The 70,721-nt window shown below is 41.3% G+C and overlaps 5 protein-coding genes across 11 annotated transcripts in view; all 5 read left to right on the top strand.

The window, feature by feature from the left end:
- Window positions 1-5,452, top strand: part of si:dkey-79d12.5 (maternal B9.15 protein) — a 6,755-nt gene extending 1,303 nt beyond the window's left edge. The window contains exons 2-6 of one of the 3 annotated variants that reach the window (XM_067238707.1): window positions 2,147-2,324; window positions 3,074-3,214; window positions 3,465-3,807; window positions 4,029-4,237; window positions 4,687-5,452. In XM_067238707.1, the coding sequence (XP_067094808.1) occupies window positions 2,152-2,324; window positions 3,074-3,214; window positions 3,465-3,807; window positions 4,029-4,229 (858 nt within the window). In that variant the 5' untranslated portion in view covers window positions 2,147-2,151 and the 3' untranslated portion in view covers window positions 4,230-4,237; window positions 4,687-5,452. Of the gene's footprint in view, window positions 1-2,146; window positions 2,325-3,073; window positions 3,215-3,464; window positions 3,808-4,028 lie in introns of all 3 variants that reach the window. The other 2 variants (XM_067238708.1, XM_067238704.1) reach the window with 2 other exon arrangements.
- Window positions 5,453-10,656: 5,204 nt separating this feature from the next.
- LOC136944693 (urokinase plasminogen activator surface receptor-like) lies at window positions 10,657-13,823 on the top strand. 2 transcript variants are annotated; one of them, XM_067238554.1, is made up of 5 exons: window positions 10,657-10,731; window positions 10,986-11,102; window positions 11,256-11,402; window positions 12,877-12,987; window positions 13,157-13,823. In XM_067238554.1, the coding sequence occupies exons 1-5, from the start codon at window positions 10,686-10,688 to the stop codon at window positions 13,354-13,356; spliced, it is 621 nt and encodes a 206-aa protein (XP_067094655.1). In that variant the 5' UTR covers window positions 10,657-10,685; the 3' UTR covers window positions 13,357-13,823. The 2 variants fall into 2 exon arrangements, with proteins under 2 accessions (XP_067094655.1, XP_067094656.1); XM_067238555.1 differs by lacking the exons at window positions 10,986-11,102; window positions 11,256-11,402 and having other exon boundaries at window positions 10,680-10,731.
- A 27,371-nt stretch (window positions 13,824-41,194) lies between these two features.
- On the top strand, window positions 41,195-44,203 carry LOC136944721 (urokinase plasminogen activator surface receptor-like). 2 transcript variants are annotated; one of them, XM_067238600.1, is made up of 5 exons: window positions 41,195-41,273; window positions 41,952-42,068; window positions 42,222-42,368; window positions 43,316-43,426; window positions 43,596-44,203. In XM_067238600.1, exons 1-5 carry the CDS (start codon window positions 41,228-41,230, stop codon window positions 43,793-43,795), a joined length of 621 nt encoding a protein of 206 aa, XP_067094701.1. In that variant the 5' UTR covers window positions 41,195-41,227; the 3' UTR covers window positions 43,796-44,203. The 2 variants fall into 2 exon arrangements, with proteins under 2 accessions (XP_067094701.1, XP_067094702.1); XM_067238601.1 differs by lacking the exons at window positions 41,952-42,068; window positions 42,222-42,368 and having other exon boundaries at window positions 43,596-44,200.
- A 3,032-nt stretch (window positions 44,204-47,235) lies between these two features.
- On the top strand, window positions 47,236-50,245 carry LOC136944709 (urokinase plasminogen activator surface receptor-like). Of its 2 annotated transcripts, XM_067238579.1 has the most exons (5): window positions 47,236-47,314; window positions 47,993-48,109; window positions 48,263-48,409; window positions 49,357-49,467; window positions 49,637-50,245. In XM_067238579.1, the coding sequence occupies exons 1-5, from the start codon at window positions 47,269-47,271 to the stop codon at window positions 49,834-49,836; spliced, it is 621 nt and encodes a 206-aa protein (XP_067094680.1). In that variant the 5' UTR covers window positions 47,236-47,268; the 3' UTR covers window positions 49,837-50,245. The 2 variants fall into 2 exon arrangements, with proteins under 2 accessions (XP_067094680.1, XP_067094681.1); XM_067238580.1 differs by lacking the exons at window positions 47,993-48,109; window positions 48,263-48,409 and having other exon boundaries at window positions 49,637-50,242.
- Window positions 50,246-53,554: 3,309 nt separating this feature from the next.
- Window positions 53,555-70,150, top strand: kcnn4 (potassium intermediate/small conductance calcium-activated channel, subfamily N, member 4). 2 transcript variants are annotated; one of them, XM_067238737.1, is made up of 9 exons: window positions 53,555-54,072; window positions 57,472-57,567; window positions 59,865-60,334; window positions 61,259-61,394; window positions 64,123-64,233; window positions 65,942-66,063; window positions 67,706-67,775; window positions 68,275-68,435; window positions 69,117-70,150. In XM_067238737.1, exons 1-9 carry the CDS (start codon window positions 53,671-53,673, stop codon window positions 69,118-69,120), a joined length of 1,572 nt encoding a protein of 523 aa, XP_067094838.1. In that variant the 5' UTR covers window positions 53,555-53,670; the 3' UTR covers window positions 69,121-70,150. The 2 variants fall into 2 exon arrangements, with proteins under 2 accessions (XP_067094838.1, XP_067094837.1); XM_067238736.1 differs by lacking the exon at window positions 69,117-70,150 and having other exon boundaries at window positions 68,275-68,870.
- The last annotated feature ends 571 nt before the right edge of the window (window positions 70,151-70,721 follow it).

The following is a 70,721-nucleotide window of genomic DNA, read 5'->3' as shown; positions in this document are numbered from 1 at the left end:
GCAACTCCTGGTTGAACACCTGGATAAGCGAATTGGATAATATTAAGTTAATTTATTAGTTGTCATTTATGTTCCCTGTTAAACACTGGATTTATACAGCCCCTTTAAATCGAGTTTCTAACAAGGCTGACTAATTCAGCCCTCATTTAATAACAAAGGGATCCATGTTGTAACACTGTAGTTGTAACACTGTAGTTGTAACACTGTAGTTGTAACACTGTAACTTCACTCACAGGCAGCTGACGCTTCTGTACGAAACATGAACCACAGGCAGCTTAATTCATTATAATATATATTGTTTTTATTTATTTCTATTGTTTTTATTCCTAGCTCACTCAAGAAACCTGTTCTTACCATTTGTTATTGACAATGTATTTTACCTACCCCTTGGACAAAAGCTTTTGCAATTCCATCACCTTACACTGGAAATGGTAACAACAGATGTGGTGAGACAACTTGGAAGTACAAACCTTTATGCCAGCTATCTGTAGTAGGAAATCCTACCCTGAACATAGGTAGATGCAGGGTGTATTAAGTTGTTGATGATGCATCTGTGTGTGTGTGTGAGAGAGAGAGAGAGAGAGAGAGAGAGAGAGAGAGAGAGAGAGAGAGAGAGAGAGAGAGACAACAGCACATCATAGGGGGGACACTGTGTTCTAAACTGTCTGGCGTTAGCGATAGCTCTAATAGAAATACTGTAAAAAGTTTGGTTACAGCATGGTACAAAAACAAAGTTTTTCACACAAATCCAAGTTCTTAGGTTGGCTTCTCTAATTAATTTGATTAAAATATCAAAATGCTCTCACATCACATTATAGAAGGTGTTTTTCCGTCAAAAGTCCAAATTAGTACCAACCAACACCGTGAATCCTTAAAATGAGGAAGTCAACACCAGGGTATATCATTTACAAACCACACACATACTGCTATTATTTAATCATAGCACATATATTTCTTCGGGGCAAAACAAGAAACTATAGCCATTACATCTGGTGCCATTATCTGATTTATACCTTTACTGTTTTATACAGCTACACAATCAGAGTCCCTGACGCTAATAGGACAGAATATACAGTACATTTGCCAGAATAACACACACTGTCATGTAAGCTGGGCTTTTAGTTTGCATCTCATTTGCCCATGGTTCTTTGTGCTCTTTATGTAAACAACAGAATGTCATACACAAGGCTACGATATGGACCAGTCTCTCTAAAAAAATAAAGAACTCCATGCCAAGGTAACATAAATAGAAAACTCAAGGTCTGACAACACCAGGAAGGGCTGTTATCAGCAGAGCTTGAGTTCCTGTTAACCAACGTCAGACGCAAAGGCACCAACTGGTAGGCAAAGACAGTTCTTATTATACTCTCCTCAAAGTTCAAACTTCATCATCAGTAATGACTGCCTGTGCATCTGTAACTGACATGGAAATTGATACCATACTGTTGAATTGATGAAGATTGATTATGATTATTGATTCATCAGATCGAGAATGAAGCTCTTGAAACACCCCTTTAAGTATTGTTCTAATGGAAAACATATATTAAACTGTTGACTGATTATTAATACCACTGAATTATAAAAGATATTGAGCTTATGTGTGTGATCTGTGTAGCAGTGTCTAAGGAGCGGGGTGGGGGTGGGGGGCTACCCAGGAACAGGTGTCTTCCTTCTCAAACAAAGGCATAAGCTAGAAGTCAAGATTTATAGTTTTTTGGCCCTACGCCCAGAATCTTATCTTAAGTCAACAAAGGGCCGAGACAAACTACGAAAAGCCACCTTTTGGAAAACCAAGAACTGGGCCTTAATTTGGATGATTCACGACCAAGCGCCATCTCTTTGTATGCTGCATGAAGGTGTCTTGATCAAGAGACCGTTCACTGTTTACCAGCATCACAACACGTGTATCAAAATGTGAGCATTGCGTATAATAACTTGCATATAACAAGACATAACATGCCCTGTTACAGTACGGGGATTCAGACTGAACAACCCTCTGGCTCTGTGATTAGGCAGTATCACTTATTTAGCCTGTATTCAGTCATTGACATGTTAGCATAGCAGATTACACAGTTAAAGCTTGTCTTTGAAACTAATGTAATTACCTCAACATCATTTTTTTTGTCTGGTTTTCTTGTTTCCACAGAAAGGATGAAACGAGAGGTCAAGGCAGGGGTGAACTTCCTGAAGCGCCTTGCCGTGGAGCGAGGGGGGCTGGGCGAACATAAAGCAGAGGCCTTTGCGGAGAAGCTACGGGAGCTTCTGAGTGACAAATACAACGAGCACTGGTACCCCGACAACCCCAGCAAAGGACAGGCTTTTAGGTAGGAAAGATAGAGGCTTGACACTGATTAAAAATAAATAAATAAATAATTATAATACTACGGCGCCTTCGGCATATTCACCCAACCATGCAAATACATCATGATGTATAATCAGTTTTAGTAAATTGTTACAACCGTGATATATAGAATACAGGATAATGCCTGCAATGTTACAACTTAAGGCTGACAAATCCTCTCTGTATGAATACAGTTTGCTACAGTATGACCACAATATGTGTAAGGAAGAGTTTCTGGGCACATGTACAGCGTGTGTCTCTGTAGGGTCAAGGTCATGCAGCGAGGCCCCCTCTGAGCAGAATATAGCATGCAGTCCAGACAGTGGGGAGACATTAAGGAAAATCATGTACAAATAGGGCTTATGTGATTAACGACCACTTCACCTGCTGAACGTTCTAGTGTGTCAATACATTGACCACTGAAGACCCGTTAAGGAAGAAGTTCTGTGCATTCTATATCTGTACTGTCCAACTCATGTATTTAAGCACGACTGAGAGACAGAGTTCTCACTCATGCCATCAGTTTGTCTTGAACTGATTGTTTGATCCGGGCCGCTCGACTAATAAACCAAAGTCAACTCCTCTCCTTTGTCGTGACTCCTTCCGGCCTGCCTTCTCCAGAATTTACATCTTATCAATATGGATGACCACAATGCAACACACACTAGTATTGTTTGTTACAGTTGATCACAGTTCATGTCCAGGTGGTGACCTCTGACCTCCCTCCCTCAGGTGTGTCAGGATGAGCGCGGACATTGTGGAGTGCGACAAGGAGGTCCTGAGGGCTTGTGTGGAGAGTGACCTCCAACTCAGCCAGCTGGGTCTACAGAGGGAAGTCACCTTGTGGATCGACCCTCTGGAGGTGAGCGCAAGGTGAGTCACACATGACAATGGGAGGACACGGCCATGATGGGGTGACAGACCTCAGACAGCGAGAGAGCCTCGGGGGAAAACGACACCGCTGTTTTTCAGCCAGGCCATGTAAAAGTGTTGCCATTCCCGTTCGCATGACTAACGAGTGTAGGAGGGAAACCCAAGGTGTAACTCTAGTTGAAAAACCTATAATCCATTGGTGACTGTGTGGTTTGACAGGAACTGACATAGTCCTTTCCTGTGTCCACAGGTCAGGAGACAACAGCAGGTACTTCACCGTCGCTCGTTTCAACGAGGGGGAGGAGGATCAAGTGGAGGATGTGAAGACAGAGCGGAGTGAGGACTCGGCAACATCGGACTCTGGGAATCTGGATACGTCCGACTACCACTCTGCCACCTCTTCTGACTGTGGCTCCTCCATGTCCAGCGACACAGAGGAGGACGGGAAGGACGGAGAGACCGAGGCAAGACCAGACAAGAAAGACAAGACAAAGGACAAGACGGAGAAGGCGGAAGGCACGCTTGGTACGATAACCATGGTACCTAGACCACGGGACCGCTTGCGGAATCAACATAAGTTCTCCCCAAAAATGGTAAATGACTTTTACTACTGTGGTGTGAGTCAAATTCTTATCCCAAAAGAAAGAGGTTCCAAAGATTGTGGTAAATTATTTTAACCTCTATCAAACTAAATATATCAGAGCTATCAAAACGAAATACATTTACATGTTACATAGATTCATTAAAGCTCAAGTATCTATAACCGTGTCCTTGTTTATCACTTAAACCCCCATTTTCCCTTCTCTATCTGTAGGCCCCGACAACTATGCAGTACTTTTATCACCCGGGACCTGTTTGGCCTCAGTACAAGAAGAAGGTCCCTGTTTTCCTCACCACAGTGTGTGCACCTCCACCCCCACCCCCAGTATTTGGCTACTATGTTATGCCTCAGCCCTCCCCACAGTTCATTTTGCCCCATGCCACCCTTCAGCCATGGGGTGCTGTTATGGGCTAAACCACAACGTAAGACGGGGGTGGGAGAAAGGGTTAAAGAACAGCATGTTTGAGACAATCTTGCTTGTAGTTAATAATGATGACTTGGCGGGTTTCTAGTTCAAGTTAGGCACAATGTTCTCTGTAAAGGTCATAAATGACTTACTGGGGTAAATACAATTCAGAAAAGGAAACTAGGCAATAGCTTTTTTACACTCTTGGCAAATAATATCTTATTTTGGATAAAGGGACTACTTATCTTACCTACAGTATAAAGGGTTTACCCGCTGGTTATGTCTTCAAGGTAACCTCATCTGTTCTGTATACAGTGTATAGATCCTTGTTCTCGTGTGTTCATATACTTGGCTGACAAAATAACAATGTTATATTACCCCGTGTAACTTTGATTATCAATCTGTGAATCTTATTTCAGTTAAAATTATTTTAAAATAATTGTTGTTGTTTGATCTGCATTACAGACAGCATCTCAGGGAATCAGCAACAGACTGAATCAGCAACAGGCTGAATCAGCAACAAACTGAATCAGCAACAGACTGAATCAGCAACAGGCTGAATCAGCAATCGGCTGAATGCCATCAATGTCTGTAATACATTTGATCCTTGGATGTGATTCTCTTTAATCTTGTACCTCAGCCTCTCAATGCTGAAATTATAAATCCTGTGTATAGACTGTATAGCAGTATGTAGTCTTTGACACAAAATCCTTGTGTGTGTATTAGATTAGTTTTGATATTTAAATCTAGTGTGGATCACTGTTGTCACCTGACTGATAATAACCTATATATTTTTATACTAAATAATGTTTAAGCTACAATGCTGCAGCCTTTTGCAATCAATTGCCACATTCATCTTGCATGTATAGTTCTAGTTTAGTTATTAATTGACTTATTTATTTTTCCTTCATTGAATGGAACTCATGTCTATACTGTTAATTCAATTTCATGCACAATCCTTTTGGGTAGGTCTTGCCCTAAATGGTTTTCATGGTAATTTGCTTGCATGGACACATATAGCTTTAAATCGCTTTCTACACTGGAAAGGAGAACCCTGGACTTTAATACTGTTGGTAGTTTTCATACTAGTGATTATGTCCTTGTTGATATGTGCATATTTATTATTTAATTTACCTGTTTATTCTCAAACTGTGCTTTTTAAATCACATTTTATACCTTGCACCTCTATTTTCATATAATAGTTGATTAAATCTGTCAAGAACTGACGTAACATTTTGCTTTGTTTTTTGTTCTTATACATGTTCCTTAACTACAAATATACTGTACGGTTTGAAGTGTGAGATAGAGAGATTACACTAGCTCAGAGCAGGAGCGTTGCTAGACGGGCACATGCCCCTCCTTACTCGTATCACCTTTTTTACATTTACATTTAGCGACGCTCTTTCAGCACAGACCTAACAGGGGTGAGAGGCTGTGTGTGTGTGTGAGGAAATGTTTCATCTTTTACATAGTCCACACTGTCCTGTTGTTGAAATAAAGGCTGAGGTTTGTGGGGAGTGATTATGTTGTAACTGTAATTGGGACGTGTTTTCCCAAGATTGTGTTGTGTACTTCAAAATACATTTCAGTCTTTTGTTTTGTTCACTAGAAACTTAATTTAGCCACTAGAGGTCTCCCTCTATCCATTTTTATGAGTAGACTCACTTACTGTTAACAGTTTTTTCCGATTGCTTTGACACAAAAATGTCAAATAACAGTCAGTGAAACCTGACACTCAAGGAGAAAAACAGCAGCCCAGGGGTCTCAGTTATAAACGTTGCGTACGAACAAAACGGGGCTGAAAATGTGCGTAAGCCACTTCCCACGCAAAGGTTGTGATTTATAAAAAACAAACCTGACGGGAGAATGTGCGGTCCTCCACACAAACTCTGACCCATGCGTAGGCCTACGCACATATGACCGTACTGTAGTCAGACTGCAGAAAGTAAATGTGGGAAGAACGATTACTCGTAATATTTAGATATTTTGTTTTCCTCACACCATTTCATCATTATCGTGACGATTAAATCCAGCAGTGTTATTTGCGCTTGTACTGAGTGATAATTGTTCCATAAACACCTCGTACAATCCAGTGGCGGCTGCTGGTCTTTCAAACAGGGGAAGCTCATTTTCGGCGTACATCATATACATTTTCAGTTCACTGGCTAGTTCACCCCTACGACACTAGCCTAGCCTACTGTATGAATGAATGAACGAACGATCTAACCAAAAAATATTTAAACCCAAAGGAAATATGGGAATTAGGTTCAACTGAAACAAGGAATGTGATGCATAATTGTATGAAATGTATGATGAAAATTGGCTAGCAAATTCGCCAAGCAAATACCAAGAAATAGGTTGCAGCCGTTTGTCTTTCAACTACAGTTGCAAAATCCGTGATGGGACCGAGCTTGAATAGCTTCGTCGACTTTTTATAGTACAAAATCGCTGTCAATCAAAAGGAGATGCAGTCTTTCGACAGACCCTCCAATCATCACGCGGAAGCCCAGCGTCCAGGCCAGCCCACTCCTCCATTCACCCCCAGAGACGCTGAGCGTCCAGGGCGGGACACAATCTCAGCATTTATCCAATGACCGTATAGTTTCGAAGCACTGAAAAAACTTCAACAGGGAAATGCACTGTGGCGCTACGGGAATCTATGAGATGGAAATTAGTGATGGGGATTCCGGCTCTTTTTCGTGAGCCGGCTCGTATGGCTCAGCTCACTAAAAAGAGCCGGCTCTTTTGGCTCCCGAACGGCTCTTTAAAAAATACATGTTTTAACTATGAATTTAACTATGATAGGTGTGAAAACAATTTGAATTAAATTATGAAATGAAATCATACTCGACCTTAACCACATATCTTTAAAAATGCATTGATTTTTCATGGCTCTCCTCCAAGTTTTGACTACTCTCTGACTGTGTGTGAGTTGGCTCGGCCCTCCCTCATGCAGGATTGACAGGAACAGAATGTGAGGATGATCGTGTGCGCTTTTAAGCCTACAAGTATTTTTTTGTTGTTATTTGAATTAGTCAATTATTTTAAATACAATTAAAATTCATTATTTCATAATCATTTAGTTTTTATAGGCTGTATTAATCTATTATAAATAGAGTCGGCTCTTCAGATATGCGAGCCAGCTCCCGACGTTCACCTTCAAGAGCCGGCTCTTAGAGCCGGATCGTTCGCGAACGACCCATCACTAATGGAAATCAGTCAGTCGACCTGCTAATATATGTAGTTGATTCTGAACGAACTCGTCTACGATATGAACGTGTTCTAACGCATTTAAAATGTTAACACAATAGTAAATATTTGACCATGATTTTTTAGAAATGTTAGGGGAAGCTGAGCTTCCCTTTTAGTCTTAAAGAAATCACCACTGGTACAATCCAACTCAAAAATAAATAAATAAATAAATTCAGCGCTGTCTCAGTCTCTCCATCAGATTGTCCACTACCGGAGTGCAGGAGGGGGAGATGCCCCGACTGCATGGAATACAGGATAACATCACATATCCAACCTTTAAATAACTGCAGAACACAGTGTAGGTATAACTACATATATGTATTTAATACTGTGCATATATCATCATATGTCAAAAACTGGAAAAGTCGTTAAGCTCCCGCGCAATCGCTACACTCTACGTCCTCGTAATTATCAGTCCAAACTTTAATAGACTACTGTTCATAACAAAACGCTTATGTTTTCAAATTGAATCAGTGGCACAGTTGACGCCACTTGCACCAGTTTTTTTTATTGGTGATCCAGTGGCCACCAAATAATGTGGTTTTCGGACCTCCACCAATAGGCTAACAGTGTCTGAGAAGTTGCGCTGTTTTTTCTTCTTTTTTTTCACCGGTCGCATGATTCACCGTAAAGAACAATTATTGTTTTTATAATTTGCAATTTTAATTATTACTTTTATCACTTGTATTATTGTTTTTATTGATTTTATGTAAAGCACCTTGAACTACAATTCTTGTATGAAATGTGCTATATAAATAAAGTCTTACTTACTACTTACTTACTAAATTTAAGATTTTATTACTGCAGAAGACAAACCGTCATTTATAATAACTAACTGCTAAAAGTGGGAGTCAGGTGGCTGAGCGGTGAGAGAATCGGGCTAGTAATCCGAAGGTTGCCAGTTCGATTCCCGGTCATGCCAACTGACGCTGTGTCCTTGGGCAAGACACTTCACCCTACTTGCCTCGGGGGAATGTCCCTGTACTTACTGTAAGTCGCTCTGGATAAGAGCGTCTGCTAAATGACTAAATGTAAAAGTCTGACAAGTGTAGTCGGTCTCCTATTGGCTGTTCAGCCTTTCTTACAGTGGCTGTATAGAAAACATTGTTATATTGTGTAGTGTATCACGTTAAGAATATTGAATGTGATCTAATAAAATGACTGTTAAACATTAGACCCAAGTCTTTGTCTTGTTCTTAACCTTGTTACTGTGAGTACCCTGTCTTTCCTTTATTATCAAGAATAACCCCTTGTTTGATGCTCTACCTGGCAAACTCTTGGGTCCTACCCCACCACAAACCGTAACAGAAGGACAAAACCATCATTGGACCCAGCGGAGCGTTACCCCAACCCTTTCAAAGGCACCCGCCTAGCCTTTGGGGGACCCCGGACTGCTCACCGGCGGAAGGCCCACCCCAAGAACCGGCTCCAGACCCAGCCCGAACCCTGACTCCAGCCACGGTCCTGCCCTGTGCCCCTGCCTCGTCCCGAGGTTGTGCTGCCCAGTGCCCAGCTGCAGTGCTGAACAGATTCCCCATTAAGACTTTTCACATTATCCTGTGCTCTTGTGCATTGGTCTTACGTAAACGACCAGGCTTTTGGGGGGACTTGAATGAATGAGTGTCTTTTGTAAAGCTGCAATATTGTAGAATCAGATTTGGAACGACCAGCTGATGTTGCAATGGCTGAAAGGGTCATCCCTCTGGCCTTCATCTGGAAAACCTGCTGTTGCACGGATTCAGTCACTTTAGAGCGGCATACACAGTGAGGGGAACATTCTGTGATCCACCGCTGATTTTGTACATTTGCCCACTGACAAAGAAATGATCTATAATTTTAATGGTATGTTTATTTGAACAGTGAGAGACAGAATAACAACAAAATCCAGAAAAACGCATTTCAAAATTTTTATAAATTGATTTGGCTTTTAATGAGTGAAAGAAGTATTTGACCCCTCTGCAAACCATGACTTACTTGGTGGCAAAACCCTTGTTGGCAATCACAGAGGTCAGACGTTTCTTGTAGTTGGCCACCAGGTTTACACACATCTTAGGAGGGATTTTGTCCCACTCTTTGCAGATCTTCTCTTGTTACAGAACTCAGGGAATCCTGGCAGAACACTGAATTAACAGACAAGACAAAACGGAGGGCACCAACCGGCCGAGGCTGCCATCAGCGGTGCCAGCTTGATCAGATCACTGCACTGTACTAATTTATGTAATAAAATTTACTGATCTTTACTTAAAGTATATCCACTTTAAATTGCCATTCTGTTTGCTAGCCAGCATTTCATCCATAAAGAAACCCCTTTGAAAGCAGAGATTCAATGTTATGTCAGCACTAAGGAGGCCATGTCGGTTGCAAAAGCGAATTCGCTTCAGGTGATCATAATCTAATCGAAACTTAAAATACCAGATATATGTTGATACATGACCTGAAGAAATGAAACCAAATCATGTAGCACATCAATTCAAAACCAGCTCAGTAGCCTGTACTGCACAATACCGACAATAGAATACTTACACTAGGCTATAGTTGGTTATAGACTACTGTATGTTTTTCATACTGTATTTTATTATACTGTATAGTCTAACAAACCTATATATAGGCCTGCTATAAAATGTCTAAAAACCAAATTGCGTGCAGGGACCACCAGAGTTTAAAGTATTAAAGACAGTCTATATGTACTGATGTCTAATTTCAGTTGATTGTGGCCTGTGTTATGCCCTACCTGTCTATAGGCTAGGCCTATAGGTGTTACTTGGGGTAGGACCCAAACGCAGGAGAGTAGCCAGGCACTACATCAAAAAAGGTTTATTCATCAGAATGGGAAAACAAACAAGGTACTCACAGTAACATAGGGTAAGGACAAGACAAAGACTGGACACACAACAAGAACCTAAATACACAGAACCAAACAAGACACAGGTGAATATAATGAGACTAACGAGAACTGAAACCACTGAACGAGACACAGGCGAAGACAATGACAGACACGGAAACACTAGGGCAGGGCAAAACCAAAAACGGGGGCACGGCTGTGGCCGTGACAATAGGTAGGCTATCCATTTCACAGAAATGAGTTGTTTATTTTCCCGTTTAATTTTGGTTTTACCCCGCAATAAACCACTCCCAGAAAACACCTTTAAATGCTTCAACTCAACCTGCCCAGCCTCAGTCGGACTTTCATAGAGTAACCAATTTGCATCACAATGCATTTCGTCGTACTTTTCGTTGGATGTGCGCTGTTTTCCACAGGTAAGTCTCAAATACACTATAGCCTATCCTAGTCTGGTTGCATAGTTTCAGCTAAAATATATTTGGCTACCTATGGCTGCAGATTTATATCCTAAGGTTTTGGTTATGTGATTTCCAAATAAAAGTAGCCTAATCCAACTACAATCATTGATGCAAGCCTTCTGTTTTGTATTCTCATAATATCAGGTCTATTGTCAATTTATGTGCAGTTTCTAATAACCGAAATAACCTGTTCTGATACACCCATATTTTAGCCTTCACACTCAACTGTTACGAGTGCGTACCCGGGGCATCAGGATCATGCGTGGATACCCAGAAGACATGTCCCAGTTCCACTCAATGTGCAGCAATGAGGGTCACATCTTACGCGGGTCAGATATTTGAATGCGACACGTATTTCATTTTATTATGTTGTAGCCTATATTGGCTTTATCAAGATATGAGTTATTGGCCAAATTGTTTTCATTACAAACATAATGAAATCCTGTTTTGAATGACTGTAATTGTTTTCCATAACTATCAAGGAGGGTCAAAAATCGTAGATATGACCGTGAAGAGCTGTGCTGCGCCTGCTGAGTGCCTGACAGGGTCGCTTAACTTAGGAATCTCAAGGACATTGCTAAATAGCAAGTGCTGCACCAAGGACCTCTGCAACTCTCGGACTGTCCCAGGTTAGTCTTTCCGTGTAAACCAATATTATAGTTTTTATGTAAAATCTATATGTATTTTTTATAATAATGATATTATTTATTATAAATATTCATAATCAGGCATGCAAACAGGTCAGGGGTAAAAAAGGTGAGAAGGATACGGCGAACCGCCGACCCTCTGGGGGCATGCTCCCCCGGAAGGAAATGTATAACATTTTAAAGTTATCCGCATCAATCAGGTGCACTTTGAGAGCACAATTAAGAGCCTTTGTCAATGTAGAATCTGTGCTCTTGTAAACGATGTCATGTTCTTTTAACCATGAAGACATTTTTTATATAGCATAGCCTATATCATAAACAACTATTAAACAAACAGCAAATGTTTACTCCTCGACAGGTCTGCAAACGCCTTTGTAAACCGAGATTTGTTAAAACGTTTGTTAACCGAGATCGTAGGTCGAGGTTTACAAACAAATCGTTTTAACAAATCGAGGCGACAAAGCGTTTGCTGACCTGTCGAGGAGTAGACGTTTGGTTTCTTATATACTACAACAATACGTGGGAATATCACAAATCAAACACGTCGAATCTGGAGCAGACGCCATGTTGTCAGAGCAATCAGCTGCACTTGCACTGGTGACGTCACTACACCTCCAAGGCAACATATCAACAACATCAATTCGTCTTCTATTTGCTTCAGATACTTCTTTAAAACGGGAAGCGATTGCGGGGCGTTTGCGGACCTGTGCAAAAACCATATTTGGTTGTTTTAGTTTTTTGGGGGGCAATTTAGGCTACTTTGTTGCCGAGCAGGTGTATATAAACGGTATTATTAACTTTTGACAACGTCTTCTGGACCAATAGGAACAGCGTATTGGTCCAATTATTACACTAGTATATAAGAAACAAGATTACTGTAATGTTCATGATTTATAACATGTGATGTTATAATTGTTGGAATATCTCCACATGTGATGTCTCAGTTTGTAAGGAGACATTGTTTTATTTCGTCCACAAAAGGGCGCTTTAGTTTGGTTCGTGGTGTTGAGACTGCAGAAGCAGCGTGACAACAGAAATAAATATGGCGGTGTTAGCATGAGACGCAAATGATTGTAACCGAGATATATACATTCACTAAAGGATATAAAAGCAATTTTACTGTGCCCGAGATTTATCAAAACATTACAATTACCTGTGAACTACTTTTACTTTATAAGTCAAAAGCATCCCTTACTGTAAAGCTAACACATCCAATAAATATAATTTTTTATATTGTATTAAAATTGTTCTACTAGATGATGCAAGATTGGTCTGTAAACCTCTCCCTACTCTACCTCTGATTGGCTGTGAGGTTTAGGCATTAGGAGTGACAATTAGTTACAGAGCCAGTTGTAAGAGGATTGTCGTGTAAACGTGCAATATGAGAACTCTCCCCTGGTTATACAATGTCTATAGCCTATGGTAACTTCAGTGCTTCTTTTTTTCTGCGACACAGAATCCAGCAGTGATACCCCAAATGGGAAACAGTGCTACACATGCAACGGCCAGGATTGCCTCAACCCTCTAAACTGCCTGGGGGACGAGAATAGCTGTATCTCCACTACAAGTAATGTTTCACATGATTGGTTCTCTATTATTCCCAAAGATTTCAAATTCCACTCATGACAGTGCTTGTTGTTCTATACATCAAATGTTCAGAATTATTTTTTTTGTCTGTGCACAGCACAGGTGTGTGTAAACCGAGGGAATAACAGTGCTTCTTCTTGTGCTTGTAGCTGAGGACTCAGGCCAGAAGGTTTCCATGAAGGGATGTGCCAGCAAGAGCTTGTGTACAGGGTCCATGTCAGCTCAACTGCCAGGCATGAGCTTCAAGCTGGACTGCTGTGAAGGCAACCTGTGCAACGACGCGCGGAGCCTCGCCGCGAGCCTGCTGCTACTGGTGGCCCCCCTGCTCTCTGTCGCCCTCTTCCACTGAGAAGCACAGTCCAATGATGATTCCCCTCATCCAACCATCTTTCTCTGCTGCTTTCCTCTGTGCTCACAATCTGCTCATCCTCTGCCCTGCAACACCCCTCCCCATCATGATCGCATCCCTTTGCCATCTTTGTTTTGTGCCTTTTACTTAATGTGGTGTCGAGGGGATATTTCTTTGTGTTTTATAGAAGTCGATCTGTTAATCATGTCTTGTGATCCATACCCATCTTTGGAATGCAAAACACCCCCCAACTTCCTCTCCCCCCCCCCTTCCTCAATAACCTGACTATCCCTAAAAATTGTTATATACTGAAGAAATTTGAACACACTATGCACTATCCAATTTGTGACTATTTGAGTCGTTTAATAATGACAATGAGATTTATTTTTTTATCATACACATCCATTGTCGCCGGGGTTACAGCCGCAAGCCTTTTGAGTGTAGCCCTGAATATAAATTTTATATCTCTACAAAACAAATTGTGCTTCGTGTGTGATTTCGATGATGTTTTTGAAACATGATGTAACAGTCTGTCAAAATATATGTTGTGTCTAGCATGTCAGTGAATGTCTCTAGCTCTGACTAACTGTCTGAGGGGGTGTGGGTCTGATGGTCCACGCTGAGTGACCTGTAAGGGGAGCCTGCACCCCTGGAGCACTGACGGTTAAACGGCGCTCAGTTTTACAGCCCTGTAGTTCCTGATGCCTCCTATAGGGGGAGGAAAAGGTTGAGGTGCACAAAGGAGGAATGCTAAATATGTATAATCTGCTTATTGTTTTCCGTTGGGTTATTTGGAGAACCGATTAGCTAATAAAGTAGGTACAGCAACTTAATGTATAGTATCTAAACAGTTACTAACATTTTATAATGATAATGGGGTGAAACCAAAATGCAAACAATTTTATATTTTAGGGTAGTCTAGTAATTTCTCATTCTGATAGGACAAGACTGGTTGCCTATTTACCTGATTTCCCCTTAAAATCGACACTCGAAACAAACACATTTTTAAACCATGGTCTGGGTGGACGTCTGGTTGGACAATTCGCGCATCCGCATTGTCCATTATTTTATGATATTGTACACCTCGTCTGGCATTATCCCTTACATAACCGTCCCTTCCATAAACGTAGACTCATTGAGTGTTTATGTAAATTAAAATATAAACATTGCATTAAAATATAGACAGTGTAATGAGCTGCACTATGGATTAAAACATCTGTAGATGTTCCCCGTTTGTCTTCATACATAGCCTAGAGAAGACAATTGTGTTTTTGTGAATTGAAACACATAGTTGGATCAATTCAGACAATGCAATGACATGATCTTCCACTGTAGCCTAGATATCACCGTAGATTTTCATTTACACCGGAGGCAGTGCAATTGAATTATATTAGCCCATCAGACATAGGCTACAGTTTAATCATCTGCACCATTACTGAAATATCTGCTATACTCACTATTGATTGTCATACAGCTACAGAACAGTATCCTACATAATATTTTGACAACAAACACAAACTCCCTTTTTGTAATATTCCAAGAGCCATTTATTTTACCATCTGATAAGAAAAAGAAAACATTTCCCTACTACGAAAAAAACAGCTAAAAACAGCCAAGGCTGGTTTAACTGGTTTGGGATTGTCTCCCAGCCTAGCCAAGCTGGTGATCAGCTGGTGGGTGGGTCAGATGGACTCCCCTTCTGGCCAAGCTGGTGTTCAGCTGGTGGGTGGGTCAGATGGACTCCCCTTCTGGCCAAGCTGGTGTTCAGCTGGTGGGTGGGTCAGATGGACTCCCCTTCTGGCCAAGCTGGTGTTCAGCTGGTGGGTGGGTCAGATGGACTCCCCTTCTGGCCAAGCTGGTGTTCAGCTGGTGGGTGGGTCAGATGGACTCCCCTTCTGGCCAAGCTGGTGTTCAGCTGGTGGGTGGGTCAGATGGACTCCCCTTCTGGCCAAGCTGGTGTTCAGCTGGTGGGTGGGTCAGATGGACTCCCCTTCTGGCCAAGCTGGTGTTCAGCTGGTGGGTGGGTCAGATGGACTCCCCTTCTGGCCAAGCTGGTGTTCAGCTGGTGGGTGGGTCAGATGGACTCCCCTTCTGGCCAAGCTGGTGTTCAGCTGGTGGGTGGGTCAGATGGACTCCCCTTCTGGCCAAGCTGGTGTTCAGCTGGTGGGTGGGTCAGATGGACTCCCCTTCTGGCCATGCTGGTGTTCAGCTGGTGGGTGGGTCAGATGGACTCCCCTTCTGGCCAAACTGGTGTTCAGCTGGTGGGTGGGTCAGGTGGACTCCCCTTCTGGCCAAGCTGGTGTTCATTTGACCTATTTACTAATTAATAAGATAGCTCCTACTGACAATGGTAATTACAAGGGTAGTCAGGCAAGCTGGTTAGCATAGTTTAACCCTTGTGTTATCTTCGGGTCATTCTGACCCATCAGTCATTGTGACCCACCGTCGTATTGCGACAAATTTACCTGATACAAAAACAAAGTGAAGCATTTTCTTTTAACTGTCGGGCTGTCTCAGACCCCCCACATTGGAATGGTTAAAAGAAAATTATTTTTATTTGTTTTTGTATTGGGTAAAATTGGGTAAACACAACGATGGTTCGTTATGAACCTTTGGGTCATGTGACCCGAAGGCAGCACGAGGGTTAACTGCTCCAAAGACTCAAAATACCCAAAAGAAGGAACAAATCGTTCACCTCCTGACCGGGTCTTCGGATCAATGTTTCGTTCTTCTGCCAACCGAGTCTTTGGATCAATTATTTATTCATCTGCCGTCCGTGTGTTTGGGTACGAGTCTTTGGATCATTTTTCACGTGACCTGCATAGGCTCAGAAGAGGAAACAGAAAGGATTTGTTTACCTCATTCACTTTCGCGTAACTGCTAGGTTTAGTATAATAAGACGTGAATGAGATATGTTCACAAGTGATATAGTTTTTTCCAAGTGCTTAAGCACAATTTTGAAAACAGGGCTCCCTTTGTCAAAACACAACACACGATTCACACAACTAGACACAAGTAGCAGAAAACCTCCAATCTCTTGCAAAATGAAACACTTCGTTCAAAACTATACAATCATTCATAAAAACCCAATTCTGTCACCGTATGCCACACACATGGTTCATAAAATTGGACTCTGTTTGAACCAGTTACACACTGTAGTGCTGAATTTAAAACACTTTTACAGTAACTATTATTTTCTAATCATATAACCTGTTTGATTTTGTCAGAGATATTGTTCCAGTAGAGTACGTACAAGTACATGAATATGTTGACCAAACACAACACACAAGACTAGTACTGCACACTGCTGAAAATATTTACTGTATTTCTTCACATTGTCTACGTAAAGGTTGTGTTTTGCGCAGAAAACCATAACATATTTTGCTCTGGATAAGAGCGTCTGCTAAATGACTAAATGTATAGTAGGCTACATACTGTAAACACAGCAAATACATTTGTGGAGACAAAATAAAGTATTCAGCAAATTAAATACAGTACATTGTTTCAATCATGGACTGCCGTGAATGTGTACAAAGTACTGATGTAGTGCATATAGTAGGCTACATTTTACTGTACTGTACTGTAGTAGTTTTCACCTGTGCTCTTGTCGAAATGTCCAAATTACTGTTGCAACAGTATATCTGCTGAGGTTGGGGTAAACTCTCTGTCCGGCCTCTCTCAATGTTGCCCCATGGTTCACAACATAGTCAACCAATGATCATTTTTCACGTGACCTGTACAGGCTCAGAAGAGGAAACAGAAAGGATTTGTTTACCTCGTTCACTTTCGCGTGACTAGGTTTAGTAAGATGTGAATTATATTTGTTCACAAGTAATAATTACAGGTTTTGTTATTTTGACTTTTTTGTACTTTACTTACAGTTAAGTGCAGTGTGATTGTTTGCCGCGATAATTAAATGATCCGAACTTCCCATCACTAATGGGCGTGCCAGATTCTTTGGGCGGGCAAAGCAGAGAGAGGGGAGGTAACCTTCCCTATTGTGACGTCACAATAGGGGATTTTCAAAACCGAGCGTTTGAGCTTTCATTTTCTCAAAGGCGGAGAAGAATACCCAGGGAAGTTCCTGATGCATCCTATAGGGACAGGCTGTACACTTAGCAAACCTATATGAAAGTTTATGAGGGACATAAAGAAGGAATGCTAAACATGTATAATCTGCTGAAGTACTTGTTCAACCTCCACATCTATTCTAGTCACTTATGCACATCCTAAAAGCAATTTCTCATTATTTTAAATTTCCAATGCCCTGGGGTCTCATTTATAAAGCTTGCGTACGCACAAAACGGGGCTGAAAAAGTGCGTACGCCACTTTCCACGCAAAGGTTGTGATTTATAAAAAACAAACTTGACGGGAGAATGTGCGGTCCTCCACGCAAACTCTGACCCTCCCGTAGGCCTACGCACATTTTGGAAACAGTTGGAATTGGCGACGCAGATGACCGTACTGTAGTCAGACTGCAGAAAGTAAATGTGGGAAGAACGATTACTCGTAATATTTATATATTTTGTTTTCCTCACACACTTTTTTCACTCGATTTCATCATTATCATGAAGATTTAATCCAGCAGTATTATTTTAGCTTGTACTGAGTGACAAATGTTCCATAAACACCTTGTACAATCAACTCCAAAAAAAAATAAAAAATCAGCGCTGTCTCACCATCATATTGACCACTACCAGAGTGCAGGAGGGGGAATGCCCGACTGCATGGAATGCAGATAACATCACATATCCTACCTTTAAACCTCGTGCTGCCTTCGGGTTACATGACCCAAAGGTTCATAACGAACCATCGTTGTGTTTACCCAATTTTACCCAATACAAAAACAAATAAAAATAATTTTCTTTTAACCATTCCAATGTGGGGGGTCTGAGACAGCCCGACAGTTAAAAGAAAATGCTTCACTTTGTTTTTGTATGAGGTAAATTTGTCGCAATACGACGGTGGGTCACAATGACTGATGGGTCAGAATGACCCGAAGATAACACAAGGGTTAAATAACTGCAGAATACAGTGTATAACTAAATATATTTATTTAATAATGTGCATATATCATCATATGTCAAAAACTGGAAATACAGTCGTTAATCTCCCGTGCAATCGCTACACTCCACGTCATCAGTCCAGACTTTAATAGATTACTGTTCATAACAACGCTTTTGTTTTCAAATTGTATCTCGACTCGCGGTATCACTGGCACAGTTGACGCCACTCGCACAGTTTTAGTAATTGGTGATCTACCGGCCACCACATTTTCGGAGTTTTCGGGCTCCACCAATAGGCTAACAGTGTCTGAGAAGTTGTCATGCGCTATGATTCACCGTAAAAAACAATCGCATGCCAGGGTCATGATGAGATACTAGATTAGCATTCATGAGGTGCTTTGCATTGACTATTTATGGTTAAAAATGGGAGTGTTCAGGGCGGTGTACAATGCTGATTCCCGTACGCACACTTGTGGGTAATCTGTGATTTATAAAGGGAACATTGCGTACAGGTGTGCGTACGCACGGTTTTATAAATCTGAATTTTTGTGTGCGTACGCAAAATTTTTTAAATTTTTTTTTCCTGTCGTCGCTTTATACGTGCCTTAATAAATCGACCAAGGAGTCTAAAGTTGTAGGAATAGTGCCCATGTTCGTGATGCACACTGGTAATTATAATTTTGTATTTGATTTGGTGGTCTACTACTAACCTACAAATCTCTGCATGGATTGGCACCACTGTACCTCTCCGGTCTCCTTGCACCCTATTGCCCCGCAAGGACACTTAGATCTCAAGATGCCGGCTATCTGGTGGTTCCCAAAATTAAGAAAAAAACAGCTGGAGGTAGGGCGATCTCATATAGAGCACCTCTTCTCTGGAACAAATTACCTGTCTCAATTAAGGAGGCTGATACTGTTTCGACATTTAAAATTAGGTTAAAAACGTTATTGTTTAGTCAATTCTATGATTGTTTAAGGTAAGTAATCTGGGATGTGTGTTTGCCTATGTGTGTATCACATGTAACTTTTAAATTGTAATTATAGCTTATATGTTCACATTGCCCCATCTGGATGTTACATCTAGATGTTACAAATAAAGTAAATCTGTTACTGTATATTATTACTGTTATAGTTTCCGTTGCTGTATATTGTTACTGTTATTGTTTCCGTTGCTGTATATTGTTACTGTTATTGTTTCTTTTACTAGTTGGAGGCAACAGGGGACAGGTTGTTTCCATCCTTATTCTACAAGTATAACTTATTTTAGAGTTCTTTCCCCTGGAACATATTTCATGTTCCAACCGAGGGGGGCTGTCGCTGTCTTGGTGTGTGGGGCTGCATCAAATACCCCTTTTTTGCTCTGTTAAATTGCTGCACCAGTCCACACTTGACCGGTGGGGATCTCTTATGACTGTAACTGTTAGCTGCTCCTGGAATTCTCTAATCCCTGCTCTCCTCTCTCTGTCCCCCCCCCCCCCACACACACACACACACACATCCCTTGTGGTGTGGGGGGTTTGAGCTGTAACAGTAACAGAGTTTTTCTGGGAGTTTTTCCTTGTCTTCCTTGAGGGTTTAGGTTGGTTGAGGGGCAGTTCTATGGGCGTATGTGAAGCCCTCTGTGACATGATTGCGTGTAAAAAAGGCCATACAAATACATTTGATTTGATTAGAGTTTTGTGTACATTTTCAATGGGCAGATAGTTTAGACATTATTAAACACATTAATTTTTGTAACAAAATTCACTAATATAGCCTATACTGAAAATGACCACTTTATACTGTCGTTCTGTTGGCCCCGCCAGTGTCTCGTTTTACAAACTTGGTGCGGAATTCCGGTGTGCAAACTGGCGGCAAAGTATTTTGGGAAATGTTGAAATGCTTATCCAAACAACGTTAAACGTGGAGCTGCACTCCATTGGATTATAAAAATGACACCTGCAAAATATGAACTTTGCAGTGCCCAGATTTCGAGATTGTGGGAAACTTGCTGCCCTAAAGGCTAATCGTGGGAAACTCGCTGCCCTAAAACAAATTCTAATACGAGGATACCTAAATAGGCTACAGTACAGTACATACATACATCGACAGATACATACACACAGATTCCTGGCATTATTAGAGAGATGAGTCGTAAGGTTTATATTGCATGAAGCTCAAAAACTGTATTTTGCGCTAAAAACTGTATTTTGCGCTAAAAAATATTTGATATTTGCGGGTTTGTGCTGGGAGAGGATGCTTTAGTTGAAGGATTTGTGTGGGATTAGTGTGTCACATGTCCCAATGTTTCTACAGTGCACCCAGAAAGAATTCACAGCGCTTCACTTTTTCCACATGTTGTTATGTTACAGCCGAAAGATGAATGCTGCAATGTACAGAGACATCCTTGATGAAAACCTGATCCAGAGTTCTCTGGACCTCAGACTGGGGCGAAGGTTCATCTTCCAACAGGACAACAACCCTAAGCAGACAGCCAAGATAACAAAGGAGTGGCTTTGGGACAACTCTGTGAATGTCCTTGAGTGGCCCAGCCAGAGCCCAGACTTGAACATCTCTGGAGAGTGCTAACAGACAGGGGCGAGAGGCTGTGTGTGGGTGTGTGGATATGTTTCATCTTTTGCATACACCACACTGTTCTGTTGAAATAAAGGCTAAAGTTTGTGGAGATCAATGTAATAAGTGTAATTGGGATGTATTTTCCCAAGATTGTGATATGTACTTCAAAATAAATGTCAGTCTTTTGTTTTGTTCACTAGAAACTTAATTTAGCCACTAGAGGTCTCCCTCAATCCATTTTTAGTAGTTGAGTAGGCTCACTTACTGTAAAAGACAGGAAGAGAGGCCCTAGAGACCTGCGTGTAATACCGACAGCAAATAGGAAGTCAGGACAGGACAAGGATTTGTGTAAAATATAAACAAAAAAAGCATGTGCAAATAAGATTATTATTGAACAGATCAAGGACCTGAGAGATCCAGTTTTAAGGGAGTCAGGGGGCTGAGCGGTTAGGGAGTCGGGCTATTAATCAGAAAGTTGTTGGTTCAATTCCCGGCTGTGCAAAATGACGTTGTGTCTTTGGGCAAGGCATTTCAGCCTTCTTGCCTCGGGGAGAATGTCCCTGTACTTACTGTAAATCGCTCTGGATAAGAGCGTCTGCTAAATGACTAAATGTAAGACGGTATGACATCTTTATAGTTGGTGTACAAGATAATAGTGATCAATATTCTACTGCTGAGCAATACGAGAGTAAAGTGGGACATAGAAATACAGGGGGACGGAACACTTTGATTAATACAAACACACACACTTTTAGAAGAAAAGCAACACGCTCAACTGATAAACTTAAAACTTGGCAAATCACCACATCATAAATCCAGCCCCAGAATATCATTTTTTCCCTTAGCAACAAGTATTACATAATTTGTTAACAGTTTTTTCTGATTGCTTAGACACAAAAATGTCAAATGACAAAGTTAGTGAAACCTGACACTCAAGGAGCAAAACAGCAGCCCAGATCTGCACAACTATAAGCACATTCTCAGCCTCACATTATTTGCAAAATACTACACACACAAATCACTAAACACACTTTTCTACATTAGACACAGAAATATAAGATGGTGTCCCTTAGTTGCCTTTTCAAGACACTGCCTTGTAAAAAGCCACATGTGAACGAATGGATCAAACACGGGCACCAGGTGTACAAGCACTAAAGTGCTTAATTGTAAACATACCAATCAGGTGTAAGCACTAGAAAAAGGCAACAGGTCAGTGTACCTGTCCTCATCAACAATGGAAGGCAATGTTGCAGGAAGAGGGAGAGGGAAAGGGAGAGTGAGGATGAGAGGGGGAGCCCGTGGAGGAAGAGTGGTAGGGAGAGGTAGACCTGGAGGCTGTGGAAGAATAGGGTCAAATGTATTGAATGAAATTCAAACAACATTGGTTGACCATGTTGTGAACCATGGGGCAACATTGAGAGAGGCTGGACAGAGAGTTCAGCCCAACCTCAGCATATATACTGTTGCAACAGTAATTTGGACATTTGACATGAGCATAGGTGAAAACTAATTTTCTCTACTAGCTATGTCACAAAAGCCAGTTGCCCAGCCGATGTTGTCTGCTATTTCTGTAATAAATTTTAGTTGGGTTTGATTATGATTTGAGATGTTTTTGTTTGCTGTGGTGATTTCATAATGCTGTGACTATTGCATGGTATCATTTGTGTGCTGTTGTATTATGATATGTGCAATGCAGTGTTTGGAGACAACAAGGATGGGGGGAGTAGATTCCCCAGCTGACAGTGATGCAGGCAGCCCACCATCACTCCTAATTACTTCTTCCACTGATTGGTTGGCCAATATCAGGGGCTCCTTTAAAAAGGAGCGGGGACTAAATGGAAGGAGAGCTTCATTCGAAAAGAACACGTTTATGATCGGACAAAGGGACCAGCTGGATGCCGCTGCCCGCAACTAGACTCCTGGGTCACAACTGCGGCTTGGCTGTCCGACAAACCTACTGCATCCAGGCGGAGGGAGCTTTTTTGGCTCTTAAAAGTGACATGCAATCCGCCCCCGCCCTTGGCAATTCCGATTACTCAAAACCATTTCATCTATATGTTGCAGAACGATCTGGATATGCTACTGCTGTGTTGTTGCAGGGCATGCCCATGGGGAAACAAACGTTATGTAGAGGCAGGACTGCCACCCTGCTATCAGTGTCAACTGCGGGTCCAGATTCCCGATTAGTAGCAACATTTCTGTGTAGAGAGGTCTTTCCAACATTTGGGATCCCGGATAGCATAAGCTCAGACAATGGACCACATTTTGTGCCCGAAACATTTCAATTGGCATTGAAAATGTTAGGAATCAGGCAAAGATTTGGCTGTTTATCATCCCCAGTCACAAGGGACAGTCGAGAGAGCCAACGGTATCTTGAAAGCCAAGTTAGCCAAGATCATGGCTGATGGTGAGTTAAACTGGGTACAGGCTCTACCACTGGCACTAATGGCAATGAGCTTGAGTACTAACCGTCAGACAGTTTTGTCACCGCATTAAATGGCTACTGGAAGGCTCCTTCCAGTACCTTATTTAAGAGGACCCATTGAGGGTCTTCCCCTCAAGAACAATTGAAAAGGGAGCTGCAAAGCTACCTACTGCACTTAACACGGATACGTAAGGTAGTGTTTCAACAGGTGAAAGGTGCCACCAAGGAAAGGGAAGCAGATATTCCAGAGAACCTGCAGACGGTTGCACCTGGAGATTGGGTCTACATGAACATGGCAGACAATCCTAACCGGAAAAAATGACCAATAACCCAGACCTCCGGCAGAAACCAACCCCATATGTGCCATGCCAGACAAGTCAAGACCCACCACGACCTGGTGTAGTGCCACAGATAACAGAATCCCTGTTTATGCCCCAACTAGAAGCCCAGAGTCCACCCCCATGGGTCCCTAGTGATATAGAGTGCCCCACAGAAATATGTCCCCCACTCCCCATACCCCAGCATAGAATAACCGCTGGGGAATACACAGGTCAGGTTCCCAGAGACCCCAGATTGAGGCAATGGCAGGTCAGGCCCATAGAAACAGGCAGCATGGTTGGAGGACCACCTCAGCCAAGCTGGCTGCAGCAGTTGCTTGAGCAGCCACTCCCCAGCCCATGTCCACCATCCCCACCGGGCCAAGCTCAGGTGTGGCCACCCCTTTTCAGTCCACCAGGACCGTCATGCCAGATCCAGCAGGTCGATCACCCAGGAAATAAAGAGGAGGGAGAAGTGGAGACACCCCAACTGACTCCCCTGTTGCCACTGTCCAACAACTAAACACCACTCCCAGGAGTCCAAACCAGGGAAGTTAAAGTAGAGTCCTACGGGAGGGGAATCCCCAGGAGACACAGATGAAGGCCCAAATGGAGACGAGGATGAAGACACGGATGACGACGAGCTGATCACCGGCCCCTGGACTGTGGAGACTGCTCAGCGGATTGGAGAAATGTCATTAGCTAGGTTTACGAGGCTCCAGGGGCGAGTGTCCAAGAAGATATCAAGACGTCTATATATTGCTAGAAGAAGAGGACGAGCACTTATACGACAGAGGCGTCGCAACAGGCAAGCAGAGCGTCTGAAAAACAAGGTGATGGCACTTTAGCACAAAAAAACAGGTGTTTTCTCCCGAGAATGAGGGGTTGAAGATAACGTTGGATGGCTTGTAGCGGCGTTGGGGAAGATTAACACATGTACCCACAGGGCCTGCCATTACCAGATTATTACACCTAAAACACAGGCTAAACATAGTCATACAGTGTCAATGGGTTTTGAAACACCAAAATCCATTGTTCAACTTTATAGATGTAGGACAGGACCGGGAGACTCGCGACCAGGTCCAGCGTTGGCCGACCGACGACCAGGCAGGTGCTGACAGCTCAAACCCCCCACACCACAAGGGATGTGTGTGTAGGGGGGGTGGGGGGGCAGAGAGAGGAGAGCAGGGATTAGAGAATGCCAGGAGCAGCTAACAGTTACAGTCATAATAGAATGAGATCCCCACCAGTCAAGTGTGGACTGGTGCAGCAATTTAACAGAGTAAAAAAGGGGTATTTGATGCAGCCCCACACACCAAGACAGCGACAGCCCCCCTCGGTTGGAACATGAAATCTGTTCCAGGGGAAAGAACTCTAAAATAAGTTATACTTATAGAATAAGGATGAAAACAACCCGTCCCCCGTTGCCTCCAACTAGTTACAGAAACAATAACAGTAACAATATACAGCAACGGAAACTATTACAGTAACAATATACAGTAACAGATTTACTTTATTTGTAACATCTAGATGTGACATCCAGATGGGGCAATGTGAAGCTATAATTACAATTTAAAAGTTACATGTTATACACACATAGGCAAACACACACCCCAGATTTACATAGAAGTAAATACACGCATACTTACCTTTAACTATCGTAGAATTGACTAAACAATAACGTTTTTAACCTAATTTTAAATGTCGAAACAGTATCAGCCTCCTTAATTGAGACAGGTAATTTGTTCTAGAGAAGAGGTGCTCTATATGAGAACGCCCTACCTCCAGCTGTTTTTTTCTTGATTTTGGGAACCACCAGATAGCCGGCATCTTGAGATCTAAGTGTCCTTGCGGGGCAATAGGGTGCAAGGAGACCGGAGAGGTACAGTGGTGCCAATCCATGCAGAGATTTGTAGGTTAGTAGTAGAACTGTGAAGTCAGATCTGGCTTGGATAGGGAGCCAGTGTAAAGAGACAATAGTAGATGTTATGTGATCAAACTTTCTTGTTCTAGTCAATAGTCTAGCAGCAGCATTTTGCACCCGCTGTAAATTTTTTAGGTAGGTAATTGGGAGGCCAGAGAACAACACATTGCAGTAGTCCAATACGTAACAAATGCATGTATTAGTTTTTCTGCATCATCCTTTGAGAGGAATTTTCGTATTTTGGCAATATTACGTAGATGGAAAAATGCAGTTCTGGTAATTTGCTTAATATGGTACTCAAACGAAAGGTCTGGGTCCATTGTGACTCCTAATTTTTTTACCAGCTGGCTTTGAGAGACTTTGACGCCGTCTAGGTCTAAGATTGGATAAATTATTTCTGTATTTTTTAGGACCGAAAGTTTGAACCTCGGTTTTCCGAATTAAGAAGAAGGAAATTTGCAGTCATCCAAGTTCTTAACCCAGAAACACATTTTTCCATAGCATGTGGAAATTCTCCAGACTTTATAGACATATATAGCTGAGTATCATCTGCATAACAGTGAAAATTTACCCCAGAGCTTCTAATTATGTTTCCTAAAGGCAACATATAGAGTGAAAATAACAGAGGGCCTAGAACTGAACCCTGCGGTACTCAATAGTGGACATATTGTGATCTATCAGATAGATACGATCTAAACCACTTAAGTGACATACCAGAAATCCCAACATAGTTCTCCATACGTTCCAGGAGAATCTCATGATCCACAGTGTCAAAAGCTGCACTTAGGTCTAGAAGAACCAGGACAGAGATAGAGCCCGCATCAGAGGCTAATAATAGATCATTGACTACCTTGGCTAATGCAGTTTCAGTGCTGTGGTGGAGACGAAATCCATACTGGAGAGGTTCATAAAGCTGATTTGAGGAGAGGTGCTCAGTGAGCTGTTGTGCCAGAGCCTTTTCTAAAATTTTGGAGAGAAATGGCTAATTTGAAATTGGCCTGTAGTTGCTAAGACAACCTGGATCCAGGTTTGTTTTTTTTACAGTTTTTCTCGATTGGTTACACACATTTTCTGAATGCATACCTCATACTCTCAGAACTCTACACACAAATCAAAAAAACACAAACACAATGGGCAAAACCCCTCACTTCTCCTGCAAAATTTAACTTAACATTCAAAACAATGTTATTTAATCTCAAAATGGTATTTCGTTTTCAAATGACAAACACAAACCATCATATGAATAGACATTTATAAGAACCATTTGAACACTGATGTGCTCAATGTAAAACACTATGATGAATGAAAAACACTTCTTCATTCATCATAGTGAGTTAGGCCTTTTTTTGTTCTGTGTTACATTTACTACAGACAGTACATACAGAAGTGTGTTGTAAAATATTTGATAATATTTTTTTATACTCAGAACACAGAAATACACGGTAACAAATATATTTTACGTATTTTTCCCAGAAAAACAATGTACACAGTGTACATCCCAACCAACACAAAGTTGCACATACAATGGTCTACATACAAAACAACAGAATAATTTACTGTATAGGACCATGTTCATAATTTCAGTTTCCTGTTCGGGAGACAGAAGACGTTCCCGACCACCTTGTGTTGGTAATCTTTCAGTTCTGCCAAACAAATAGTAAAATACTGTAAATACTGTGTAGGAATACAAAGTAGGAATACATTTTCCAAATACTTGAAACATACTTTATTTTTACAGTCCTAAAGAACAGTCCACAGGCAATACTGTACTACTGTATTCATTGAGTACTGTATTGATATGCAGTAGGCTACAGTGTACCTGCTCAAATTTGGCTGTACTCTTTGCCCAGCCTCCCTCATTGTTAGACCATGGTTTACTACATGGTCAACCAAAGCGGCTCAGATCTCCTCAGAGATTATGGTCCTTGGCCTTCCTCATCCTCGTCCTCCCCGTCCTCCTCCTCTTACTCTCACTCCTCTGCCTCTGTTTCCAATGTTGGCATCCATTGCTCAAAAACAGAAGAGGTCACCTGTTGCCCTTTTATGCTAAAGCTCTTATTGCTAATTGTAAAACTGTGTGACAGGTGTTTGTCCATGCGATGAGTCAGTGTGCGTATTTAAATGGCAGTGTGTTCCTTGTGAAAACAAAAGATTTTCTTCATGAAAAGTGAGTGTTTTGAAAAAAGTGTGTTTTAGAACTGCAATTTGAGTGTAAAGCAGAAATTGTGCTTGTAGTTTAGCAGAATTGGTTCATGGGGTTGGTGCATGAGTTACATGTTGTGGTCATTGTGTCTCAAGTACCAGTATTTGTGTGTAAACAATTGAGAAAAACTGTAATAGCTTGTAATAAATAAATTGTTGGGGACTTGGCCAGTTACAATAGATTCATTAATAATACTAAGCATGGGTGGTCCAATAATATGGAGAAGTTCCCTACAGAGTTTGGCAGGGAGGGGATCGAGAAGGCAGCTAGTGGGTTTCGAGGAGTCAATCAGCTCGATGAACGCTTCCATAGAAATAGGGTTAAAGTGAGTGAGAGCCTCAACATGCAGCATGCTTGGTATAGAGGAAAGTTCAGTGTTGATGGCGACTCCTCCAGGACTAGTCTGTAGTTTGTCCCTTATTGCATAGATGTTTTAGTCAAAGAAGTCTAAGAAATCATTGGGAGAGAGATCTGAACTAACACAGAGTGTACTTTTCTTAGTGCGTTTTGCAACAGTATCAAATAGGAACTTAGTGTTGTGTTTGTTCTTACTAATAAACTTAGAGAAATATTCAGATCTGGACCTGATGAGGACTTGCTTGTACTCCATTTGGCTGTCCTTCCAGGCCAGGCGGAAAACCTCCAACTTAGTGGTACGCCACTTATGTTCTAGTTTTCTAGTGGACCTCTTGAGAGTGCGGGTTTCCTCTGAATACCATATCCTTGGTTTGAGTGAGGCAACATAGTCTAGGGATAGCTGAAGAACCAAATTCAGATCCCTCGTTTTAGCATTTAATGATTTATTAGGGACGCTAAAATATATGTTTGTGTATAGTATACCGTGTGTTGTGCTGATAGATATTATGTGTACATTAGAACATGTGTATATTACAGTAGATTGTTACATACCTGTTATCTTTTCTACAGTAAAGGTTCAAATTATACCCACCACTGTAAATTGACTCAAATTAGGCTATTTATAGGCCTATTCTAAAGCTATGATTGGTTGGTGTTGAGTAAAGCAATGAGTGTTTGCACATGTGAGGAGTTAGTCAATCAAGATGCTTCCCGTTAGAATGTTGTGTGTTACGTGGAGAATTGTGTGTTGTGTTTTGCAAAAAGTGTTTTATGAAATTGAAAACTGAGTCAAAGGCCCAAAATGTGCGTATGGTTTTGCAGATTTGAGGTGTGGTTCTGGTGTTTGAGTGTCAGGTTTCAGAAATTGTGTGAAAAGTAAGGAATTTGTGTGTAAGCATTAGAAAAAAACTGTAATACCTTACATTTCGGTGATCCCTGCACGCAATTTGGTTTTTAGAAATGGTATAGCAGGCCTAATATAGGTTAGACTATACAGTATAATACAATATACAGTATGAAAAATATACAGTAGTCTATAACCAACTATAGCCTAGTGTAAGTATTGTGTTGCCAGTATTGTACAGTGCAGTACAGTAGGCTACTGAGCTAGTTTCAAATTGATGTGCTGCATGATTTGGTTTCATTTCTTCAGGTCGTGTATCAACATCGGGCGTATTTTAAGTTTTGATTAGATTATGATCACCTGCGAAAACTGTATGCTAGAAGCATACAGCATTTGCAAATGCTTTGCATTCTACTTTGCAGGGCCGGATTAACTAATTCTGGGCCCCTGGGCACGAAGGCATCATGGGCCCCTCCCACCCCTCCTCCTATTAACTCAACCACAGCTAGTTAAAAATGTAAAACTATGTCCGTTGCAAAATAATATTGATTGTTCAGTAGGCTAAAGCAGCCAATGAAAAATGAACAGCACACAATCTATAAATGTAATTAAATTATACAAACCAGCAGCGAGCATAATAGCATGTAGGCCTAATAATAAAAAAAGATGCCTCTTAAGTGGATTTGACTTCAACTTGATTTTTCTCAAAATGTTTATGTTGTAACATTGACTAAACATACCTTATTTTGAAGAAAACAACCTAAACTTTAGTTTAAGATATGTCTCCCAGTGGTGCCCTAGCCAAAGCAGCAAAAACTATAAACAATATTTTCATACACTTTCTCAATTTTTATTGCAACCAACATTTGATAGCATTAAGGTGTAAGTGTCTACGTGCTAACTGGCATAGTTGTTTTTCATGTATTGCTAGTAGTCGCTAGTTATTGAACTAAGAAAAGGACGTGGACCTGAAAATTCCGGTGCCATATTTTCAGGCGGCGTTCTCAGCTAATAACCCTGTTTTCTGAACGTTCGATTCAATGCGTTTACTACCTGCGTTCCAGGATAATTTGACAGTGGTTACCGAGTATCACATAATTTCGTGAAACAGTCAAGAAAAATAATCTAATATTTCGTGACACGTTCACGTAATTGGCACTGTTTTCGTGACTATGCCACGTTTTTTCAACCAGTGCATTTCAATGGAGAGAATATTTCGTTACCTCGGGCACGTTTTAATTACCCAATTGATTTCAATGGAGCAACACAATGGTGAAATGTTTTCGTGTTCATTTAAGGTTTTGTTCTAATTTGTAAGTGATAAAAAACGAGTTCATAATATAACTTGCCTTGTTCTTTTTTAAGAGGTAGACTATAGAACATTTATTAGAATAATACCCTAACCTATTAAAGCCTACTACTTAACCACTGATCCGTGCTTTTACGTATCCTTTACCACCCGTATTCAACCGATCTTCCTATTTATAACCAAGAAAGGACTTAAGCAATGACCGAGGAAAGATAGAAGATGTCACCTATGTCATTCATAATGGAACGAGACAGGGCCGGATCCAGGGGGCGGGGGGGGGGGGGGGGGGGGCTGGGGTGGGCTGCGCCCCCCCCCAGATTTCTGCCAAGATTCCCCAGTGATTGTCTGGTTGATAATGGGCAACGTAGGTAGCGAAATTTTTGGGCATTCATTTGAGCGCAAAATAGTTTGCAGCCCCTGCGACAAGGGATATTAAACTCCTACTCCAGAGCAGGCAGAGCGTGCTGGTCCTAGTGGAAGCACTTCCCTGTCTCTCGGTACCAACATTACCGCTGCTGCCTGTGGGTGAAGGCGAGCATGGTTTGAATGACAGCAATCCAATGCAGCCTGTTCTGCAAACGTACCCCATGCGCATTTTCAGCCAAGGTCCTAGGGCATCGCTCTCAAACTTGGTTAGACAACTCAGCCAAGCTACATGCATATTTCTGCTTCCCCTGTCGACAATTTGGAGCCAGAAATGATAAACACCTTCACTAAAAATAATCACCTTCACTAGACAAGGTTTTTACCAATTGGAAAACGGCGGCGGTTTATTTTACATAGAGCTCAAAAAAACTATTTTGCGCTCAAATGAATGCCCAAAAACTTCGCTACCTACGTTGCCCATTATCAACCAGACAATCACTGGGGAATCTTTTAAAAAGATTGTTTGAAAAAAAAGCATATTACTGAAAGCACTAACAGACTTTTTCATAGCTTTTTCATAGCTTCAACATGTAACCACGGATCAGTGGTTAAGTAGTGGGATTTACAGTTTTTCTCGATTGGTTACACACATTTTCTGAATGCATACCTCATACTCTCAGAACTCTACACACAAATAAAAGAAACACACACACACAATGGGCAAAACCCCTCACTTCTCCTGCAAAATTAAACTTAACATTCAAAACAATGTTATTTAATCTCAAAATGGTATTTTGTTTTCAAATGACAAACACAAACCATCATATGAATAGACATTTATAAGAACCATTTGAACACTGATGTGCTCAATGTAAAACACTATGATGAATGGAAAACACTTCTTCATTCATCATAGTGAGTTAGGCCTTTTTTTGTTCAGTGTTGCATTTACTACAGACAGTACATACATAAGTGTGTTGTAAAATATTTGAGAATATTGTTTTTATACTCAGAACACAGAAATACACGGTAACAAATATATTTTACATATATGTACACAATGTACATCCCAACCAACACAAAGTTGCACATGCAGCGGTTTACATACAAAACAACAGAATAATTTACTGTATAGTGTATACAGTTACATTATTATGATTTTTCTTTGTATTTGCCGTAATGTTATGGCGTTATTTTCTAGGACCATGTTCATGATTTCAGTTTCCTGTTCAGGAGACAGAAGACGTTCCCGACCACCTTGTGTTGGTAATCTTTCAGTTCTGCCAAACATACAGTAAAATACTGTAAATACTGTGTAGGAATACAAAGTAGGAATACATTTTCCAAATACTTGAAACATACTTTATTTTTACAGTCCTACAGAACAGTCCACAGGCAATACTTTACTACTGTACTCATTGAGTACTGTATTGATATGCAGTAGGCCTACTGCAATTTTGTAGTGAGAGTAGATTTCTTACCTATTCTCATTTCGGAAAGTCCCGATGATCAAGATGCTTCCTGTTAGAATGTTGTGTGTTACGTGGAGAATTGTGTGTTGTGTTTTGCAAAAAGTGTTTTATGAAATTGAAAACTGAGTCAAAGGCCCAAAATGTGCGTATGGTTTTGCAGATTTGAGGTGTGGTTCTGGTGTTTGAGTGTCAGGTTTCAGAAATTGTGTGAAAAGTAAGGAATTTGTGTGTAAGCATTTGAAAAAAACTGTAATATCTTACATTTCGGTGGTCCCTGCATGCAATTTGGTTTTTAGAAATGGTATAGCAGGCCTAATATAGGTTAGACTATACAGTATAATACAGTATATGTACAGTATGAAAAATATACAGTAGTCAATAACCAACTATAGCCTAGTGTAAGTATTGTGTTGCCAGTATTGTACAGTGCAGTACAGTAGGCTACTGAGCTAGTTTCAAATTGATGTGCTGCATGATTTGGTTTCATTTCTTCAGGTCGTGTATCAACATCGGGCGTATTTTAAGTTTTGATTAGATTATGATCACCTGCAAAAACTGTATGCTAGAAGCATACAGCATTTGCAATTGCTTTGCATTCTACTTTGCAGGGCCGGATTAACTAATTCTGGGCCCCTGGGCACGAAGGCATCATGGGCCCCTCCCACCCCTCCTCCTATTAACTCAACCACAGCTAGTTATATATGTAAAACTATGTCCGTTGCAAAATAATATTGATTGTTCAGTAGGCTACAGCAGCCAATGAAAAATGAACAGCACACAATCTATAAATGTAATTAAATTATACATAACAGCAGTGAGCATAATAGCATGTAGGCCTAATAATAAAAAAAGATGCCTCTTAAGTGGATTTTTTTGTAGGGCAAGTGGAAGATACATTTACCTGCTTTATTTACTTATATATACTCTTTTTATATGGCTCTGACTTAATGTAGCTTTTCAGGAAGTGTCCATGTGGTGCCGACATGCTGAAAAGTTACAAGGGAAAAAACAACTTTTTTCTCAATAGAACGTTCAGATTCCAATGCATTCCTATGGGATTTTCATCTACATGACTTCAACTTGATTTTTCTCAAAATGTTCATGTTTTAACATTGACTAAACATACCTTATTTTGAAGAAAACAACCTAAACTTTAGTTTAAGATATGTCTCCCAGTGGTGTCCTAGCCAAAGCAGCAAAAACTATAAACAGTATTTTCATACACTTTCTCTATGTTTATTGCAACCAACATTTGATAGCATTAAGGTGTAAGTGTCTACGTGCTAACTGGCATAGTTGTTTTTCATTTATTGCTTGTAGTCGCTAGTTATTGAACTAAGAAAAGGACGTGGACCTGAAAATTCCGGTGCCATATTTTCAGGCGGCGTTCTCAGCTAATAACCCTGTTTTCTGAACGTTCGATTCAATGCGTTTACTACCTGCGTTCCAGGATAATTTGACAGTGGTTACCGAGTATCACATAATTTCGTGAAACAGTCACGAAAAATAATCTAATATTTCGTGACACGTTCAAGTAATTGGCACTTTTTTCGTGACTATGCCACGTTTTTTCAACCAGTGCATTTCAATGGAGAGAATATTTCGTTACCTCGGGCACGTTTTAATTACACAATTGATTTCAATGGAGCAACACAATGGTGAAATGTTTTCGTGTTCATTTAAGGTTTTGTTCTAATTTGTAAGTGATAAAAAACGAGTTCATAATATAACTTGCCTTGTTCTTTTTTAAGAGGTAGACTATAGAACATTTATTAGAATAATACCCTAACCTATTAAAGCCTACTACTTAACCACTGATCCGTGCTTTTACGTATCCTTTACCACCCGTATTCAACCGATCTTCCTATTTATAACCAAGAAAGGACTTAAGCAATGACCGAGGAAAGATAGAAGATGTCACCTATGTCATTCATAATGGAACGAGACAGGGCCGGATCCAGGGGGCGGGGGGGGGGGGGGGGCTGGGGTGGGCTGCGCCCCCCCCCAGATTTCTGCCAAGATTCCCCAGTGATTGTCTGGTTGATAATGGGCAACGTAGGTAGCGAAATTTTTGGGCATTCATTTGAGCGCAAAATAGTTTGCAGCCCCTGCGACAAGGGATATTAAACTCCTACTCCAGAGCAGGCAGAGCGTGCTGGTCCTAGTGGAAGCACTTCCCTGTCTCTCGGTACCAACATTACCGCTGCTGCCTGTGGGTGAAGGCGAGCATGGTTTGAATGACAGCAATCCAATGCAGCCTGTTCTGCAAACGTACCCCATGCGCATTTTCAGCCAAGGTCCTAGGGCATCGCTCTCAAACTTGGTTAGACAACTCAGCCAAGCTACATGCATATTTCTGCTTCCCCTGTCGACAATTTGGAGCCAGAAATGATAAACACCTTCACTAAAAATAATCACCTTCACTAGACAAGGTTTTTACCAATTGGAAAACGGCGGCGGTTTATTTTACATAGAGCTCAAAAAAACTATTTTGCGCTCAAATGAATGCCCAAAAACTTCGCTACCTACGTTGCCCATTATCAACCAGACAATCACTGGGGAATCTTTTAAAAAGATTGTTTGAAAAAAAAGCATATTACTGAAAGCACTAACAGACTTTTTCATAGCTTTTTCATAGCTTCAACATGTAACCACGGATCAGTGGTTAAGTAGTGGGATTTACAGTTTTTCTCGATTGGTTACACACATTTTCTGAATGCATACCTCATACTCTCAGAACTCTACACACAAATAAAAGAAACACACACACACAATGGGCAAAACCCCTCACTTCTCCTGCAAAATTAAACTTAACATTCAAAACAATGTTATTTAATCTCAAAATGGTATTTTGTTTTCAAATGACAAACACAAACCATCATATGAATAGACATTTATAAGAACCATTTGAACACTGATGTGCTCAATGTAAAACACTATGATGAATGGAAAACACTTCTTCATTCATCATAGTGAGTTAGGCCTTTTTTTGTTCAGTGTTGCATTTACTACAGACAGTACATACATAAGTGTGTTGTAAAATATTTGAGAATATTGTTTTTATACTCAGAACACAGAAATACACGGTAACAAATATATTTTACATATATGTACACAATGTACATCCCAACCAACACAAAGTTGCACATGCAGCGGTTTACATACAAAACAACAGAATAATTTACTGTATAGTGTATACAGTTACATTATTATGATTTTTCTTTGTATTTGCCGTAATGTTATGGCGTTATTTTCTAGGACCATGTTCATGATTTCAGTTTCCTGTTCAGGAGACAGAAGACGTTCCCGACCACCTTGTGTTGGTAATCTTTCAGTTCTGCCAAACATACAGTAAAATACTGTAAATACTGTGTAGGAATACAAAGTAGGAATACATTTTCCAAATACTTGAAACATACTTTATTTTTACAGTCCTACAGAACAGTCCACAGGCAATACTTTACTACTGTACTCATTGAGTACTGTATTGATATGCAGTAGGCCTACTGCAATTTTGTAGTGAGAGTAGATTTCTTACCTATTCTCATTTCGGAAAGTCCCGATGATCAAGATGCTTCCTGTTAGAATGTTGTGTGTTACGTGGAGAATTGTGTGTTGTGTTTTGCAAAAAGTGTTTTATGAAATTGAAAACTGAGTCAAAGGCCCAAAATGTGCGTATGGTTTTGCAGATTTGAGGTGTGGTTCTGGTGTTTGAGTGTCAGGTTTCAGAAATTGTGTGAAAAGTAAGGAATTTGTGTGTAAGCATTTGAAAAAAACTGTAATATCTTACATTTCGGTGGTCCCTGCATGCAATTTGGTTTTTAGAAATGGTATAGCAGGCCTAATATAGGTTAGACTATACAGTATAATACAGTATATGTACAGTATGAAAAATATACAGTAGTCAATAACCAACTATAGCCTAGTGTAAGTATTGTGTTGCCAGTATTGTACAGTGCAGTACAGTAGGCTACTGAGCTAGTTTCAAATTGATGTGCTGCATGATTTGGTTTCATTTCTTCAGGTCGTGTATCAACATCGGGCGTATTTTAAGTTTTGATTAGATTATGATCACCTGCAAAAACTGTATGCTAGAAGCATACAGCATTTGCAAATGCTTTGCATTCTACTTTGCAGGGCCGGATTAACTAATTCTGGGCCCCTGGGCACGAAGGCATCATGGGCCCCTCCCACCCCTCCTCCTATTAACTCAACCACAGCTAGTTATATATGTAAAACTATGTCCGTTGCAAAATAATATTGATTGTTCAGTAGGCTACAGCAGCCAATGAAAAATGAACAGCACACAATCTATAAATGTAATTAAATTATACATAACAGCAGTGAGCATAATAGCATGTAGGCCTAATAATAAAAAAAGATGCCTCTTAAGTGGATTTTTTTGTAGGGCAAGTGGAAGATACATTTACCTGCTTTATTTACTTATATATACTCTTTTTATATGGCTCTGACTTAATGTAGCTTTTCAGGAAGTGTCCATGTGGTGCCGACATGCTGAAAAGTTACAAGGGAAAAAACAACTTTTTTCTCAATAGAACGTTCAGATTCCAATGCATTCCTATGGGATTTTCATCTACATGACTTCAACTTGATTTTTCTCAAAATGTTCATGTTTTAACATTGACTAAACATACCTTATTTTGAAGAAAACAACCTAAACTTTAGTTTAAGATATGTCTCCCAGTGGTGTCCTAGCCAAAGCAGCAAAAACTATAAACAGTATTTTCATACACTTTCTCTATGTTTATTGCAACCAACATTTGATAGCATTAAGGTGTAAGTGTCTACGTGCTAACTGGCATAGTTGTTTTTCATTTATTGCTTGTAGTCGCTAGTTATTGAACTAAGAAAAGGACGTGGACCTGAAAATTCCGGTGCCATATTTTCAGGCGGCGTTCACAGCTAATAACCCTGTTTTCTGAACGTTCGATTCAATGCGTTTACTACCTGCGTTCCAGGATAATTTGACAGTGGTTACCGAGTATCACATAATTTCGTGAAACAGTCACGAAAAATAATCTAATATTTCGTGACACGTTCAAGTAATTGGCACTTTTTTCGTGACTATGCCACGTTTTTTCAACCAGTGCATTTCAATGGAGAGAATATTTCGTTACCTCGGGCACGTTTTAATTACCCAATTGATTTCAATGGAGCAACACAATGGTGAAATGTTTTCGTGTTCATTTAAGGTTTTGTTCTAATTTGTAAGTGATAAAAAACGAGTTCATAATATAACTTGCCTTGTTCTTTTTTAAGAGGTAGACTATAGAACATTTATTAGAATAATACCCTAACCTATTAAAGCCTACTACTTAACCACTGATCCGTGCTTTTACGTATCCTTTACCACCCGTATTCAACCGATCTTCCTATTTATAACCAAGAAAGGACTTAAGCAATGACCGAGGAAAGATAGAAGATGTCACCTATGTCATTCATAATGGAACGAGACAGGGCCGGATCCAGGGGGCGGGGGGGGGGGGGGGGGGCTGGGGTGGGCTGCGCCCCCCCAGATTTCTGCCAAGATTCCCCAGTGATTGTCTGGTTGATAATGGGCAACGTAGGTAGCGAAATTTTTGGGCATTCATTTGAGCGCAAAATAGTTTGCAGCCCCTGCGACAAGGGATATTAAACTCCTATTCCAGAGCAGGCAGAGCGTGCTGGTCCTAGTGGAAGCACTTCCCTGTCTCTCGGTACCAACATTACCGCTGCTGCCTGTGGGTGAAGGCGAGCATGGTTTGAATGACAGCAATCCAATGCAGCCTGTTCTGCAAACGTACCCCGTGCGCATTTTTAGCCAAGGTCCTAGGGCATCGCTCTCAAACTTGGTTAGACAACTCAGCCAAGCTACATGCATGTTTCTGCTTCCCCTGTCGACAATTTGGAGCCATAAATGATAAACACCTTCACTAAAAAGAATCAGCTTCACTAGACAAGGTTTTACCAATTGGAAAACGGCGGCGGTTTATTTTACATAGAGCTAAAAAAAAACTATTTTGCGCTCAAATGAATGCCCCAAAATTTCGCTACCTACGTTGCCCATTATCAACCAGACAATCACTGAGGAATCTTTTAAAAAGATTGGTTGAAAGAATTCCTTTCATATTAGCCCCCCCCCCCCCCCCCCCCCCCGCCCCCTGGATCCGGCCCTGTCTCGTTCCATTATGAATGACTATTGATTAATATTATTCTAATAAATGTTCTATAGCCTACCTCTTAAAAAAGAACAAGGCAAGTTATATTATGAACTCGTTTTTTATCGCTTAAAAATTAGAACAAAACCTTAAATGAACACGAAAACATTTCACCATTGTGTTGCTCCATTGAAATCAATTGGGTAATTAAAACGTGCCGAGGTAACGAAATATTCTCTCCATTGAAATGCACTGGTTGAAAAACCGTGGCATAGTCACAAAAAAAGTGCCAATTACGTGAACGTGTCACGAAATATTAGATTCTTTTTCGTGACTGTTTCACGAAATTATGTGATACTGGGTAACCACTGTCAAATTATCCTGGAACGCAGGTAGTAAACGCATTGAATCGAACGTTCAGAAAACAGGGTTATTAGCTGAGAACGCCGCCTGAAAATATGGCACCGGAATTTTCAGGTCCACGTCCTTTTCTTAGTTCAATAACTAGCGACTACTAGCAATAAATGAAAAACAACTATGCCAGTTAGCACGTAGACACTTACACCTTAATGCTATCAAATGTTGGTTGCAATAAACATAGAGAAAGTGTATGAAAATACTGTTTATAGTTTTTGCTGCTTTGGCTAGGGCACCACTGGGAGACATATCTTAAACAAAAGTTTAGGTTGTTTTCTTCAAAATAAGGTATGTTTAGTCAATGTTACAACATAAACATTTTGAGAAAAATCAAGTTGAAGTCATGTAGATGAAAATCCCATAGGAATGCATTGGAATCTGAACGTTCTATTGAGAAAAAAGTTGTTTTTTCCCTTGTAACTTTTCAGCATGTCGGCACCACATGGACACTTCCTGAAAAGCTACATTAAGTCAGAGCCATATAAAAAGAGTATATATAAGTAAATAAAGCAGGTAAATGTATCTTCCACTTGCCCTACAAAAAAATCCACTTAAGAGGCATCTTTTTTTATTATTAGGCCTACATGCTATTATGCTCGCTGCTGTTATGTATAATTTAATTACATTTATAGATTGTGTGCTGTTCATTTTTCATTGGCTGCTGTAGCCTACTGAACAATCAATATTATTTTGCAACGGACATAGTTTTACATATATAACTAGCTGTGGTTGAGTTAATAGGAGGAGGGGTGGGAGGGGCCCATGATACCTTTGTGCCCAGGGGCCCAGAATTAGTTAATCCGGCCCTGCAAAGTAGAATGCAAAGCGCATGTATGCTTCTAGAATACAGTTTTCGCAGGTGATCATAATCTAATCAAAACTTAAAATACGCCCGATGTTGATACACGACCTGAAGAAATGAAACCAAATCATGCAGCACATCAATTTGAAACTAGCTCAGTAGCCTACTGTACTGCACTGTACAATACTGGCAACACAATACTTACACTAGGCTATAGTTGGTTATTGACTACTGTATATTTTTCATACTGTACATATACTGTATTATACTGTATAGTCTAACCTATATTAGGCCTGCTATACCATTTCTAAAAACCAAATTGAGCGCAGGGACCACCGAAATGTAAGGTATTACAGTTTTTTTCAAATGCTTACACACAAATTCCTTACTTTTCACACAATTTCTGAAACCTGACACTCAAACACCAGAACTACACCTTAAATCTGCAAAACCATACGCACATTTTGGGTCTTTGACTCTGTTTTCAATTTCATAAAACACTTTTTGCAAAACACAACACACAATTCTCCACGTAACACACAACATTCTAACGGGAAGCATCTTGATTTCCTTTTAGAAACACAACCAATCAAAATGCCACACTAATTCATCAGTGCCTTACACTAACTCCTCACATGTGCAAACAACTCATTGCTTTACTCAACACCAACCAATCATGGCTTTAGAATAGGCCTATAAATAGCCTAATTTGAGTCAATTTACAGTGGTGGGTATAATTTGAACCTTTACTGTAGAAAAGATAACAGGTATGTAACAATCTACTGTAATATACACATGTTCTAATTTACACATAATATCTATCAGCACAACACACGGTATACTATACACAAACATATATTTTAGCACCCATGCATCCATTGACTGCAGTGCACTGCATGATTGGTCACAGTCTGGAGGATTGCTGTATCATACCGTGCAACAGTACAGTGACTATAAGAAGACATTCTGACAATATTGTAGAAAATAGTATATATTACTGTATGCTACAGTTCATGGCACACACAGACACACCATTCCGTAATCACCTTTTTCAAAATTAGGTTTTGTTTCTGTCCTACTACACTTTTTCTTTTGTACTGTGTTATACTGTATTCACAACCACAAATGCTTATAGTAAAAAAATAAGCTTGGTTTCAATCTTGTTTTCGTGTTTACCATGAATTTTTCAGCATCTCTGCCATTTACTTTCAATCTTGTACAGAAATGTACATAAGAGCTCATGAAAAAAGAGCTTTAGGTTTTGAATAACTGTGTGTATATGATATATCCCCAAATTTAATATAATGGTAAAAGTGTTTGCAACATGAGACAAATGTTTGCTTTTGAGACGTGTTTGTGATACTTTGATTGCAGTGCTTCATTTTGCAAGAGAAGCGAGGCATTTTGCATTTTGTTCGTGCAATTGTTGGGTTTGTGTGTTAAGTTTTGAAAAGAAGAGCACAAGTAAAAGAAATGTGTGTAAGCATTTGAAAAAAACTGTAAAGACAGTCTATATGTACTGATGTTACTTTCATTTCAGTTGACGATGACCTATAGGTAGGCCTATCCATTTCCCAGAAATCAGTTAAGTTTCTTTTTCCTTTGAATTTTGTTTTTACCCCGCAATAAACCACTCCCAGAAAACACCTTTATAAGCTTCAACTCAACCCGCCCAGCATCAGTCGGACTTTCATAGATCACCATTTGCATCACAATGCATTTTGTCGTACTTTTCGTTGGATGTGCGCTGTTTTCCACAGGTAAGTCTCAAATACACTATAGCCTATCCTAGACTGGTTGCATAGTTTCAGCTAAAATGACTCGTATAGTTTCAGCTACAATGACTCGAGACTTGTTGCTCTTGCTGGTTAGTTACATTTAGTCATTTAGCAGACGCTCTTATCCAGAGCGACTAGTTGTAACGGTTTCAAATTCTTGTACTCGCTGTGAAATATTTTACTGTTGATTGTTTTTTCTACAGGTACACTCTTGCACTCTTGTGGGGAGTTTCATGTTGTTCAATTGTAACTTGTTTAACTGCATGCTATTATGGTTCTTCCCTTTGGCACTTATTTGGTTTTCCACAATGTATGCTTCATGTTTTGGCTGCTCGCAATGTTTGGGGCTATCTTGTTGTTATGATCAGTAACATATGCTCTTTTGTAAAGCTCTCTCTTGGAAGTCGCTTTGGATAAAAGTGTCTGCTAAATGCATAAAAATAAATGTAAATGTAATGTAAAATATATTAGGCTACCTAAGGCTGCAGATTAATAGACAAAACTTTTGGTTATGTGATTTCCAAATAAAAGTAGCCTAATCCAACTAGAATCATTGATGCAAGCCTTCTGTTTTGTATTCTCATTACAACATTCATATTGTCAATTTATTTGCAGTTTCTAATAATCGAAATAACCTGTTCTGATACGCCCATATTTTAGCCTTCACACTCAACTGTTACGAGTGCGTACCCGGGGCATCAGGATCATGCGTGGATACCCAGAAGACATGTCCCAGTTCCACTCAATGTGCAGCAATGAGGGTCACATCTTACGCGGGTCAGATATTTGAATGCGAAACTTATTTAATTTTATTATGATGTAGCCTATATTGGCTTTATCAAGATACGGGTTATTGGCCAAATTGTATTCATTACAGACATAATGAAATCCTGTTTTGAATGACTGTAATTGTTTTCCATAACTATCAAGGAGGGTCAAAAATTGTAGATATGACGGCGAAGAGCTGTGCTGCGCCTGCTGAGTGCCTGACAGGGTCGCTTAACTTCGGAATCTCAAGGACATTGCTAAATAGCAAGTGCTGCGCCACAGACCTCTGCAACTCTCAGACTGTCCCAGGTTAGTCTTTCCGTGTAAACCAATATTATAGTTTTTATGTAAAATCTATATGTATTTTTTATAATAATGATATTATTTATTATAAATATTCATAATCAGGCATGCAAACAGGTCAGGGGTAAAAAAGGTGAGAAGGATACGGCGAACCGCCGACCCTCTGGGGGCATGCTCCCCCGGAAGGAAATGTATAACATTTTAAAGTTATCCGCATCAATCAGGTGCACTTTGAGAGCACAATTAAGAGCCTTTGTCAATGTAGAATCTGTGCTCTTGTAAACGATGTCATGTTCTTTTAACCATGAAGACATTTTTTATATAGCATAGCCTATATCATAAACAACTATTAAACAAACGAGATTACTGTAATGTTCATGATTTATAACATGTGATGTTATAATTGTTGGAATATCTCCACATGTGATGTCTCAGTTTGTAAGGAGACATTGTTTTATTTCGTCCACAAGAGGGCGCTTTAGTTTGGTTCGTGGTGTTGAGACTGCAGAAGCAGCGGGACAACAGAAATAAATATGGCGGTGTTAGCATGAGACGCAAATGATTGTAACCGAGACATATACATTTACTAAAGGATATAAAAGCAATTTTACTGTGCCCGAGATTTATTGAAACATTACAATTACCTGTGTTGAACTACTTTTACTTTATTTTTTATAAGTCAAAAGCATCCCTTACTGTAAAGCTAACACACATCCAATAAATATAATTTTTGTATTAAAATTGTTCTACTAGATGATGCAAGATCAATCTGTAAACCTCTCCCTACTCTGCCTCTGATTGGCTGTGAGGTTTAGGCATTAGGAGTGACAATTAGTTACAGAGCCAGTTGTAAGAGGATTGTCGTGTAAACGTGCAATATGAGAACTCTCCCCTGGTTATACAATGTCTATAGCCTATGGTAACTTCAGTGCTTCTTTTTTTCTGCGACACAGAATCCAGCAGTGATACCCCAAATGGGAAACAGTGCTACACATGCAACGGCCAGGATTGCCTCAACCCTCTAAACTGCCTGGGGGACGAGAATAGCTGTATCTCCACTACAAGTAATGTTTCACATGATTGGTTCTCTATTATTCCCAAAGATTTCAAATTCCACTCATGACAGTGCTTGTTGTTCTATACATCAAATGTTCAGAATTATTTTTTTTGTCTGTGCACAGCACAGGTGTGTGTAAACCGAGGGAATAACAGTGCTTCTTCTTGTGCTTGTAGCTGAGGTCTCAGGCCAGAAGGTTTCCTTGAAGGGATGTGCCAGCAAGAGCTTGTGTACAGGGTCCATGTCAGCTCAACTGCCAGGCATGAGCTTCAAGCTGGACTGCTGTGAAGGCAACCTGTGCAACGACGCGCGGAGCCTCGCCGCGAGCCTGCTGCTCCTGGTGGCCCCCCTGCTCTCTGTCGCCCTCTTCCACTGAGAAGCACAGTCCAATGATGATTCACCTCATCCAACCATCTTTCTCTGCTGCTTTGCTCTGTGCTCTGTGCTCACAATCTGCTCTGCCCTGTAACACCCCTCCCCATCATGATCGCATCCCTTTGCCATCTTTGTTTTGTGCCTTTTACTTAATGTGGTGTCGAGGGGATATTTCTTTGTGTGTTTTACAGAACTCGATTTGTTCATCATGTCTTGTTCTCCACACCCATCTTTGGAATGCACAACACACCCCAGCCTCCTCTCTCTCTCCGCCCTTCCCCAATAACCTGACTAGCCACAAAAAGTGTTCTATACTGAAGCAATCTGAACACGTTATGTACTGTACCTAGATCTCCAATTTGTGACTGTTTTGAGTTGTTTAATAATGACAATGAGAATATGTTGTTATATCATACACATCCATTTTTGCCGGGGCTACAGCCCTGAACATTTTTAGTGTTGCCCTGAATATAATTTTTATATCTTGACAAAAAAAACTATGTGTTATTGAGAAAAAAGTTGTTTTTTCCCTTGTAACTTTTCAGCATGTCGGCACCACATGGACACTTCCTGAAAAGCTACATTAAGTCAGAGCCATATAAAAAGAGTATATATAAGTAAATAAAGCAGGTAAATGTATCTTCCACTTGCCCTACAAAAAAATCCACTTAAGAGGCATCTTTTTTTATTATTAGGCCTACATGCTATTATGCTCGCTGCTGTTATGTATAATTTAATTACATTTATAGATTGTGTGCTGTTCATTTTTCATTGGCTGCTGTAGCCTACTGAACAATCAATATTATTTTGCAACGGACATAGTTTTACATATATAACTAGCTGTGGTTGAGTTAATAGGAGGAGGGGTGGGAGGGGCCCATGATACCTTTGTGCCCAGGGGCCCAGAATTAGTTAATCCGGCCCTGCAAAGTAGAATGCAAAGCGCATGTATGCTTCTAGAATACAGTTTTCGCAGGTGATCATAATCTAATCAAAACTTAAAATACGCCCGATGTTGATACACGACCTGAAGAAATGAAACCAAATCATGCAGCACATCAATTTGAAACTAGCTCAGTAGCCTACTGTACTGCACTGTACAATACTGGCAACACAATACTTACACTAGGCTATAGTTGGTTATTGACTACTGTATATTTTTCATACTGTACATATACTGTATTATACTGTATAGTCTAACCTATATTAGGCCTGCTATACCATTTCTAAAAACCAAATTGCGCGCAGGGACCACCGAAATGTAAGGTATTACAGTTTTTTTCAAATGCTTACACACAAATTCCTTACTTTTCACACAATTTCTGAAACCTGACACTCAAACACCAGAACTACACCTTAAATCTGCAAAACCATACGCACATTTTGGGTCTTTGACTCTGTTTTCAATTTCATAAAACACTTTTTGCAAAACACAACACACAATTCTCCACGTAACACACAACATTCTAACGGGAAGCATCTTGATTTCCTTTTAGAAACACAACCAATCAAAATGCCACACTAATTCATCAGTGCCTTACACTAACTCCTCACATGTGCAAACAACTCATTGCTTTACTCAACACCAACCAATCATGGCTTTAGAATAGGCCTATAAATAGCCTAATTTGAGTCAATTTACAGTGGTGGGTATAATTTGAACCTTTACTGTAGAAAAGATAACAGGTATGTAACAATCTACTGTAATATACACATGTTCTAATTTACACATAATATCTATCAGCACAACACACGGTATACTATACACAAACATATATTTTAGCACCCATGCATCCATTGACTGCAGTGCACTGCATGATTGGTCACAGTCTGTTGGATTGCTGTATCATACCGTGCAACAGTACAGTGACTATAAGAAGACATTCTGACAATATTGTAGAAAATAGTATATATTACTGTATGCTACAGTTCATGGCACACACAGACACACCATTCCGTAATCACCTTTTTCAAAATTAGGTTTTGTTTCTGTCCTACTACACTTTTTCTTTTGTACTGTGTTATACTGTATTCACAACCACAAATGCTTATAGTAAAAAAATAAGCTTGGTTTCAATCTTGTTTTCGTGTTTACCATGAATTTTTCAGCATCTCTGCCATTTACTTTCAATCTTGTACAGAAATGTACATAAGAGCTCATGAAAAAAGAGCTTTAGGTTTTGAATAACTGTGTGTATATGATATATCCCCAAATTTAATATAATGGTAAAAGTGTTTGCAACATGAGACAAATGTTTGCTTTTGAGACGTGTTTGTGATACTTTGATTGCAGTGCTTCATTTTGCAAGAGAAGCGAGGCATTTTGCATTTTGTTTGTGCAATTGTTGGGTTTGTGTGTTAAGTTTTGAAAAGAAGAGCACAAGTAAAAGAAATGTGTGTAAGCATTTGAAAAAATCTGTAAAGACAGTCTATATGTACTGATGTTACTTTCATTTCAGTTGACGATGACCTATAGGTAGGCCTATCCATTTCCCAGAAATCAGTTAAGTTTCTTTTTCCTTTGAATTTTGTTTTTACCCCGCAATAAACCACTCCCAGAAAACACCTTTATAAGCTTCAACTCAACCCGCCCAGCATCAGTCGGACTTTCATAGATCACCATTTGCATCACAATGCATTGACTGCAGTGCACTGCATGATTGGTCACAGTCTGGAGGATTGCTGTATCATACCGTGCAACAGTACAGTGACTATAAGAAGACATTCTGACAATATTGTAGAAAATAGTATATATTACTGTATGCTACAGTTCATGGCACACACAGACACACCATTCCGTAATCACCTTTTTCAAAATTAGGTTTTGTTTCTGTCCTACTACACTTTTTCTTTTGTACTGTGTTATACTGTATTCACAACCACAAATGCTTATAGTAAAAAAATAAGCTTGGTTTCAATCTTGTTTTCGTGTTTACCATGAATTTTTCAGCATCTCTGCCATTTACTTTCAATCTTGTACAGAAATGTACATAAGAGCTCATGAAAAAAGAGCTTTAGGTTTTGAATAACTGTGTGTATATGATATATCCCCAAATTTAATATAATGGTAAAAGTGTTTGCAACATGAGACAAATGTTTGCTTTTGAGACGTGTTTGTGATACTTTGATTGCAGTGCTTCATTTTGCAAGAGAAGCGAGGCATTTTGCATTTTGTTTGTGCAATTGTTGGGTTTGTGTGTTAAGTTTTGAAAAGAAGAGCACAAGTAAAAGAAATGTGTGTAAGCATTTGAAAAAATCTGTAAAGACAGTCTATATGTACTGATGTTACTTTCATTTCAGTTGACGATGACCTATAGGTAGGCCTATCCATTTCCCAGAAATCAGTTAAGTTTCTTTTTCCTTTGAATTTTGTTTTTACCCCGCAATAAACCACTCCCAGAAAACACCTTTATAAGCTTCAACTCAACCCGCCCAGCATCAGTCGGACTTTCATAGATCACCATTTGCATCACAATGCATTTTGTCGTACTTTTCGTTGGATGTGCGCTGTTTTCCACAGGTAAGTCTCAAATACACTATAGCCTATCCTAGACTGGTTGCATAGTTTCAGCTAAAATGACTCGTATAGTTTCAGCTACAATGACTCGAGACTTGTTGCTCTTGCTGGTTAGTTACATTTAGTCATTTAGCAGACGCTCTTATCCAGAGCGACTAGTTGTAACGGTTTCAAATTCTTGTACTCGCTGTGAAATATTTTACTGTTGATTGTTTTTTCTACAGGTACACTCTTGCACTCTTGTGGGGAGTTTCATGTTGTTCAATTGTAACTTGTTTAACTGCATGCTATTATGGTTCTTCCCTTTGGCACTTATTTGGTTTTCCACAATGTATGCTTCATGTTTTGGCTGCTCGCAATGTTTGGGGCTATCTTGTTGTTATGATCAGTAACATATGCTCTTTTGTAAAGCTCTCTCTTGGAAGTCGCTTTGGATAAAAGTGTCTGCTAAATGCATAAAAATAAATGTAAATGTAATGTAAAATATATTAGGCTACCTAAGGCTGCAGATTAATAGACAAAACTTTTGGTTATGTGATTTCCAAATAAAAGTAGCCTAATCCAACTAGAATCATTGATGCAAGCCTTCTGTTTTGTATTCTCATTACAACATTCATATTGTCAATTTATTTGCAGTTTCTAATAATCGAAATAACCTGTTCTGATACGCCCATATTTTAGCCTTCACACTCAACTGTTACGAGTGCGTACCCGGGGCATCAGGATCATGCGTGGATACCCAGAAGACATGTCCCAGTTCCACTCAATGTGCAGCAATGAGGGTCACATCTTACGCGGGTCAGATATTTGAATGCGAAACTTATTTAATTTTATTATGATGTAGCCTATATTGGCTTTATCAAGATACGGGTTATTGGCCAAATTGTATTCATTACAGACATAATGAAATCCTGTTTTGAATGACTGTAATTGTTTTCCATAACTATCAAGGAGGGTCAAAAATTGTAGATATGACGGCGAAGAGCTGTGCTGCGCCTGCTGAGTGCCTGACAGGGTCGCTTAACTTCGGAATCTCAAGGACATTGCTAAATAGCAAGTGCTGCGCCACAGACCTCTGCAACTCTCAGACTGTCCCAGGTTAGTCTTTCCGTGTAAACCAATATTATAGTTTTTATGTAAAATCTATATGTATTTTTTATAATAATGATATTATTTATTATAAATATTCATAATCAGGCATGCAAACAGGTCAGGGGTAAAAAAGGTGAGAAGGATACGGCGAACCGCCGACCCTCTGGGGGCATGCTCCCCCGGAAGGAAATGTATAACATTTTAAAGTTATCCGCATCAATCAGGTGCACTTTGAGAGCACAATTAAGAGCCTTTGTCAATGTAGAATCTGTGCTCTTGTAAACGATGTCATGTTCTTTTAACCATGAAGACATTTTTTATATAGCATAGCCTATATCATAAACAACTATTAAACAAACGAGATTACTGTAATGTTCATGATTTATAACATGTGATGTTATAATTGTTGGAATATCTCCACATGTGATGTCTCAGTTTGTAAGGAGACATTGTTTTATTTCGTCCACAAGAGGGCGCTTTAGTTTGGTTCGTGGTGTTGAGACTGCAGAAGCAGCGTGACAACAGAAATAAATATGGCGGTGTTAGCATGAGACGCAAATGATTGTAACCGAGACATATACATTTACTAAAGGATATAAAAGCAATTTTACTGTGCCCGAGATTTATTGAAACATTACAATTACCTGTGTTGAACTACTTTTACTTTATTTTTTATAAGTCAAAAGCATCCCTTACTGTAAAGCTAACACACATCCAATAAATATAATTTTTGTATTAAAATTGTTCTACTAGATGATGCAAGATCAATCTGTAAACCTCTCCCTACTCTGCCTCTGATTGGCTGTGAGGTTTAGGCATTAGGAGTGACAATTAGTTACAGAGCCAGTTGTAAGAGGATTGTCGTGTAAACGTGCAATATGAGAACTCTCCCCTGGTTATACAATGTCTATAGCCTATGGTAACTTCAGTGCTTCTTTTTTTCTGCGACACAGAATCCAGCAGTGATACCCCAAATGGGAAACAGTGCTACACATGCAACGGCCAGGATTGCCTCAACCCTCTAAACTGCCTGGGGGACGAGAATAGCTGTATCTCCACTACAAGTAATGTTTCACATGATTGGTTCTCTATTATTCCCAAAGATTTCAAATTCCACTCATGACAGTGCTTGTTGTTCTATACATCAAATGTTCAGAATTATTTTTTTTGTCTGTGCACAGCACAGGTGTGTGTAAACCGAGGGAATAACAGTGCTTCTTCTTGTGCTTGTAGCTGAGGTCTCAGGCCAGAAGGTTTCCATGAAGGGATGTGCCAGCAAGAGCTTGTGTACAGGGTCCATGTCAGCTCAACTGCCAGGCATGAGCTTCAAGCTGGACTGCTGTGAAGGCAACCTGTGCAACGACGCGCGGAGCCTCGCCGCGAGCCTGCTGCTCCTGGTGGCCCCCCTGCTCTCTGTCGCCCTCTTCCACTGAGAAGCACAGTCCAATGATGATTCACCTCATCCAACCATCTTTCTCTGCTGCTTTGCTCTGTGCTCTGTGCTCACAATCTGCTCTGCCCTGTAACACCCCTCCCCATCATGATCGCATCCCTTTGCCATCTTTGTTTTGTGCCTTTTACTTAATGTGGTGTCGAGGGGATATTTCTTTGTGTGTTTTACAGAACTCGATTTGTTCATCATGTCTTGTTCTCCACACCCATCTTTGGAATGCACAACACACCCCAGCCTCCTCTCTCTCTCCGCCCTTCCCCAATAACCTGACTAGCCACAAAAAGTGTTCTATACTGAAGCAATCTGAACACGTTATGTACTGTACCTAGATCTCCAATTTGTGACTGTTTTGAGTTGTTTAATAATGACAATGAGAATATGTTGTTATATCATACACATCCATTTTTGCCGGGGCTACAGCCCTGAACATTTTTAGTGTTGCCCTGAATATAATTTTTATATCTTGACAAAAAAAACTATGTGTGTGATGATGTGTGAGTTTCTAACATGATGTAACAGTCTGTCAAAAGAAATATTGTGTCTAGCATCAGGGTTGCCAGGTTTGTGTGACAAAACCAGCCCAATGGCCAATCAAAACCAGCCCAAAACCAGCCCAATGGCCAATAAAACCAGCCCAAAAACCAGCCCAATATCAGAACTCAAAATATGCCCCTGCCAAACCATATACATTGCTTTTAAAGTCCAACAGCATTGCTATCATACCAAATGTTTAGTATGCCAGCATTTAAAGCAGTTTTCCTAAACAGTTCTTTCACCTAGGTCCTAAAATGGCCTTTTGTAATTAGATACAGTATATTATCATGAATAAAATATAGCTCTGTGAACGTGTAGACCAATTCACTTACTGACAAACTAACCTGTTGCTTTGTCTTTAGGCTTCTCTTCACTTTTCCCTCTTCCTCCCTGCCTAGACAACATGAATGTACTGTTTTTACTTCATATGCATTTACTGTAGTTAATGCAATACCTTATTTCAACTGAAACACCTTATCATGTTGCTTCACTATTTTTTAATCATATACTTATAGTTCATACATGTGTAAATATGCTATGTATTTACTGAATTAAAATCATTTCAGCTTACCTGTTTGACTTGTAGATGGTGCCTTACAATAAAAAAGAAAAAAAGAGAAAAACTCCTTGAAATGGAACTATTTACAATTTCCGATGTCTTTTGTTTAGACACTTTGAGACTCCTCGCCCTCTTGGTCCTTGTCATACATGTCTGTACTGAACAAGGCCAGCATCTCTCTGGTTGGCTCGAACTGGTGGCAGCAGATTCCATGCCTCTGCATGAAGGCCCGAAAGCGAAGGATGTTCTCCAGAAGGCTGTCTTTCATTCGATTGCGCAATTTGGTCTTGATCAAATTCATATCCGAGAATGTGCGTTCCACAGCTGCGTTGCTGAATGGCAATGCCAGAAGTGAGAGGGCAAACGATCCAAGCTCAGCAAAGTCCTTGTCACCGGCAGCATCCGTGTGATTTTTTACTTCAATCCAGAACTGTTCGGTTTTGCAGTCTTCTGTATTCTCCCATTGAAGCGTGTCCAGCACTCTCCGCTGTTGATCAAGCTTGCCGAGGTTTCCTGTGTACAGATGGAGAAATGACATAGATGCCAGCTGGGGGTTTTCTGAACACTGAGCACCGTAGATGGACTCAAGGCCCCGAGAGACTGGAGTTATTGCATGTTGGTAGGCAGACGTTGTTTCATTTGTTCCACCTTGAGCTGTCCACGACCACGGTGCTGATGTTTGTGACTCTTCGTAGCAGGCTCAGATAGAACGTGATGAGTTCTTGGAAAAGCTATGGATTTGTGTTTTCTTTCCATCTGAAACAAGATGTTTCAGATGGAAAGTACAGCTAGCCATCTTGTGTCTGAAAGTTGGAGGATTTTTAGTGGAGCTTCTCCAACGTTAATCGTTTCATAGAGATGCTTGTAGTTTTGCTGGCGGAGAGTACTGTGTGAAAATCAAGCATAAGTTTGCGACATCTGGTATTCTACATTTCTCGGCAACACGCGCATTGCATATGAGGAGCACAGCTGAATAGAGTGACACACACATTTCACAAACACGACGTTGGGGTTGTGCTCGAAATTTTGTGAGAAGTGAATGGTTCTTGCCGCACATAGTATTGCATCGTCGGTTGCGAGCCCGATGCATTGTTTTGGACACAGCTTGCATTCTTGCAAAAAATTCAGCAATGCGTCCGTTATTGAATTGGCATCTCCGCCTTCTAAATTTTTGATACCAGCAAAAGTAGACACAATGCGCTGCTGTGTTTGGCTGTAGTATCGTATTACAACAGCAAGCTGTTTTTGCATGCTCACGTCAAACAATGTATGCACTCGACAACTGGAGAACGGAGCAGCGAATGTGTTTCTCCATTTTGCTGTGGTTTTGGACTCACTGTAGTGCGCGCGGATCTCGCTTTTGCAGTACCGACAAAAACCTTTGGTATCATCCCCAGCCACACGTTCTATCCCTTCTTTAATTCTGTTTTTACTTTCCCATTCTTTTGTATATTTCTTCCCGTATTTTGCCCACTTACCGGGTGTCATGTTTCTCCCCGGGGTTGCTTGCTAGCTAGCTAGCTACACTAACTACCAGTTGGGATCGAGAGCATAGGCATGAGCACACCCGTGTGTGTATGTGGGCGTGTCCCATGTCCATGTGTGTACGTGCTGATCTGGAGTCAGTTTGGTAGGATTTGGGTATAAATAAATTATTTCATTTAAAATATGGATTTTTATTTAAAGATATTCATGTCATTTGCATGCAAAATAGGTCTACCCGAACCAGCGGACAAAAAATTAAAACCCGCGGCAACACTTCAAAAGTAGCCCAATTCCGCGGGAAAACCGCGGACCTGGCAACACTTACTTGGCCAGTGCAAGTAACAGTTGCCGCTGTGTGCTTAAAGATTCTGACGCAAGTGCTAAGATTCCGATTGGTCAAGAGAAAAAGTGCTACCGAGCGATTGTCGCCGAAAAGCGACAAGTTTGCAGGTCTGGTGGATATGTTTCATATTTTTCATACACTACACTTCTGTTGAAATAAAGGCTTAAGGTTTGTGGCGAGTGATTATGTCATAACTTTAATTGGGACGTGTTTTCCCATTATTGTGTTGTCTTTTGTTTTCTTCACTAGAAACTTAATTTAGCCACTAGAGGTCTCCCTCTATCCATTTTAATGAGAAGGCTCACTTAATTTTTGGAACACTGATCATTTATAGGTCTGGTATATGGTTTTGGCTTTTAGGTATCGTGATAGGTACTTCATAAACAACCTTATCAAGCACTGTAAGACCATTTAGCCTCATTTAAAGTATATTATGTCACCATGATGAGTTTATTATTCAGTATTTCGGTGGGGGTGTCAAATGATCTAACAAATGGGAATGCACGGGTTAGCTACTTCATGTCAGTAGTCTCTAACCCCAAATATTGCTTAACATTATTGGATGGCACTAAAAAAGGTCAAGAGCGTGAAAATATGCCTTCAAATTCCTTCAAATCTTGCTTGACCAATCTTTAAAGCACGGCTGGTAGAACTTCCTACATTATGCACATTGTTAATGTAGACGCAACAGGCAAACTCCAGGCACACTAGTGTCAGACTGGCTCGCTCTGATAATAACGCATGCAAATGAGCGCATAGTCCAACTCAACAGTGGCGCGCGTAACCATGCGGGTGGTGGCGATCTCCAGGTGAGCGCGTATCACACCACCTAAATCCTCAACCTTACATGTGGGACGGAGGGGAGGAGGACCCGGTTCACGGTTTGCCCATCTATGTCTTCTCGCACTCGGGGGCAGAGCACCGACAAAAGGGAAGCTGGACAAGGAGAGGACGAGGCAGCAGTGGACGGCGACAGGGAGAACGGCAACAGCCGTGCCAAGTGCGCTATGGAGATGACCTCCCACAACATCAACAACGATTCAAAAGTGGACGGTATGAACTGCGATGGATTGATCAATCGAAACGGCGGGGACACGACGGAAATATCTGTCCCACTATCCCACACAGGGAAGCGGGTGACCCCTATTGAGGGGGACAATCTTTACAGACTGCGAGACAGAAAGTTTTTGCTGGAGGACAAAAAGCGCCTGTGCGCGTGGGCTTTGGGCACAGCTCTGCTTGGAATACTGCTCATGATCTTGCACGCGGAGCTGTGTCCATTTGCTTATGAGCCGGTAGGTCTATTTACATTTACAGTCTAATTCCCAAATAAACTGATAATAAATACTATCGCATAATAACTTCGTTTGGCTATAGCAAACATTGAAAATAAATGGGGGTCTCATTTCTTTGTCAAAAGTCAGGACAACTGACGTGAAACAAGCAAAACGTGTTTCAAAACCAAATCTGTCATCCCTCTTTAAATCAGGGGAACTGAAACAGAGAGCAGCCAGTAGGAGACGTGGTTCACTGTTCCTGACCTGTCCTTGTCTAATAGAGATGACATGGAATGTTTATCAAACACAAGAAGGCTCAAGCCTATTCTTGGCGGAGGACTAAAGTGCTGACAGCTCCCTTTCTGGATCAATACAAAGACCCAGGCCATGTCAAAGACACCTGTTGACCTGAGCAGTCACCTGCCAGAGTCAGAGAGAGAGAGAGAGGGGGGGGGGGGGGTATACGAACAAGGAAAGACAAGGTGAGAATCGCTGTGTTTATGATCTGATTCACTGCAAATAGTACAGAAACACTATAAAGAATAAATGAAAATACAAAATGTTCAGCCATATAGTGCTGACCTTGTCCCTAAAATCGTGTTAAAACTGTGCTCTGCTCTTATACTGTATGCGCTACTGCTCTGGATCTGCTAAATTAATAAATGTCTCGATCAACACATTGAGATAAAATGCTCAACAAGTGCAAGCCCAGCATATCATGACATTGAATATCTTGTGAATCAGCGGACCTGCTGGCTGCTAACACCACTTAGCTATTCAACTAGCATGTCATGGAGATAACAGTCAGTTGTGGGAGTCAGTTGGCTGAGCGGTGAGGGAGTCGGGCTAGTAATCCGAAGGTTGCCAGTTCGATTCCCGGTCATTTCAACTGACGTTGTGTCCTTGGGCAAGGCACTTCACCCTACTTGCCTCGGGGGAATGTCCCTGTACTTACTGTAAGTCGCTCTGGATAAGAGCGTCTGCTAAATGACTAAATGTAAAATGTAAATGTAATGTAAACACCGTGTGTTTCAAGTCTCCCCAGGAGAGAAACTTTTGGCAGGTCACAAAATTTGCTGGGTTAAAATAGGTTCAAAATAGAGCCAAATACCAAATATAACATTGTTCATTCACATGAGGTGTTAGTGGAACCTTAACCTTTTATGTTATGATCATACAAATATGTGTATGCAACTTTATAGTTCTGAGAAGAGTTAGGCTGTTTGCTGTTTTCAGAACGTCATATATTATGTAGGTTATTCTGTCTTAATTTAATGTAGAGGTTTTTCGAACTGGTTAACCGAACTCAGTCTCGTGGTTCAATATGCCTATGAGAATCTTCCGTTGAATTGGTGGGTGAAACTGAGAGTAACATTTGGTGCAACTTATCAAATCACCTGGCAAATCAACGGAGCATATAGACACACGGATCAAGTCACACAATTCAACTGCTTTATTCTCTTTCTTTGTTATCTTAACAATTTTCTTTATTTACTGACTGCTTCAACACTCATAACGTGCACGCAAGCGAAATAGTTCGACCGACACCTGAGATTTCAAACCCTGACCCTATTATTACTGGCGCCTGCATAATATTAGCATGCAGATCACAACGGATAAAGCTGTTTAGAGTTAGGCTAAGTAAATAACTTCCATAGAGAATGCACAGGCCAGTTCATGTCAAGAAAAAACAATTCTGTAATAAATACCAACAGAACATGAACTTGGGTTAAGTAAAACCGTAGTAACTGTAAGCTTTGAGAAAGATCTATGGGTTTCGGTATGTGACCAAAATGCCAATGCCAAACCGTTACGAATAATGAAACTACATGTTTAAATATACTGTAACGCCTGATCGCCTGTCTCTGACAATTAAGTCTTTTCTTGGACGCCAAATTATGCAGGAAATTGGGCTATTGTAGCAGTTTTTCCACATTTCAGTACTTCCCTTAGCGAAATTGCTCACGGTATGGCTCTTTCCACATAATTTGGTGTATAATTAGAGACTATTTGAATAATTCAAGAGGTTCACCTCGAGGCGCGCAGCTGATTTCAAGGTCTGGGGAAATGCTAGTACGGCTAAGGGGCCGTCCTGGGATCCTGAAGTGCGTACACGTCCTGTTCTTTGCGCCTCTCTCTTCCGCAGTTAAGTCCTGTCACATCGAACAGTTTGCCAAGAGGATGCGTTTCTATAGTAAAGCCGATACAACATCCGCATGTTGTGACTGAAACTAAACAAACGACGTTGATTATAGCCTGTGGCCTACTGATGTCACTGCTGCTAGCTTGCGTAAACACTGCATTAAGCGTGAAACTTCTTGATTATAATTTGCATATTAAAAGATTCTCCTCATGGACAACTTTTATTACAAGGTAAACCCTTACATTAAACGTTGTTAAACGTGGACACCGTGAGGATGAGCCGTGGTCTTGGGTGGCTCGTGCGTTATCCGGCCAAGTCTTTAGGCAACAATCAATGTTAACCACGTTAGGTCGTTTCAAAAGAGCTTAAAACTACTGAGTTTCCCAAGGAAAAATGTTTAACAAAATGTTAAACACCTATAGCAAGCAATGTGTTTTGGACTTGATAGAATGCACTCAAATGAACGTTACGCATATGTGAAGCTTTCCAATTAGCCCGGGTAAAATTAGACATGATGCAGATGCTACAGGAGAAATTGTGGAAAACAATCGAATTTGCCAACAAACGTCATCACACCATCCAGCTCCCTACCTCTCCACGTGGAAGTTTCCTCAACTTTGTCTGAAAATTTGCAATTATCTTTTAAACTGTAAACCGCCCGTCATTAAATTAACTCCCCGTTAAAACTTCCATCGAGGTTACATCAGTCGACGTCATGGCTCTAAACAGCAAGCTTTTTATTACATTAGGGGATGTCGACCTGTGCGTAGTCAAATGTTTGACAGAGGGTCAGTTTGGGGCCTGTTGACCTTCATGAGGGGTGCATAAAAGGCTGCATCATTGTGCCCTTTCATCCATGTTCATTTCGCGGTTGCAAATTCTATCTCTAGTCTACGTAAATGTTAATTATTAATTCAAAACATTAATACTCAGTGAGAGTGACTTACAGATATTTAGTTCACATAATGCAGTTTTTTTCTGCAGTTAATTAATGGGATCATATTAGCAAAATAGGCCCACATTAACTTGATTTATTTTCTACTGCAGTGTGAGTGCATGTATGCATGTGCATGTGTGACAATAAAGTTGTCACCAAATCGGTATGGAAGCTAAGACCGAAGCCAAGGTCAGGGTATTCCGCTAATACGCAGCTACTGGAAAACAATCAAGTGGAAAAGAACCTGAAACTGAGTCTGACTATAATAACTATAAACCTCCCTTTTATTGTTTTTATCTTCTCTCTTTCCTCCCTCCTCTTCCTCCTTCCTTTCCAGGGCTCCAGCTACGCCTTTATCATCAACTGCTCCATCAGTATGTCCACAGGGTGCCTTCTGGTTCTCATTTTAGCCTTCCACTATAAGGACATCAGGGTGAGTGTGCCTTCGTTCCCAACCGGCGAGAGTGCCAGGGTCAAGGGTCAAGGTTGGCTTAAGGAGGATGTGTAGGATGGGATACGTGTGTAAATGTGTTGCCTATGTGTTACTTGTGTAACATGCCTTGACTGCCAAAGAAAAACATCCAGCAATTTCTATTATTTTATATTACCCTTTTGAGGAGGCCATTGAGTTTAATCATCAGACATCTGTCATCATTTGTAGGATCTTTTGTCCAGCTGAACCTTTGACCTCTGCAGTTGTCACAGGTCATTTGGTGGCCTTCTCTGATCAGCAACTCTCTGTCAGTCTGCTAAGAATATTACAGTGCTATTAAAAAAGCTACATGTAAACATATACATAAGATATCAGCAGGAGTCAGAACTGCGTGTTTACCCAGGCTGTAAATCCTCCATACTAGCAATAGCTGACAGGCTAATAACACCAACTAGGCCCAGATGACACCTCAGAACTTGTACAACATGGAGGCTTCGTCTTATTTTTGTCCTGACTCATTACACATGTCGCCAGGGCTTTGGTAGAAGATCCGGAAACTGGATATGTAAAAGACCCAGTCCCTCCTTGTCTGGTCACTCCTTCCTTGGAGTAGCCAGCAAACCGCGACGTGAAGGGCAGGTAGCAGGTGTCGAGCTTGTTGTAAGAGAACTTCTATACAGTTTCCTGTTTCTCAGAATGTTATTCAGTACCAGAGGAGAGACAGGTAAATGTGTGTAACCACGAATGCTGCTACAGTACTTGCTGCTTGCAGCCCTTCAGCTGTGTGGTTGAACGAAGTGTGGGGGTGTGGGGGGAGGAGGGGGGGGTATGGGGGAAGGGGGAGTTGGTACAAGTGCTTAAGGGAGATAAGGAAGGTGAGGGTGGAGCTAGAGGCTATCATTTCTTTATCGAAGCTGTAGCCCGATGTTGTGAGACCCTTTCAGAATGTTTTACTATCGTAAACTCAGTGCACCTTCAGGAAACAGTGAATGACTGGTTCATTCAGACCTCCGGAAGTAATTATTAGTGCTCCATTCTCAAGGCTACGACTTTCAATTGTAGGTCAAAGAACATGATGGGATTGAAAAGGTTATTTAAACATTGAAAGTCCAAAAAGAAAAAAACTCCCAATACAGTGTGTTCCCTCGTGGGTCATCTCCTGGTCCTCGTGTGAAGTGATTTTAGTGGGAGAGTGTTGGCCAGAGTCCTACAGGGTCTTGAGTATCTTAACACATGCACCCAGGAGTGAGGACTGCCAACACCATCACCTGTCTAAATGTGATCCACAACACCCCCCACCCCCACCCCCCCCACCCCCACACACACACCTCCTCCACACACATTTTGGCACTTGTATTCTGGTCTTGACTAGATTCCCATGGTTTCCACTTAATTAATCCACGTTTCCAGGGTTCCCTGGTCAGTAGATGCCTGCTTTGCTTGAACACTCGCATACATGAAGGCCTCCTTTCAGGCACATACAGTACAGCTACTCATTTGCATCCAACAGTAAGAAGATCTTTGCATTCTGTTCAGGCAGTTAAATAAGTAAATACTCACTGTGGAACAGGACAGATTCACATGAGGGCTATTTGAACCTAGCTTCAGTTTCAAAACGTCAGTTTCTGAGCCTTGAACAAAGCGACCCCACAGCCTTGTAGCTTTGTGTATGTGAGCGTATGATGCTGGGTGTTGATATACTGTGTTGTCTTCCCAAATTCCCAGTAAAACCGGTGTTTGTTCTGCATTTTGTATACTGATATAGCAACAAAACAAAGAACAGTCTGTTCTGACATTGTGAGAACAGTTTTAGCATGAATGTAAGGAATACAAAGAGTATTGTCTGTGTGCGTTTTATCCAACAGTGATTCACTGTTGTTGTTTTCTATAGGATAAATGTATGTTTTTGTCATCTCAGTGCAGCAGAGAATGGACTGGAGATTTATAGAGGTGCTCGGCCACCATAACCCTTACATTCTTGACTTAACTAGTCTTCGTATCTGCTTGGGCGGAACTTTGTTTGGTTTGGCCCTCATCTCAAAATGAAATTAATCATGTTTTAGTTCTCCCCAGTCCCACCTTTACTTAGTCCTGAATTAAAATAAAAATCTTATTTATTGCCCCCCCCTTCCCTCTCTCTCTCTCTCTCTCTCTCTCTCTCTCTCTCTCTCTCTCTCTCTCTCTCTCTCTCTCTCTCTCTCTCTCTCTCTCTCTCTCTTTCTCGTTATTTCACCTCTTTCTGTCTTTCACCTCTTTCTCTCCGTTTCTCTGTATCCAACCCCCCCCCTTTTCTACAGCTTTTCATCATCGATCACAACCAAGTGGACTGGCGGATAGCCATGACGACCCACAGAGTGTTTGGCGTCTCCTTGGAGCTCCTCGTCTGTGCCATCCATCCGGTGGGCACCTACTGGGAGCTGGCCGTCCCCTTGACCCAGGACGGAGACGAGCTCGAGGCCAACTCTTCTTCCACCTCCTCCGCGTCTCTGTGTGTGTCCTCCCGCCACGGGGAGGCGCTGTTGAACACGGAGCTGTTGCTGTCTGCGCTGATGTTCCTGCGTCTCTACCTGGTGCACAGGGCCATCCTGCTGCACAGCAAAGTGCTCCTGAGCGCCTCCTACAGGAGCATCGGCTCCCTCAACAACATCAACTTCACCTTCCGCTTCGTGCTCAAGGTGCTGATGAACAAGTACCCTGGGCGCACGCTGCTGGTGTTTATCCTCCTCTTCTGGCTCATCGCTTCCTGGATGCTCACGCTGTGTGAGAGGTCGGTTGTGAGGCAGTCGCACAGACAGACCACAGGTTCACATGACAGCCACAGTTTCAGTCTTACAGTACATCTGCAGGCCTACTTGAGTATTGGGACAGAGTTGCCTACTGTACATTGAAGGGTGAAGTGAAACCTGGCAGTGTGAGCTGAAAGGCTGACAGACTGTCTTGAAAACTACAAGCACAGAGACACACACACCATGCACACACACATGTACAGGATAGGTCCCTCCCACTCCACCACCCCCCCCCCCCCCCCCCCCACACACACACTTACACACATTTATTGAAAACAGACTGGCTTTGAAATGTACACTCTGCTTTCGATCTTGATGGTCAATTTGAGTTTCCTATTTGGAGAGGACGCTTAATAATAACTGATTCGATGATAGTCGTTTTCTGCTCAGTTACTCTAACAAATTGCTCTTCATTGTGAGCCAACCCACCATCAGCACTCTGCACTCTGTGCGGTCAGTGTGAGATCATTTGTTTACACTGAACCAACAATAGATGGAAAGCCTTCCCAATTGCATGTACATTAGTCCGCTGCACTTTGATTAGTGGAGCTGGCCCGCAAGCTTGATGGGAAGATTGCAAGACTGATGACTGACAGCTGATAAACATCAACGTTCTAATGTTGCAACAATAATTCTGCCGTTCTAAATTAGATTCCAGAGCAGGACGTGTGTTGGTTGGACTTGTTACGGTTCATCTCGAGTCTTTGTTTGACTCACTGGTCCGAGACACTGACCTTTATATAATGCGATATTATGCCATAACATACCTGACTGTTGTTTACAGGAAGCTGTGTGAGATCTCGTAACCCATTGGCTAATGCTCAGCCCTGACTGATGTTTACCGGAAGCTGTATGAAATCTCGTAACCCATTGGCTAATGCTCAGCTCTCTGTGGCCCCCTGTAGGCAGACGCAGGCAGGGACGGGCCGCATCGACACGGCGCTGTGGCTCATCGCAATCACCTTCCTCACCGTCGGCTACGGCGACGTGGCACCCAACACCAGCTGCGGCAAAGTGGTGTGTCTGTTCACCGGAGTCATGGTAACTAGAATGGGGGAGATACCTGTTTGTTTTGATGCATGAGATTTAAATGTAGAGTTGTTTTTCGCATGCAGAGGGTTAGTTCATGATGCCAGCCTGCATATTGAGTGTTCAGGTAACAGTCCCAGAATCTCAAGAAATCCAAAATAAATGTAGATAATAGAAATGAAATGCTTGATAGATTATCATGGCCAACCAAGATAAACAAATTCAGTCTCCGTACACGACAGCATGTTACAGTACGTTAGCTGACTAACAGCACTGTACATGTTTTGTTAAATGTGTCTATAAGTGCAGAAGAATAGAAGGAAGCTCGATTCAGAGCCCCTCAGATGCTTGTTGCGGAAGGGTTCGTCACGTTTGAAGTGCCTGCTCTTATCAGAAAACATATACCCAGGATGACGGCACCGAGTGTAACACCCTACCCAAATAACAAATCTGATTCTGGAACAGTCCGGCTCTGATGACTAAGTGCACTGAGGGAGCACGGTAGTGACTCTGCCAGCCTCATTGTTTGCCTGTCACAACTCTAATCTATATCTCTTGACTTAGTCTCTGTCTGTATGTCTTTCCATGTTCTCAGTGTTTGTCAATGCCTGGTTTAAAAGTGCAGTTGTCTAGAAGAATGCAGTGGAGAGTCTAGGATTCTATTCCATTCTGACTTCCACTCAATTTAGCTCTACCTTGCCTAGCTATGGTGTGCAGTTTTGAAGAGACTATTTCTCTCAGTTGGGTTGGTGTGATAGATAACAGTTGGAGAGTTAAGAGTCTCTGTAAGGGGCCCCTCCTCCACCAGGCACTACGTCTCCCAGAAGAGCTTGACATCAGCCTTACTACTATCTGCCTGCCTATGAATCTCTCAGTGTAGTCCTTGCCAGGAGTATTTCATATGTTATTTAAGTAGTTTATTTACATTAGGTTTGCTGGAGCCTACTGTGAGTCTCTCATACAAAGGCACACTGTGAACACAAATTGTAGGTGGAGCAGAGGGCTGGGGTTTCCTCTTCATAATCCATGGCTTCCTTCCACTTAGCCCAGGTGGAGATGTGGAGGGTTGCTGTGTGGCCACTGGTTGTAATGTTACTGGCCCAGGAAGGAGAGTTCCTGGGGATATGAAAAGTGCTGATTGGTGCGCTTGCTTGCCCTAGACCAAGTGCAGTCTGTAGGGGCGTAGCGTCTTGTTGTGTTACAAGACTAACAGCAACTTTGTACGCCCATTGCGAAAGGGAAACCCAAAGCAAAATTGTATCTTTTGATGTTTTTTTTCCCCAAGTGCTCGAGCTTATATGAAAATCAATACTGTTGACATGAAAGGTCAAAGTGGAATAAATCTCCAGCTAGCGTCTGGAGGAAGGGTGATAGCGAAGTGTGTGTTTGGAGGAAGGTCAAGAGTCAGATGGAGTGAAACATGGAGAAGGCTGAGTGGGAAAAGTGATATACAGTAAACGCAGAGAGGAGGAGCGAGGGGAAGAAGAGTCCGGGCGAGAGGAAGAGGGAGTCAGTGCGGTGGTCGAGCGTTGCCAGGGGCAACGTGCCGGACTGGGAGGACTTGGCTCCCCGCCTCACCTCCAGTCGGTCGGTTTCCGATCCGAGCAGATAAGAGCAGCTGCGAGTCACCAGAGCGGCGAAGCCATGCCGAGACACCTCCCTGACACAGTGGAAAATAATCCTTCACTCCTCTCGCCCCTTATTTTTATAAGCTCTCCCCTTTTTTTAAGGGAAAACTTTCCACCATTTCCATTTTTAGGTGGTTTATAGCCCTTGGCACCACTGGAACAGGAGGGAGTGCCAACCTGTGCCCGTGACATGGAAAAAAAAAAGAGTTTCCTACTCCCAACAGGGCAGCTCGCTGAGCCAATGAGGGAAGCGGTGCTCACACCTGTAGCGTGGGCAGGAGCCCCTCCGTGACGACCTGTCGCTCCAACCTGCTCAAATGTTCACTCCCCCTCCAGCTGGATTGGGGAGGTGAAGCTCACATCTGTGCGTGTGGATGGATACTGGGAAGGATGTTGTGCCTGTTTCCAGATTGAACGGGGGCAGATCCACACGGAATCCTGTTCCAGGAATTCATCGACATCATGCGTGTGTTCTGATGAGTTGCTTGTGTTTTTGATGTAAACATGAGGCTGTGTTCCTAAAGAACGTGTTCTTGTTTACTAGACCGTGATAAGACTCACACTCACTTCCTTTTTCTATTTGACTGATGCAATCCCAAAAAGGAAATAAAAGGTAAAGTAGAGGCGTCTGCTTTGAAAACCATTCATCTTAAATAACTGTCATCTCAAGTCTCTCACATCTATTTAAACTGTTCCCATGTCTGAATGTTGCCCATGAGTGTGTGAGTTTCTCTGATTCACTCTGTGGCTCGCCTGAATCTTTCAGTCAGCATGCTGTAGTTCCCTGTCCAGTAATAGCTCAAAGTTATTCTCAGAGGAAACCCACTTTATTCAAGCAGTTCCACTGTGGCTTGCATTTAACCATTTCACTCTCAAAACATAACCTTGGGGTATAGCACAGTACATAAGAAGGTCTCACATTATTCTCATTGCCCGACCACATTTCACTCACACCGTGACCTGTTAAAATGAAGTTCTTGAGCAAGTAGGGTATCCATCTTGTATGTTTACACAGTACTGTTGAGACCCCCCCCCCCCCCCCCCCCCCCCCGGGGAAGACCCAAGGACAATGTGGTAACCTTGGCTACGGCTGTATGTGTGTTTGTTTTCAGGGAGTGGCCTGCACCGCCATGCTTGTGGCTGTCATGACCAAGAAGCTGGCTCTAAACAAAGGAGAGAAGCATGTGCACTTCTTCATGATGGACATTCAGATCTCCAAACGGGTGAGGACTTCAGTTCACCCGTTTCAAACCGCCAGGCTTGTGAAAAAGGATTTGAATCAACAATCTGAAGTTGAGAAAATAAATATCAGCATTGTCGTAGCATCCTATATTCACAGGTTAGATTCCTGCTGCCTTTGGAATAGGTAAAGGGAAAAAATAAGATTCCTTGTACACTATTTCCGTAAAAACAAAAACAAATGTGATCCCAAAAGTTGATCCTATATCATTCTCTTTGCCAGTATTGTTCAGTATCAACTATCGTAAAAACCAACTATTGACTCCAACCATCAAAGGTTTTCACGGTTTCGCAAGAAGAATTAATATTCTTTATACAACGGATGAGGCCTTCTGGGTGGAAGTAGTGATATTTTCCATGTTGCATGCGTATTATGGTTTTTGAGTCTTTATATAATATTATCTTTTCCCTAAATAGGGCACAGAGGAGGACAGAATAGTGTGGGAAAAAGTCAGAGAGACAGGGCTTGCCTTTCTCTTAATAGCCTCCACAAGGCGTCAAAAGGAGGAAACAATCGCGTCGCTGTCAGGAAAAAGACTTGTGTCAGTCCAGGACGGCGTTTGGACCGACAGGAAACTGGAAGTGCTAACGTGTGTGTCCTGTGCGTGTTTATGTCCTGTGTCCGTGTGTGCTTGTGTGGGTGGGTGTGTGTTTGGAGGTATGGTTACATACTTGAACAACAAATCTCTGTTATGGTTAACAAGAAGAAAAAAAAGTTGGATGTGACTACGCTGTAACACTTCATTTCAAAATGCAGTCACTTACAACCACAGTACCGGTATGTTTGGTGTACAAGCTACAGCGCCACTTGTGTTGCGCCATCACAGCCCCTCCACTGTTGTCACGGTGAGGCTGGAGGTCGGACTGGCAAAGGATACAACCACTTCCTTTCTGCTTGCGGCCGCATCCTGTGGATGGGTGCATCCTTACCTCTGCTTGTGGTTGTTTTGTTACGTGTGTGCGTGTGCTCGTTGTCTGTCGCTGTTCAGATTTACACTGACGGAAAGAGGGGAAGACATCTGGATGCAACCCCTGACAGACCCTAATAATAACCCCCTCAAAACAGGCCGTGGTGACATCATCACGGCCAGGGAGCCAGCCAGCAACGGTGTGCTGGACAGGAAGGCCAACAGACATTAATAGAATCAAAGAGAAAAGAGAAATGGGTGATGAAAAAAAATAAAAAATGGAATGTCCGTAAGTCACATATGGGCCACTGATGACTATTCTCATCCTCAAATGTTATTCCCAGTGTGATGATTACGCAGCCATCCGCTTCTGTTTTTAGACTCCATGCAGTAAACTCTAGTAGGCAAACCTACTCTCTGAACCTGCTCTGTATAATCTAAAATTGCTGAGTTTATTCATTAAGGTTTGGAACAGGAAGCTCATCAATATCACTCGTATTTGATCAGCTGAAGTAAAAGTAATGTGGTTTTTCACCATCTTCCTGTTTTACAACATAGTGGTTTTGATAAATATCATTCATCTCACATTTCCTGTAAATACAGAAACCCTATAAGACTATGGTAAGCATGTATTATTCACCTTATGCACGCTGAGGAAGAAGAGGAGGAGAGGGTGGAGAGGGCGGATGAGATCCTGTAGGGCATCTCTGTTAGTGACCAGGTCTGGAAGCTGGCGTCAGGGAGCTTGATAGATTGTGTTTTAACGTTGCCATTTCTGTCCCAGATACGCCACGCTGCGGCCAACGTGCTGAGGGAGTGCTGGCTGCTGCATCGCACGGACCTGGCCAAGGGCAGCACCGGAGAGCACCGGAGACACCAGAGATGTCTGCTGGAGGCCATCAGAGCGTGAGTCAATCACCGCTACCCTGTAGACGCTGTGTGTGTGAGTGGGTGTGTGTGTTTGTGAATGGGTGTGTGCGCATGGGTGTGTGTGACGTTAACATTCAGAACTGGTTCTATGAGTCAGTCAGTCTTTATCAACATGGTAAACGCAGGCTATAACAATTTGTTAACGTTTTAGGATCAGGAGGAGCCCTCATAGCATATTTGTTGTGCTCCCACTGGGCACGCCTCTCCCATCTCAACTCAAAATGTCAAAGATGTTATTTGATGTTTAGAGTCATCAGTCGGAAGTGTCTGACTGAGCGCCCGGATACTATTTACCGTCACAGCCAGTGCCGGTCCTTCGTATTGGCGACAAAGGCAGCCGCCTAGGGCATATGTCCGTGTTGTGGTTGGGGGAGTGGCACACCGATTTGCGTCCCGGGTGGGGGTGCTGGCGATAAATCTTGCCTAGGGTGCCAAATGTGCTAGGACCGCTACTGGTCACAGCACCCATGGTTTGTGTCTTAGAATAATATATATATATATTGGTGAAAACTAACAAATCAACAAACACAGTGCCAGTTTATAAGTCACCTTACAAGTAACCATGGGTAACCATCAGTGGACACCTGGAGGGTGCAGTCTGGGGCTTTTGAACCTCTCTTAACCCTTGTGCTGCCTTCGAGTCACATGACCCAAAGGTTCATAACGAACCATCGTTGTATTTACCCAATTTTACCCAATACAAAAACAAATACAAATTATTTTATTTTAACCTTCGCAATGTGGGGGGTCTGAGACAGCCCTACGGTTAAAAGAAAATGCTTCACTTTGTTTTTGTATGTGGTAAAGTTGTCGCAATACGACGGTGGGTCACAATGACTGATGTGTCAGAATGACCCGAAGATAATACAAGGGTTAAATCCCTTTTTGTTTTGTTTTTTAAGAAAACATAACACTTGTAAGGGTGGAGGGAATTAGCTTCCCTTGTTACAGTTAGCAGACTTACTATAAATACATTGTGGAAAGTCAGCATTACAAAGCACTTCCAGAATCCTTTGAATAGTGAAACAGCTCGGAGACCATCTTTACTTTTACTTCATCTTTTATGCATCAGTTTGGAGTTTTCTGGCACCCGTGTTAGGCCCTAAAGACTGTATACCTCAGTGCCCATGGCTTCTTAATGGAAGTTCCTGGCAATATTGGTTTTAGTTTTTTCTTTCTCTGGGCAGTTATGGTTTCATCCCAAGTTATAATCTAAATTTAGGGTTTTTTCCAACCATAAATGTCAAGAACTTTACAGCAGTGGATATTTCTTGAAACTACTCAATCAAAATACACAGTATGGCTCTTGTATGTTGAGTTCTTGACAAGCCAAGAGGTAAACTAAAGCTACTGTATGTAGTCCATCATGTCAGCAATGACCATCATTTTTCTGCTGGTGGAAAACTTGTGTTTTCCTAGGCCATTATCAAAAAGGAGGTGTTATTGTAAGGGCGTTTTATTCGACACAATCATTTCATGCTTGCTTCCCTGCATGGTGTCAATTAAGCTACCTGGTAAGCTGTCATTCTCAGAGGATTATACACAGTACTCTGATACACCGTAGAAATCATGTTATTGACATAACCTGCCTTTAATCTTTTTTCCTCCTGTAATATAGATTTCGGCATTTGCGTCTCAAGCAGAGAAAATTGAGAGACTACGCCAGTGAGATGGTTGACCTCCCCAAGGTAACTACAGCCACATCTCAGGTCCACCTTTATTGCTTTATTTCAGTGGCTGTATCAAAGCAGGTTAACACCATATGAACTCAATGAACCCACTCACGACTTACACAGACCTTATAGTGCATCATGGCGCCACTGACACATGACAAGGATGATGACAACACTTAGAACGTCTGTAATTGACAGATAAAAAAAGATTGAATGTGAGGTGTAGGAGAGCGGTTTGGTTGGATCTCATTTCATAGTACCTGACCTTGGTGCCTTATGAAGAGGGCTACAATTTGATTGTGTACATCTGTACAGTGCATACATTATGTATTTGTTCCAATAAAAGAAATCTGTGTATACTTGCTTCGTAGTCTTAGCGACAGAGCACACACATTTTAAAATAAAGGTTAGCAATGATCGTTGATGCCATGCCAGGGTTGGTGTGGATTCTGCAGGTTGATAAATATCAACTGTACATTAACATTATTAACATAATGTGATTGACTGTCAACAGATGCAGATGATCATGTGTGACCTCAGTGCCAACTGGAACAACTCGTACCGCGAGCTGGAGCAACGAATCATCTCCATGGAACAGAAGCTGGACGAGCTCACGCGCTGCTTCCAGCAGACCTCTGAGCTTCTGGCACAAGTCTTGCACCACCCACAGAACAGGTAACACAAGCCTTGCACCGCCCACAGAACAGGTAACACAAGCCTTGCACCGCCCACAGAACAGGTAACACAAGCCTTGCACCGCCCACAGAACAGGTAACACAAGCCTTGCACCACCCACAGAACAGGTAACACAAGCCTTGCACCGCCCACAGAACAGGTAACACAAGCCTTGCACCACCCAGAGAACAGCTCACATAATCAATCACCCTGAAGTAACAATAGGGGATAGGGATAGCTTAACGGTAGAGCATAAGATCAAGGGGTCATAAATTCAACGCCCCTCCCCCCAGAGAACAGGTATCTCAAACATATAACCCAACAGTCTAAATCTCTGGAGCCAAGTCATTATCTTATTTGCTAAATTAATGCAATAGTGTAGTTGAAATAAGTCTATTGATGCACCATTACTTGTAAAATACAGTTTTTAAAGTACTACTGTTAAACCTTTGCTCTCCTAGTCCTGGATTATCTGCTACTTACTATGTGTGTATATATACACTATATGTATGTAGCTAAAAGCATCTGTTGAATGCATCAATGTAAATGCCAGAAACAGTTGCCTGGATGTGCCGCTACAACGAAGAACTGCATGTCATCTAAGGTTATCACTGTTCCCTCAGCCACCAGCGTTTCTCTAACGTTACGTTCCTGTCCCCTTGTCTTTTATTTCTTCTTCAGGTGACATGTGGCTGTCTGGTTTCCTTAAGACTGGAGATGGATATGATATTATTATATTACAGTCGTGGTCTGTCATTTCCATGGGACTTGGAGGGGAGGCCTCATCTCCCTAAGCTGCACTTAACATTTGGCCGCTGCTGTACCATTTGGACGACTGCCACAACCATGAGACAGTCTGACCCAGTGTTGAATGGACTGCACACTGACTTGTATCAAGACTAGAAAAGACTCGCTTTCATTACAGTGGAAGTGTTTGTATCAGTTACAGTGATTAATATGCACAAAGCACTGCCTTAATAACAGTCTATAACAATCTCAGTAGAGGACCACCATTCCCCCTGTGGTCTGTGGAAGAGACTTGGATGCTGCTTCTCTTCGTCCACATTCTCTTCTGGCTCTGAGAACCCGCCCACCCCCTCCGTGCCTTATTCCTGTGGAACCAGAGGCATTACAAAGTGAGGTTTGATGCCCTCCTAGTATTGTCAGGCACCTTCTCCCAAAGTGCCTTTCACTCTCAACGGTTGTTAACCGCTAACTGCTAACTACCAAAAGGAAGTGTAACGGCGAGACTCGTATAGGCCTACCGTGGGTCTATGAGTGAAGAACTGCTTCTTTCAATCCATGTTGAATTCACACACATCCTTTATATGAGCACTTTTACTCATTTTAATTCCTCTGTGGGTTATTAGGTTGTCCTCGATAAGTGGTCTTCAGATGACTGCCGTTAGTCTACCGCTACATATGAAGGTCTCTTGGACATGTTTTTATATTGTCTTTATTAGTGTCTGGCTTTTGCCTCAAATCCAATATTTTGTTATCTAGGATTCTAGACAATAATTGTTTTCTGCATTGTGACTCTAATTCGCTAGGAATGCAGTGAGTCACCTTCGACTCTGTTATAGAGAAGATGGCGCCCCCTCCTGGACATTAAATGGAATCACTTATACAGTGTGGTCACGTCATAGAGGTGTTATGAGTTCCATTGCCATGTATAGAAATAGATTAAATTTCTCCTGCAATCCAATGTAGGTGTCTGTTTAAACTTTGAGGTATACTGCTTTTGATTGTGAGTTGGCCTCTCCAAGTTCAGATTTTGGATGTTCATTTTTATATAGTAAAAAGGTCATTTTAGCTGAGTCCTTGAAAAGCAATTTTAACTTGTGCTATAGGAATTGCGCTACAGGAATTGCGCTACATACACTTTTCATTGGTCCCACACAATACCCTTTTAAGCAGACACAATGGTTGTGCTGCAACTATGTTAAAGGTATTCCTTAACTGAGCACCTTGTGAAAGTAAAATGTCCAAAGTTGCATGAATACTGGATTTCTGTTCCTTCCTTGTAAAATTTTAACTGGAGTTTTAGAAAATATTTGCAGTTGGTCAATTAAGTGATACAGGTCACATTGTGAAATCAGATTCAAAATTGAATTTCAGATCGACGTTTACAGCACATTTGCACAAAATAAATCCCAAGAATTGTATTGTTTAATAAACTCGAGCTTACTTATTTTACGTGGTAAGTGAAGATTTGTGAAAAAAATGTTGCTACTACAATTTACATGACTCAAACAAAACACATAACTTATGCCTTCACTAATCATT

Source organism: Osmerus mordax, chromosome 6 (genome assembly GCF_038355195.1).
Source record: "Osmerus mordax isolate fOsmMor3 chromosome 6, fOsmMor3.pri, whole genome shotgun sequence".
Lineage (NCBI taxonomy): Eukaryota > Metazoa > Chordata > Actinopteri > Osmeriformes > Osmeridae > Osmerus > Osmerus mordax.
This window is presented reverse-complemented; position numbering and strand designations above follow the sequence as displayed.

Coding starts and splice junctions, on each gene's coding strand:
- LOC136944709 (XM_067238579.1), top strand. CDS start 47,269: ATGCATTTTGTCGTACTTTTCGTTGGATGTGCGCTGTTTTCCACAG. Junction 47,315..47,992: donor ATGTGCGCTGTTTTCCACAG/GTAAGTCTCAAA, acceptor CCCATATTTTAG/CCTTCACACTCAACTGTTAC. Junction 48,110..48,262: donor GAGGGTCACATCTTACGCGG/GTCAGATATTTG, acceptor ATAACTATCAAG/GAGGGTCAAAAATTGTAGAT.
- LOC136944693 (XM_067238554.1), top strand. CDS start 10,686: ATGCATTTCGTCGTACTTTTCGTTGGATGTGCGCTGTTTTCCACAG. Junction 10,732..10,985: donor ATGTGCGCTGTTTTCCACAG/GTAAGTCTCAAA, acceptor CCCATATTTTAG/CCTTCACACTCAACTGTTAC. Junction 11,403..12,876: donor CAACTCTCGGACTGTCCCAG/GTTAGTCTTTCC, acceptor TCTGCGACACAG/AATCCAGCAGTGATACCCCA.
- LOC136944721 (XM_067238600.1), top strand. CDS start 41,228: ATGCATTTTGTCGTACTTTTCGTTGGATGTGCGCTGTTTTCCACAG. Junction 42,069..42,221: donor GAGGGTCACATCTTACGCGG/GTCAGATATTTG, acceptor ATAACTATCAAG/GAGGGTCAAAAATTGTAGAT. Junction 43,427..43,595: donor TAGCTGTATCTCCACTACAA/GTAATGTTTCAC, acceptor TTGTGCTTGTAG/CTGAGGTCTCAGGCCAGAAG.
- kcnn4 (XM_067238737.1), top strand. CDS start 53,671: ATGTCTTCTCGCACTCGGGGGCAGAGCACCGACAAAAGGGAAGCTGGA. Junction 57,568..59,864: donor TCCACTATAAGGACATCAGG/GTGAGTGTGCCT, acceptor CCTTTTCTACAG/CTTTTCATCATCGATCACAA. Junction 60,335..61,258: donor ATGCTCACGCTGTGTGAGAG/GTCGGTTGTGAG, acceptor GGCCCCCTGTAG/GCAGACGCAGGCAGGGACGG.